The sequence below is a fragment of the Lipophrys pholis genome (assembly GCF_963383615.2).
Source record: "Lipophrys pholis genome assembly, chromosome: 16".
In the NCBI taxonomy this organism is placed as follows: Eukaryota; Metazoa; Chordata; class Actinopteri; order Blenniiformes; family Blenniidae; genus Lipophrys; species Lipophrys pholis.
In genome coordinates this window covers 26,107,579-26,165,002 of record NC_137634.1, presented here as the reverse complement: position 1 = coordinate 26,165,002, position 57,424 = coordinate 26,107,579, and the positions used below count along the sequence as shown (strand labels likewise).

The following is a 57,424-nucleotide window of genomic DNA, read 5'->3' as shown; positions in this document are numbered from 1 at the left end:
ACGCTTGATCAGCTGACCTGAGTGAACGTGCTGGGGAGTACGACACGAGCAGGTCGGACAGGTAACGAGGGGCCAGGTCATTAAGACATTTAAAAACAAATAACAGAATTTTAAAATCAATTCTAAATTGTACTGGGAGCCAGTGCAGAGAAGAGAGAATAGGTGAAACATGATCATGTTTTCGTGAGCCAGTCAAAAGGCGCGCTGCAGCGTTCTGAACCAGCTGCAGCGTTCTGAACCAGCTGCAGGCGGGTCAGTAAGGACTGACTGATGCCGGTGTACAGGGCGTTGCAATAGTCCAGCCGTGTCGTGACAAAAGCATGAATCAGGATTTCAAAATGATGTTTTGAAAGTGAGGATTTTATCTTTGCGAGTTGCCTCAGATGGAAAAAACTCGCCTTCACCACAGCACTGATCTGTTTGTCAAATTTAAAATGTTGATCCATCTTTACTCCCAGATTAGAAACAGTTGGTTTGACAAACTGTGTCAGCGATCCGAGGTTCACCGGGGCGGCAGTACCAGAAGTGCTCGGCCCCACTAGGAGGACTTCAGTCTTTCTGTCATTAAAATATAAAAAGTTAGCAGACATCCAGGATTTGATTGCTTCAATACACTCCAAAAGTTGAGTGGCACTGAAAGCATTCTCACGCTTCAGGGGCACATAGATTTGGCTGTCATCAGCATACAAGTGAAATGACACCCCAAATCTACGGAGAACAGATCCTAGCGGGAGCAGGTACAATGAAAACAGGAGAGGACCAAGGATGGACCCTTGCGGTACTCCATACGACAGGGGGGCTGTGGAGGAAACACAATCCCCAACTTTAACACAGAAACTCCTCCCTGTTAAATAGGATCTGAACCATTTTAAGGCACATCCCCGAATGCCAACCAGATTTTCAAGGCGATACAGGAGGATTTCATGATCGACTGTATCGAACGCAGCAGTTAGGTCCAACAGCACCAGAGCCACAGTATGGCCAGAATCATTCAACATTAAAATGTCATTAAAAACCCTTAATAAAGCTGACTCAGTACTGTGGAGGTTCTTAAAACCAGACTGAAAAACCTCTGGGATCTCATGTTCATCCAAGAATGACTTCATCTGATTGAAAACAATTTTCTCCAAGATTTTGGACAAAAATGGGAGCTTGGAAATGGGGCGGAGATTAGAAGGGTCGTTAGAATTTAGGCCCGGCTTTTTAGTTAATGGCTGAACAACAGCGTGTTTGAAACTTGCAGGCACCGCCCCATTCGCCAAGCAACCATTAACGCAATGCAAAGCAAAGGGTGCTATTGTGGGAAACACATCTTTGAACAGGCGTGGGGAAATAGGATCAAACGGTGAACCAGCGGGCTTCATTTGACTGACCACCTTTTCCAAGTTAGAGAGTGTGACAGGCTCAAACTGACAGAATAAAGCTGAGCAAGAGACATAGTTAGACAAGCCTACAGAGGGAGGGCTGATAAGAGCCCTAGTGCTCACAAGCTTATTTATAAAAAAGTTCAAGAAGTTTTCACACACTTCAGGTGTTGCCTCTAGGCCATTGGATTGAGGAACATTAAGAGCAGCATTCACCATATTAAAACGAACCCGGGGGTTGTTTCTGTTGGACGTAACCATATCAGCAAAGTACATAGCCTTGGCAGATTTGACACTTTTTTGATAGGTATGTAAGCTGTCTTTTAACAGTTGAATGGAAACCTGCAACTTATCCCTTTTCCATCTTCGCTCAGCTCTCCTACACTCACTTCGAGCAGCACGAGTCGACTCATTGAGCCACGGCTCAGATTTAGGTTTGGCACGCCTTGGTTTAAGCGGAGCCACAGTGTCAACAATTGATAGACAATTTGAGTCAAAATGTATGGAAAACTCATCAATATCACAATCGAGAAAAGAACGATCGTTTGCCAACAGTGACTGGTGAAAAGCCGTGGAGAACTGAGCAGCAGTGGAAGAGTTAATTACACGACAGCGCACAGGTTGACATCGCACAAAAGAGGCACATCAAAAATAATGGGCAGGTGGTCTGAAAACACTGCATCACACACCTCCAAATTACACACTGAAAGACCGTATGTTAAAACAAGGTCCAATGTGTGACCATGATCCTGTGTGGGTCCAGAAACAGACTGCACAAAGTTAAAACTTTCAATAAGATCCAAAAAGTCTTTCACCATAGGTTTCTCAGTGCAGCATACATGAATATTAAAGTCACCCACAATCAGTATGCGATCGAATTTGGGCATTATTTCAGCTAAGAAATTGGAAAGTCTCCTAACACCTTTCCTTAACTCCTTTAGGAAGCCTCCTAACACCTTTCCTTAACTCCTTTAGGAAGCCTCCTACCACCTTTCCTTAACTCTTTTAGGAAGCCTCCTAACACCTTTCCTTAACTCCTTTAGGAAGCCTCCAAACACCTTTCACTAACTCCTTTAGGAAGCCTCCTAACACCTTTCCTTAACTCCTTTAGGAAGCCTCCTAACACCTTTCCTTAACTCCTTTAGGAAGCCTCCTAACACCTTTCTTTAACTCCTTTAGGAAGCCTCCTAACACCTTTCCCTAACTCCTTTAGGAAGCCTCTTAACATCTTTCACTAACTCCTTTAGGAAGCCTCCTAACACCTTTCACTAACTCCTTTATGAAGCCTCCTAACACCTTTCCTTAACTCCTTTAGGAAGCCTCCTAACACCTTTCCTTAACTCCTTTAGGAAGCCTCCTAACACCTTTCACTAACTCCTTTAGGAAGCCTCCTAACACCTTTCCTTAACTCCTTTAGGAAGCCTCTTAACACCTTTCACTAACTCCTTTAGGAAGTCTCCTAACACCTTTCACTAACTCCTTTAGGAAGCCTCCTAACACCTTTCCTTAACTCTTTTAGGAAGCCTCCTAACACCTTTCACTAACTCCTTTAGGAAGCCTCCTAACACCTTTCCTTAACACCTTTAGGAAGCCTCCTAACACCTTTCACTAACTCCTTTAGGGAGTATCCTAACACCTTTCACTAACTCCTTTAGTTAGCCTCCTAACACCTTTCCTTAACTCCTTTAGGAAGCCTCCTAACACCTTTCACTAACTCCTTTAGGAAGCCTCCTAACACCTTTCCTTAACTCCTTTAGGAAGCCTCCTAACACCTTTCCTTAACTCCTTTAGGAAGCCTCCTAACACCTTTCCCTAACTCCTTTAGGAAGCCTCCTAACACCTTTCACTAACTCCTTTAGGAAGCCTCCTAACACCTTTCCTTAACTCTTTTAGGAAGCCTAACACATTTCACTAACTCCTTTAGGAAGCCTCCTAACACCTTTCACTAACTCCTTTAGGAAGCCTCCTAACACCTTTCCTTAACACCTTTAGGAAGCCTCCTAACACCTTTCACTAACTCCTTTAGGGAGTATCCTAACACCTTTCACTAACTCCTTTAGTTAGCCTCCTAACACCTTTCCTTAACTCCTTTAGGAAGCCTCCTAACACCTTTCACTAACTCCTTTAGGAAGCCTCCTAACACCTTTCCTTAACTCCTTTAGGAAGCCTCCTAACACCTTTCCTTAACTCCTTTAGGAAGCCTCCTAACACCTTTCCCTAACTCCTTTAGGAAGCCTCCTAACACCTTTCACTAACTCCTTTAGGAAGCCTCCTAACACCTTTCCTTAACTCTTTTAGGAAGCCTAACACATTTCACTAACTCCTTTAGGAAGCCTCCTAACACCTTTCACTAACTCCTTTAGGAAGCCTCCTAACGCCTTTCCTTAACCCCTTGACATCATCCAGGGGTTAAGGTAAAGTCGATAGTTAAGGAGTTAGGAGGGACAATTCGGACGTACCCCCTATCTGATCACAGCCATATGACAACTACCTCGGCCATAGCGCCACCTGCTGGAAACAGGAAGTGGGGAGACGTGCAGAAAACCTTGACATGCGACACATTCCGACGTGCGAGGGTGTGTGAGGAAACGTTCAACACTGCTTGCAGCTTTAATTAAGGACGCGTTTTATCATGTTTAATACATTTAAATACAAGAAATTATGTTCACATATTGTCAAATCTGAATGACCTTATACGATGTAAAACATTTAGCAGGACACCACAACATGGACTCACTCTAGCAGTGCTTTACACGTCATCATCACAGCACATTTAACAACCAGATAACATAGCAGTCTGATTAGCGTCCCGGTCCAGAGGCGTCACAAACTCTTCCTCACAGTCCTTAAATCCATAGCATTAACTCTGGATCAGTAGTTCAATAAAGAAAATGACTCTCTGATGTTGCACTTTCACGCAAACATCTACAGTTGCTATTAACAAAATCACAGGGACACCAGATTACACTTGATAACCCCCACATGCATTTGAAGAAACTCTGGAAAAATAATTAACATTTTTCAATCATCCTGGGCTGGGCTTGGACGTTGTGTCAGGCTGTGGACCAGATGTTTGACTGAGAATCTCCTCTTGTCAACCAATAGAACATTTAAATCAGGGGTTCTCAATCCTGGTCCTGGAGGGCCGGGGTCCTGCAGGTTTTAGGTTCCTCCCAGGTGCAATACGCCTGAATGCAATAAGGGGCTTTTCACAAGCTTGATGATGACAACATCATCAAGATTGAGGTGTGCTTTTAAAACAACTTAACAAACAATTTAAAACAACTTCTATTATCATTCTGTAAACTATTCTATTAAAATTCCATTCCAGCTAATAGTTGTAAACAACACCTGAGTCCAGTGATCGTTCAAACTTTCCGCCTCTGTGGCCTTTATGACTAGGCAGTGTGACGGTTGTTGTTTCTGACACCCACACTGCTCCGTGTGTCATTTCCGCTCCACTGCTGCTTCGTAGGAACTGGGAGTGGCTCCTATCACTGCTGCTGCTCAGTCATCAACAACACAGCTCCTCCACCACAGCTCCAGGTCTCTGACACACACACACACACACACACACACACACACACACACACACACACACACACACACACACACACACACACACACACACACACACACACACACACACACACACACACACACACACACACACACACACACACACACACACACACACACACACACAAAACAGTGGAAACAGTCTTAGCTCGATGTGACTGAGCTGTGAGTTGTGACATGAATATCTAACATACTCAGTAATTTATGATCTCAACAAAGTATATTTAAGGCATTTTTTCATACTAAATCACCCGAGATCACTACCACGTGTCTGCTGTTTGTGACAAACTAAACTACATGAAAAGATGTTGTTAATTCACGGAGTTGTGATTAATTAAATAGTGTAGACGCCCCTTTCTTCAATAGAAGTGAATGTACAGGAAGTGAGGACGGTCCTCACCCATGATGGCGGCCACGCAGACACGGTCGCCGGAGCAGCGTGACGTCGACTTCTATCACGTTTTAGTGGATAATGCCAACGTAAACACATGTTTGTAATTGAGGAGAAAGCAAACAAACAATTGTGCAATATTAAAAAAAAAAAAAAAAACGAAAACAAAAACGTGAAATAGTTTCTTAACATTTGATATTAGAGGAAGTGTGGAGTGTTTGGGGGCGACTGCTGTTCAAAAACGTGTTAAAACAATGTGTGACACACGTCCACACGCGCGCACAAGCACACACGTTACATCAAACCGGACATTGACAGATCGCGAGTTTATAGACATATATAAATAGAATCACCAATTTGTTTAAAAAGAATAGTTGACATAAGTAGAAACATAATCACAGTAGAAGAGACATACATGCTGTATAAAAGTATATCCATGCACGTATATAAGTTGACAAATAATAAAATACACTAGTTCATCAATAGAAAGGGTCCTCATCCAAGATGGCGGCCACGCCCCTAGTGCGTTAGTTTCCAGAATTCTTGATTCTACTTATATAGGTCCTTATTCTAGTTGTATATGTCTATGTGTTGATCGCTCGCGCAGTGTACTGCCCTGCCTGCCTCGGAGCCCCGCTTCCTGTCCCGAGAAGCCCCGCATCCCCGCATCCCGTCCCGAGAAGCCCCGCAGCCCCGCAGTCCCGCAGTCCGTCCCGCGGAGCCGCACAGCAGCATGGAGGAGTGAGCCGCCCCGGACCCGGGTCTGCTGGTCGGGGACAGACGCTCCGCCCGGTGCTTCGGTGAGTTGTGGCGGGGTGTCTGCTGCCTGCCAGGCGGCCAGCTGGATGCTGACAGAGCGGCGGCTCCACCGAGCTTCCACCCTCACTGGCAGGGCGACCAGTAGAACGTTCTAGAGGAGTAGTGGTAGTAGTACTGGTAGTAATACTGGTAGTAGTAGTGGTTGGAGTAGTAGTAGTATGAAGGCTGTAACTTTGTGCTCTGTTAGTTTGAACAACTCCTGACAGTCTTTGGTTTCTAGAGTTGGTGTGGAACTGAGGCCAGAACAGGACGTTATCATCAATATGTCTCACTACGAGAGAGAAAGAACATAAAGGTGGTAAAAGGCTGAAAATCTTTTGTGACATTTCAAGTTTTTTTTCTTTTTTTTAAATTTTACGTAGTAAGGTCATCCGTTCATCAAACCCGGAGACCACAGAGCTGAAGCTACTAACTGAAACACTGCAGTGAGTTTGGAGCCACAAAATCAGTTTGAATGCAAATGATGGACGGGAACAGAAAATAATCACATTGGTTTGTATTGACAGTAGTGTGTGTGTGTGTGTGTGTGTGTGTGTGTGTGTGTGTGTGTGTGTGTGTGTGTGTGTGTGTGTGTGTGTGTGTGTGTGTGTGTGTGTGTGTGTGTGTGTGTGTGTGTCTAGGAGATGGCGGCTGCACTCAGTGGGAGAAGCCCCGGTGGACGTGGGCCAAACAGGAGCAAAGGTCGGATCTTAGGCTTCATCGATGCCATCCAGGATGCTGTGGGACCCCCCAAACAAGCTGTGGCTGATCGGAGGACTGTGGAGAAGACCTGGAGGCTCATGGATAAAGTTGTAAGTACACACACACACACACACACACACACACACACACACACACACACACACACACACACACTCTTTCTGGTCTTTCTTTCAGCAGTGGGGGCAGGCATCATAACATAACAACACGTAAATATAAATATGATAAAAAATAAATAAATAACCACCAACCACTCACTCTCTCACTACATTCACCCTCTGACCACCACCAACCACTCACTCTCTCACCCTCTGATCACCACCAACCTCTCACTCTCTCACTCTCTGACCACCACCAACCTCTCACTCTCTGACCACCACCAACCACTCACTCTCTCACTAATTCACCCTCTAACCACCACCAACCACTCACTCTCTCACCCTCTGACCACCACCAACCTCTCACTCTCTGACCACCACGAACCACTCACTCTCTCACTAATTCACCCTCTAACCACCACCAACCACTCACTCTCTGACCACCACCAACCACTCACTCTCTCACTACATTCACCCTCTGACCACCACCAACCTCTCACTCTCTCCCCCTCTGACCACCACCAACCTCTCACTCTCTCACTCTCTGACCACCACCAACCACTCACTCTCTCACTACATTCACCCTCTGACCACCACCAACCTCTCACTCTCTCCCCCTCTGACCACCACCAACCTCTCACTCTCTCACTCTCTGACCACCACCAACCACTCATTCACCCACATTCATGTCTTGCCCAAGGACACTTAGGCATGTGAGCAGGTAGAGATGGGAATTGAACCTGCAACCTTCCGATTGGAGACGACTGCTCTACCAACCGAGCCTTTGTAACCTTTAAATTTACACTTGAAAGTTTTGTTTTGTTGTGGTCACATTGTACGTGATGAAGCTGTATGGTTTAGCAACGTCACACCATTACTAGTGAAAACGACAACAATCTCAACATAAAATCAGTTTTGTCTTTAACAGCGTTGGTGTGATTGTGTCAGTTAAAGAATAAAAAAAGAGAGAGTTGAAGGCGTGGCGGGGAGGATTCAGGATTGGGGGCCCGCCACTGTTAAAATGAATATAGAGGAAACCCTGCACTTCATATTACTCAATATAGAGGTCAAACATCACCGGAGCGCCACTGTCTGGAGTGTTTTCATGACATTTCTTTGTTAATATTAATAATATTACTGATCACAACTTGGAAGAAGTAGGAGCTATACCAACCAGCAGGAAACGGGACATAAATAACAAGTTCTACTATGTAATGACAATAAACCTGGAAAAAGCACTGCTGTCATGAATGTTAATTGGACTTCTTTGTCACAGGTCAGACTCTGCCAGAACCCCCGGCTGCAGCTGAAGAACAGCCCACCTTACATTCTGGATATCCTACCGGACACGTACCAGCACCTGAGACTCATTCTGGGGAAATACGAAGAGAACCAGAGACTCACGCAGCTCAGTGAGAACGAGTACTTTAAAGTCTACATCGACAGCCTCATGAGGAAGTCCAAACGGGCCATCCGGCTCTTTAAAGAAGGAAAAGACACCATGTATGAGGAGCAGTCCCAGGACAGGTAAGAATCACCTGTTTAATAAACCAGTTTCATGAGGAATGACGGAGCACAAACTCTCCTTAACCGTTGATGAGAGCTCCGGTTACAAGGAAATGCAGTTGTACAAATCTACTGAAACACAATTAGCAAATGGAAAGCTGACGGCAGCACGTGGGGGACTGGGATGATTTCCTGCTCTGGAGACGTGGCAGCAGCTCCGAGGACACATTGTGGTCAGGACTCGGTGTGAGCTGCTGTGCAGACCTGGCGGCTTCAGATGATGAGCTGCAGGAAGCCGCCGCTCTGCTGTCACAGCCTTTTCACATAATTACGGACGAGACAGGACGGACGCTGTGTATTCTCTTTATCCTGCTCCCAAAGAGAGAGCAGAAGGTGTTCTGGCTCTAAGATGCCCCGTCATGTTGGTGGACGGTGAATCCTGCTCATGCTTTGGCTGTGTCGGCCAGTGTTTGGCTTCACCATGGCGTTTTGGGGTCCTCAGCTGCTCTTGGGGGCATTCGGGGGCAGGCTCTATGAAAACATGTTGGGGACATGCTGTGGACCACAGTAGGCTATAGAAAGTGTGATCAGGCTGAAGATGCTGCTGATGGCAGACACGGTGGCGTTTCCAGGGTAACGGCAGTTCCGTCCGGTGTGCAGCAGCCGTCTTGGTGGCCTGTGGTGTCGGTGAAGTGTGACACATGACTGACTGATCATACGGAGAGTGGGAGGTGGAGAGGTAGAAGTCAGAGTCACGCTGGAAACAAATCAGTGGGTGGGACTTTGAAGAATCTAAAATCTTAAATATGTTTTGAGAAATTTCTCACTTTTTTCTTTTCAACATAATTCCCTATGTGTTCATTCGTAGTTCTGATGCTTCAGTGAGAATCTGTTACATAAATAATCAATAATATAAGGAAAAAAACATTGAATGAAAAGGTGAATCCAAACTTGTGACAGGGAGCGTACACTCCTGATCAGAATCTTTAGAGCAGCTTCTAAATTCCAACAACTTACTCCTAACAGGCTCGAAGTCGAGCTTCAAATTACAAAAAATAAGAAATGTGAGAAAAACATTTTGAGCAGGTAATATATTGAAAACAACCATTTAAGTGAAACAGGCTGTTCACCAGCTGATCAAAAGTTTAAGACCGCTTCTCAAAACACCCACTGAAAACAGAAAGAAGTCCTCTGTCAGGCTGCAGCATGTTGAAAACCACGTCAGTCATGATGAAGCGTCTCCACTTCGCCAGCTGCTGCTTGACGCCTCCACAACCTGAAGCACCATCATCATCATCATTCCATTGAAGGAAAAGCACCGGATCATGACGGCTCCCCTCTAATGTCCCCAGTAGAAAACGTCTCCTCGTCATGTCTGGAACGTTGTAAGACATCAGGACCGTCAAGGTTACATTGCTTCTTGTCAGAGAAGAAAACTGTCTTCCACCTTTGAATGGTGGAAGACCCATTCAAAGGGGTCTTCCACCCACGCGGTGGCAGTCTGAGCACCGTCACCCTGGCACCGATTGAGCCCACGGGAAGGTGGCGCCCGGCGAACCCACTACCCTGAGATTGTAAGTCTCGTGCTCTACCAACTGAGCTACCCAGGCCTGCCCTTGGGATCTTTTAAGGAATTCAAAATGACTGTCTCACAGTGTCCCGCCTCAGCAGCATGGCGCGTTGTGAGAGGCCTTGCTTCTGCAGCTCAACAATCTTAAAACATTCAAAGCAGTGAGCTTTCTGCCTCGGCCATCAGGAGGCCTCCACTGGGCCAAGACGTGAAAGGAAATGACCTGGAATCCATGTTTCTCTGCACATTGTAAAAGCTGTGGTCTTAAACTCTTGAGCAGCTGGTGAACCGCCTATTTCACTTAAATTGTTGCTGTTATTATTATATTACCTGCTCAAAATGTTTTGTCTCTCGCGCACCTTTCTTCTTTTAGTAATGTGAAGCTCTACTTAGAACTTTGTTAGGATCAACAATACAAAATGCGAACGCTTGGCATTTTAGTACCTGCTCTTTAGCTTTTGATCAGGGGCGTATGTGCACCTTAGCATTAATGCTAAAAGCTAACCTCCAGAGTTCTGCATGGAACAAAGAACTTCGTGCTTCAGTAACATTTAAAATCTGATATAATTGTTAAAGATTGAGATTAAAGGCTTCAGGATACAATGTTTAAGGTATTTTGCTATAAATTGTGCAGAAACTACACGGTGTTTGTGCATGTTTAGTCAACAAATGATCTCTAGTTTTGGATACTGTTCTCCATCCGGGTGATTCTCACAAAACTGTCCTGACTTTTGCAAAAACAATTTTAGGTCAATTCTGCTCTTTTCTTTTCTCATTAGTAGCAAGCAGGGTCTCAATTAACTGGATCAATTGAAGAGAGCGATCAATACATGTTTTTTAATACATTTTCAGGATGTTTTATTGAGTCATTGACCAAATAAGTTCATTACCGTCACACATTTTCAACTGATAACTGGATATGTATGAAAGGTAGACTTTTAGTTTTGTTCATGTATGTTCTACTAATAGTTCAGAATAGCCACATAGTGTAAACATTCAGAGAAATGTTGATTGGTATAATCATTTTAGTAATTAGGTTCATAATGGAAATTGGGTGGTATGCTCCTTGGGGGAGGTTCTCTCATTGGGTGTGTCGGTGTGTTGCAATGGGGAAATGTTTGACAGCTGACCTTTATTGTGAAGCAATAAAGAGAAGCCGAATCGACAACTGTCCATCTCCTCATTCACGGCTTCAACATTGGTGATCCTGACATTTGAACCTGACTGTCCAGAACGCACACGCTGGTGGGGCTGCGATGTTTGCCGCTACGGTTAAGTTACCTGAGTTTTGGCACCATGACCTTCAGCCATTGTTTCAGCATGTCGATGTCTAGTTCCAGCTCTGAGGCAACATGGCGGACGACACGAAATACGACCATGTCTTTGCGGAGTTGGATTCATCCACCACCTGCTGAGTAATAGGGCTGCCGCGAGACCCGCCACTGCAAAGCAAATTCACCGCTCTCAAAAATCAGCTGGAGGTGGCTCCTCTGGCATCGACGACATCTGCTGAGGGAGCACGTGCCTTCATATCCATCTGGGTGGCCCGTTTTTGCACGCTGTTGGACGTCACCAGACAGAGGCTCCCAGTTCACCTCTGAGCTGTGGACAGAGGTGGCTAAAGACCTGGGAGTGCAGCTACACCGGACGACGGCTCTCAGCCTTCAAGCCAATGGACTGTGAGCGTTTCCATCCCGCGATGAAAGCTGCTCTACGAGCCACCCTCAGGGACAGCAACTAGATCAACCGACTGCCGTGGGTCATGTTGGGCCTGCAATCAGCCCCGAAGGAAGATCTCCAGTCGTCGTCTGCAGAGCTGGTGTTGGGTCAGCCGCTGAGGGTCCCCAGAGAGTTCCTGCCAGAATCATCAGAACCCTGGTTGGTTACAGCCAGGCGGTCGGTCTTCAAGGAGGCGACCCGCATGTTCAACCCGGTTCCAGCTCATCACTGCCTGCCCCGGTCCTATGTCCCAAAGAACCTGATGGAGTACATGTTCGTTCAGCATGATACCCACCGTTCCCCACGTCAGCCGCAGTATGACGGCCCGTTTCACCTCCTGGAGGCGGGGCCAAAGAACTTTGTGATGGACATGGGGGGTAAACGGGTCCGGGTTTCAGTAGACCTTCTGAAACTTGCCCATGTAATGGCAGAGGAGCCAGAGGAGGTGGTGCAACCCCAGAGATGTGGGCACCCTCCCCAAGTCATCAGCTGACACAGGGTCCCCTGCACCTGCCTTAACCCCGGTGCCGGTACCTGCACCTCCTGTGGTGGTGCAGCGCAGTCGTTATGGTCAGGTGCTAAGACCTCCCAAACAGAACTTGACTAACCATTTTTAGTGAATTTGTAGTGCCATTCTGAATGTTCAGGAAGAGCCTGTGTGGTGCACCTTGAGGGAGGTTCTCTCATTCAGAGTGGAGTGGGTGTGTTGGTGATGTGGGAGGTATTAAAGCAGGAAGTGGCGTGATGCAAGACAGAAATGTATGAAGAAAAGCCAACGCAACAACTCTGGCCATCTCCTCTTTCATGGCTTCTACAATAGTGCACTAAATTACCACATTAATAATAATAAAGAAAATTAAGGCCAGAAAGATAAAAGACAAATTAATTAAGGTCGACCAGGGTCAAATAGTGCAAGTACAAAATATATACAAGACAATATGCTGGGTCTATTTTCCTGGGTTCAGCAGGCGGACAGCCGAGGAAGAAGCTCCTCCTCTTCCTCTCTGTTTGCCTCAGGCAGTGGTAACGCCGTCCTGCTGGCAGCAGAGAGAAGTGTCTGTGGCTGGGTGGGGGGGCTCACTCACAATCTGATGGTTCTCCTAGGTGAGGTGGTTCTGGCTCTGATGGTCTTCCAGTGGAGGGTGGTTCTGGTTCTGACGGTCATCCTGGGTGAGGTGGTTCTGGTTCTGATGGTCCTCCAGGGCAGTGTGGTTCTGGTTCTGATGGTCCTCCAGGGGATCGTGGTTCTGATTCTGATGGTCCTCCAGGGGAGGGTGGTTCTGGCTCTAATGGTCCTCCTGGGGAGGGTGGTTCTGGTTCTGATGGTCCTGCAAGTGATGATCCTGCAGCCAACACTCATGGTTTAGGTGTAGAAGGTTCTGAGCCCCTTGAAGTCCCTCAGATGTCTGAGGTGGTGGAGACGCTGTGCAGTTTCTTCACCAGGACCATGTCAGGTCCAGGACTACATCAAGTCCAGTACCATGTCAGGTCCTTTGTGATGTTGACACCCAGGTACTTGAACTTCTCCACTTGCTTCACCTCCATCCCTCTGATCTTAAGTCGGTGCTCGCCCTCTGCTGCTCCGCCCTCTGCTTCTCTGCCCTCCACTGCTCCATCCTCTGCTGCTCTGCCTTCTACTGCTCCGCCCTCTGCTGCTCCATCCTCTGCTGCTCTGCCTTCTACTGCTCCATCCTCTGCTGCTCTGCCTTCTACTGCTCCGCCCTCTGCTGCTCTGCCTTCTACTGCTCCGCCCTCTGGTTCTCTGCCCGCTACTGCTCTGCTCTCTGCTGCTCCGCCCTCTGCTACTCCATTCTCTGCTGCTCCATCCTCTGCTTGTCCACCATCTGCTGCTCCACCCTGTAATCCATAATCATCTCCTTGGCCTTGCTGATGTTCAGGTGGAGGCTGTATTCTCTGGTCCAGTCCTCCAGGTAGCTGACCTCCATCAGGTGGAGGAGCAGGTGGAGGCTGTAGTCTCTGCTCCTGTCCTCCAGGGGGCTGATCGCCATCAGGTCGAGGCTGTAGTCTCTGCTCCTGTCCTCCAGGGTGCTGATCTCCATCAGGTGGAGGCTGTAGTCTCTGCTCCTGTCCTCCAGGGGGCTGATCTCCATCAGGTGGAGGCTGTAGTCTCTGCTCCTGTCCTCCAGGGGGCTGATCTCCATCAGGTGGAGGCTGTAGTCTCTGGTCCTGTCCTCCATCAGGTCCTTCTCGTTGTTGGTGGAGATCAAACCCTCCACTGTGTCGTCAGCAGAATTGATGATGGTGTTCCAGTCTTGTGGTCTCAGCCTTACACAACTATGCTGCATGATTAAGTCAATTTTAAGATTTTTCAAACATCCAGAATTGTAGCCACGTTAACGTTTGTAAGAAAGCAAAATGTTTGTAGATCCGTCGAGAGTGCAGTGAGATTAAGGGTAGTTTTGTTTGTGCAGATCACTCACCTTCCACTGGTAAACTGTCCTTGAGTCTTTTAGTTCTCGCCCTGATGGTGCTGAGTGAGCAGTCTGGACGGTGGGTTTAAACTGTGGCGATGTGCTGAGCCCTCTTCTAGAAACTACTGATATTATTTAAAGACCCTCCATTGTTTCATCTCCTCCTCCTGGTCTGGTCGGTCCAGAAACCTTTAATATTCTAAGTTTCTAGCTCCTCCTTGATTTTCCTCCATTTGAATATTGGATCATAGGAGGTGCATTCAGAATCTGCTGTGTCTGTGTGAGCTGGACTGGCTCCGCCCACACATGCCCATCTTGGGAAGAGGAGGAAGTACTTCCTCTCGTGGTGCCATGTGCCAGAGCAGAGCTGCATAATTGTGGGAGGAGTCAAAGGGAGGGCCTACCTTGATTGGGATTGGCTGAACCCCCGATGACACTATATAGGGTTTGATTTCTGATTTCTGAAACAAGCCAGGGAGAGAGAAGACAGACTGTCTTCACTTCTGGGACGTCAGTCCAGGTCTGGGACGATTAGTACTGTTGGAAAACCTTTAGGAAGTGGACTCTGCATAATCTGAGCCTTTAAAGTATTTTTATTTTCCATGAATGTCTGTCACTCCCTTGCATGATTGAATTTGATTCTACCTGTGTGGAATGTAAAATATTCAATAATTTCCACATGTCCAGCATTTTCACCAACTAATTCTTGTTTGTTTCTGACTTCTTTTGTTCAGACGGAACTTGACCAAACTGTCTCTGATCTTCAGCCACATGTTGGCTGAAATCAAAGCCATTTTCCCTGGAGGGCACTTCCAGGGCGACTCCTTCAGGATCACTAAAGCCGACGCTGCTGACTTCTGGAGGAGATTCTTTGGAGAAATGTAAGTGCCACTTTGTTCCTTCAGCAGTTTTATGTGTCAAGATTTCAGGAGAAGGAGGAAGAATCGATACTAATTCTGACGTCGTAAATCTTTCACTTCCATTGCCGTAGCTTTCTGTCAGTAGAAGTCATCCCATCAGCTCTGAATCATCTGTTCCTCTATATAGTAAGCCTGAGTTTAAAAAAAGACACTTTTACAGCGATCTGGCTCTTTCCTCCAGCTGACTGGGACCTTGACTTCATCTGATCCGGTCCTTAGACATGCAGATAGAAGTCCAAAGGGGAGGGTGTGTATTCCATCGGCAACAGGACCAACCTGCTCGTGGAAATCAAATTGACAGAATCTGGCACTTCCTTCAAAGTGACCAACAGCAGCTGCAAACTCCCTGAGGAATTATTGCCTCTCTTCAATATTATATTACCACAGAATGTATTTTCCTCTACACACAAGTTTATAGTACTGGACGAGTTTTACACAACCCGTTATCAGATCATCCAGTGACACATCATGTTTGAACCTTGTCTGGGTAACTGCATTGATTTGAATGAGGGCTGCCACATGAGATAATTGACTTTAAATAATGGTAAACAAAAATAATTGCTCCGAGCAGCTACTGTGATATGTTAATATCTTTAAAAGCACACACCTATCTGAGACCTGTCTGTTTCTACTAAATCTATCTGGGCAGGTGAATCATTGTGTGTTTCTACTATGGTTGAAGAGGTTTTGGTGACAGAGTGTAGCTGGATTGGGTTTTATTAGAAGGTGACTGCAGCTGTATACATGTTGGTGGGAAGAGAGGAGGTCACCTTTGTTCCACGAACAACAAGGTGGTGATATAATTCCACAGGATTCCGTCAGGTGCAGGACATTGGTAGTTTTACATATTTCTCGGTGGATTGTTTGAGAAGTGAAAGGTGCATCTGATCTGAGTGTTTGGATCCAGTGGAGGCTGCTGGTAAAGTTCTCAGGTTGGTTCTTCATTGTTCTTCAGTTTCAGCCAGTTAATGTAATTTAAATACTGTGCCTTTATAAAGCATATTACAACAATCCTGTCTTTTCTAGATTGAGAGAGCCCCCGAGTGGTGAAAAGTACAGCACTTTGAATCAGATAGAAAATAGAGAGCACTTATCAAGACCCTTTTTATTGCCTGAACCAAAACCTTGATTCAAGAGAGATTTTACCCAAACACAGGATCCTGTGACAGGATTGTAACAGTGAGCAGCCCAAACAGCTGACACTAGGGAGGGTCCTGACAGAAGTGATGTGGAGATTCACACTAGATGATTCAGATACATGACCGATCCTCAAGAGGGGATTTTATGTACAACATCAATAGCAAACAAGTTATATACTACAGAGATCTTCAGAAGCTGATTTACAGCTCAATGCTATTTACCAGGTCTTATTTTATAGCTCAAAATTATTAGAGAGGAATTTTTCACAATTGTAACTTTGTTTTGGTTTATTTACATTCATTCATTCATTCATCAACTCATTCGTTCACTCATTCAGAAAACGGTTTCCATGCTGGCTTGTTGAACTCCAGCACTCAACAGGTCCTCAGTCTCGTCTCCATCGCCGTCCTCAGTCTCGTCTCCATCGCAGTCCTCAGTCTCGTCTCCATCGCAGTCCTCAGTCTCGTCTCCATCGCAGTCCTCAGCCTCATCTCCATCGCAGTCCTCAGTCTCGTCTCCATCGCAGTCCTCAGTCTCGTCTCCATCGCAGTCCTCAGCCTCGTCTCCATCGCAGTCCTCAGTCTCGTCTCCATCGCAGTCCTCAGTCTCGTCTCCATCGTAGTCCTCACCGCAACAAATGGTTCAATCATGCTCTTCAGTTCTAAAACATTCTGCAACATGGATTAAAGACATTGCAATGCATAGACATAAAAACCGATGTAAAGGTGGTTATACCAATTAGTGTGAGGTTGAGTAAAGCTCCTAAAACTCATTATATTTATGAAACAATTATTCTGATAGTGGATACACCTACCAAAAGTGGGGTTTTCCAAAACTTTCCTGATGATGTAGTCACTCTTCTTGTATTTGGGAAAATGCACACTGTACACCAGCGCTCCATCTTTGGAACACATTTGTGTTCTATGTGTGTTTTCATTGAAGTGCAGAGCAGCCATGATGGTTCTGCACATAAAGAAAAACAAAACAACCATTTGTTTATGGTCAGGTCTCACTGACTGCAGAACTCCACAATGTAAAATAACATGGAAATAAACCCAAAGCATATAAGAAACCAAACAGTGGTGGTTTCACCACCTTTCTTTGAAATTACTTGACAAAATATATGACCGAAAATCAGGGTCGGCTGTGTGGCTAGACGCCTGATGTCTGATGGACGGGAGACAGACGCCTGATGTCTGATGGACGGGAGAGAGACGCCTGATGTCTGATGGACGGGAGAGAGACGCCTGATGTCTGATGGACCGGAGACAGACGCCTGATGTCTGATGGACGAGAGACAGATGACTGATGTGTGCATACAGCCTTGGACTGCACACAATCCAGTCCAGCTCTTGCGAGGCTTTGGTACCTTATAAAACAAAATAGTATTGTGTATTAATTTCAGTATATTGTGTACACCTTTTGACAAAAGTTGCAGGATAATAAATTAAAAGTAGCTTCTTCCCGGGGGCGAGCCATGGTTTGCGATGTTCCCTGCCGACAAGAGGACCATGTGTGCATCCTGGAAGCAATCTTTCCAACCCATCATGTATATTGTGCATGTGTTGAAGAACTGACATCCACTTGGTGATGACAAGATCCCCGTTTCCATCAGGTGTGGACACAAACAGACCAGTAGAGATGCTTCACTACACTGGCAATCCTGGACCGTCTGCTGTCCTGCTGACTACTTGCAGCTTCTTCTTTATGCCCGAATATGATGAACAACAATCACTCATTAGTAAACAAAAGCTGTACATGAAAACATGTATATGGATCCATCCATCCATCCATCCATCCATCCATCCATCCATCCATCCATCCATCCATCCATCCATCCATCCATCCATCCATCCATCCATCCATCCATCCATCCATCCATCCCTCTCTCTTCTCCCTCTTATCCGTTTCCGGGTGGTGGGGGTGTCAGTCTGAGCACCGTCACCCAGATCACATTGCACCATTAAGAACCTTCCTGCAGGTGGAGAGCCCACAGGAAGGTGGCGCCCGGCGTGGGACATGAACCCTCTACCTTGAGACTGAGAGTCTCATGCTCTACCTACTGAGCTGGCCGGGGCTCATGTATATGAATGCAAATGGTGAAAATTACATGTCCAGCATGTTGCATGTGTACATAGAGAATGATCTTACTTTTGGCAACATGCCAGATGTCAAACCGGTGCGTCATGTATGGATGGTCCAGGCGCATCGTTGTTGCGCCCGCCCCGGAAGTCTGCCAAAATGTTTTTGACCCTGTTTTGTCTGTGAAAGATGAATGAAATGTCCTTCAGCACTTTAATCTGTGGTCAGCCTGTTAAACATCCTTTTCTGATGAGAGAACTGCTGCTTGAGTCGTTTCCATGTTCCACGAGACTTCATCAGCAGACACTGAAGCTCTGGTGTTTCTGGACTCTGTTGCAGGACTCTAGTGCCGTGGAAAGTCTTCCGACAGTGCCTTCACCAAGTGCATCCCATCAGCTCGGGCCTGGAGGCCATGGCCCTCAAGTCCACCATTGACCTCACCTGCAACGACTACATCTCTGTGTTTGAGTTCGACATCTTCACTCGCCTCTTTCAGGTAAAAACACCTGTGAATCCTTCCTTCCTTCTACTTTTCCTCATGCTTCTTTCTGGGACAGTGTCTCTTTATTACTGTACAAGGCCAGAGGAATGAAATTCAAACCCTGGAGTCACATCAGCACAAAATATATTTGGGCGGCGCTGGTCACCACCCAAATATATATTTTTGTGATATTACTGTGCAATCAGAAAATACAATCAAGTAAATACCTATAAACGATGATAAATGGAGCAAAAAATAGGGGTGTTGGCCCCCCCCACAGAGGGTCTGAGGGTCTCCCCTGTAACAGTTTAGAAAAAATAGACCTTAAACCGTGATTTCTACTGCATTGTGAAATACTAAGTACTACATTGTGAGCTGCTATATACTACATTGTTATAAACTGTAGGACCAGTTGATATTGAACGAATCAAACACCAAATATATTACTGAATAAACATACTTGTATAAAAGCACATAACTGAACCAATATAAAGATATATACATGAATATGATATATACAAAGAGGTATACAAAATAAATACAAAATAAAATGTTACTTCAGGGGCCACTTACAGTTCAGTTTCATCTTGACTGGTTGGATTGGTAAAATATTGTTATAATAACGTTTTAATTTACACTTCAAAGTATTTCTTTGTTGTGGTCACAGTGTACTGAATGAAATTTTGCAGGGTCACACAATTAGTACTAAAAATGACAACAATCTCAACATAAAGTAAATTTTAATGAAACATCCATCCATCTTCTCCCTCTTATCCGTTTCCGGGTGGTGGGGGTGTCAGTCTGAGCACCGTCACCCAGATCACATAGCACCATTAAGAACCTTCCTGCAGGTGGAGAGCCCACAGGAAGTTAATGAAACATTCTGCTGCAAAATACAGTAAAATGTCAAAAAAGCCTCCTATAAATCCTATATAACCTCCTTGCTTGGTGGTTTGTCCGGATTGGAGCCTGCTGTGGCCGGTTCTGGCCCACGGGCCTGATGTTTGACTCCCTGGTGTGTTAAAGTGAGAGTGAACGTTAAGAGGAGTCACAGCAGCGTCTTGGTGAGAGGAAGGCTGCCTGCTGTCCGCTCAGTACAGGGGTCTGCTCATATCAGGTCTCCTCCTCCCAGGTTCTACTGAACACATATTGTAGAGGCTTTGAGCAAAACAACCACTAGTTTTTTCGGCTGTCTTTTTTGAAAATTGACCGTCCGCATGACGGCTGGAGGCTCGCAGCCTAAAACAGTGCTGTGAAGACTCGGTGTGAAGAGATGAAACCCGGACCTTTCTCTGAGTCTTTCATGCCTATAACGTCACTGTAAAATGGGTTTAAAAATTCCACTTCCAGCCAACAACCAGGTTCTGCCCGATACAAGAAAATTAATACCACAGTAGCCGTTTACCTCCAAAGATCTGTAGCTGTCTTCCTGGTCATGATCATGAGTTCTATTTCATCGCTCCAGACTGCCAGAGGCGGTGCTTTAAGCACTGGATGATCATCCTTGTGCGTACGCAGGTCGAGAATATTCTAACAACAAAGGTACTTGTGACTCTCGGTGGCTCCCTTCAGTCTATCGAGTCACGTGACACCGGAAGCTCAGTCCCTGTTCACCTTCTGGCTCGCAGGTTTGTATGTGTGGTTTGTCGGCACGATATTGCTGATTTCCACTATGGTCGAGTTGTTTGCTGCCTGTTGCCTGTTGCCTGTTGCCTGTTGCCCTGCGACCTGCGGTCGGAGCTGCGAGTCATCTCGATCTCCAAGGGCTGCACAAGCGGCGTTTCTACGGACTTTTCATCAGAGTCTAGTGGTCGGCATTCTACACCTGGTGAGTCCATTCATTGTGTTTTTTGTTGATGTGTTACGCTCAGTAGATTTCACTTGTAGCCTCCGTGCTCATTGTACTTTATTTGAAGCCGTGATTCAGCTTGTTTGAGTGATTACACGCCGTGTTGGTGGTGTTTGTTACATATTTTTCATTTTACGCCGTCTTCAGTCGGAGTAGTTTCTCTACCGCTGCATGCTTGTTTTCATAAAAGCGACAGCGGTCTACTTGTATTGGATCGGCCGACCCGGTTCTTGACACAGCGTTCAGCTTTGTGACAAAAAAAAAGAAAGAGTGGCGCTCGACCTACATGATTGGGAGTCACGAGTGGCGTCTCTACTCGACCTGACGCCGTAGCGCGGTGCCGTGATAGGAAACAAACTCACTGAATTGGACTCACTAGTGGCGTTCTCAGCTTGTCCTGACTCCCTAGAGCAGTACTATAATACTACAAACAGTACTGTTGAATACATTTTGTCACCTTTGAAGAAATGTTGGAGTGCCTGGCCTGCAGAGATTGTTTGGCCCCACTCCAGGCGGACGATGGCCATGACCTGTGTCCTTCCTGCCTCGGTGTGGATCACCTTCAGGAGGCTCTCACAGAGAACACCTGTACCAACTGTGTGATTCTTTCTGCCCCGGTCCATGAGGGTCGCATGCCTTGCCATGGACGCCATGTCCTCTGGCCAGCTGCCTCCTGACCAGCCGGCGGACCGTAAGCGCTCTTCTTCAGGGACCCAGCCTCGTCAGAGGAAGAGGAGGAGAAAGGAGGATTCTGGCAGGTTGTCCAGTAAAGTGGACAACCTCACAACAGAACTGACTCAGATGAAGGCTCTGCTTCAGAACCTTCAGGCTGAGCCAGGCCGCAGTGTGGTCACTCCTCAGGAGCCGGAAGTGGCAACACATGACGAGGATGTGACGTCTGTGGCTGCTTCTCATATCCTATTTCGAAGGGATTATGATGAATTGAGCTCCCCAGTCTCCGAGGCAAACTCCCATACCTCTACGGGCTCTCAAGCCACGGGAGCGGAATCTGTGACTGGGGCGATAAGAACTGCCCTTAGCCGATTGGGAGTCGAGGTGCCAACGGTGCAACAGGCCCCCTCTAGTGCTTTCTTCAGACGCCAACCAACTGCAAGGCCTTTTGCTGTTCCCCCTTCGGAGGAATACGTGAAGGAGCGACACGCCTGTTGGACTGACACAAAGGCCTTTTCTAGGCCGACATCAGATGGACGGGCGTTGGCAGCGATGCAGGACGCAGACAAAGTGTGTAGAGCTATACCATCTAGAGAGCAAATCACTGACGGCTCCAGACATCCTTCACCTCGACTCGCACAATGTATTGATCCACAAGGAAATAATGTCACAGGAGCTCAATAATTTAAACAATCGTGCTCACCAGTGAAAATGAAAACAAGACTGTTTTAATTTAATTTTACATTTGAAAAATAAAGTAATGAAAATAAAAGATAAAAATTAATACTAAAACATGACTGTTGATATAGTTAGACCTTATCTATATACTAATGTATGATATAATAAAATTTTTGGTTTCACAGCTGCACTAGATGAAGCTCTTGAATATATCAAGGAGTTGGAAGCCAGGCTGGAAAAGGTGGATTTGTCTCCCACGCTTTTTAGTCACTATGGTGTTTCTGATGAGCAGATCCGGTTCTACACCAGATTCCCCTCTGAGAGGGTTCCGGATCTACTGGGAGTCCATTGCTCCATCTGCATCCCGCCTCATATATGGACCAGAGCTCAGACAATAGGAGATGAAGCCTGAACCCAGCGCTGCCCCAGAATGCCTCTGATTGATGAGTTTTAATGTTCTCCTTCAGGGTGGCTGTGGGCCTGAAGGAGCAGCTTATTGCTGACGTGGTTCAAGTGAGCGTTGCTACTGTCAGCCGAGTGACCATCACCTGGGCCAACTACCTTTTTATAGTCTTCTCATCCATCAACATGTGGATCAGTCATGAGAAGGTAGAAGCCAGTATGCCTGAGAGATTCCGGAAGTTCTCTCCAAACGTACGCATCATCTTGGACGGCCCAGAAGTTGGTCTGGAGGCTGCATCATCCCTGACATTGCATTCCGAAATGTTCTCCGCCTACAAGAACCACGTCACTCTGAAAGGGCTGATGGGAGTTGCTCCTTGTGGGTTGGTGACATTGATTTCATCTTTGTACACCGGCTGCATCTCTGACAAAGAATTCACTGGGGTCAGTGGAATCCCTCCTCTGCTGGAGCCAGGAGATGAAGTCCTGGCAGATCAGGCCTTCCTCATTCTGGAGCTCCTTGATGAAGTTCGAGCCAAACTCACCAATCCACCCCAAGAGCAGGGAAGTCTGGAGCCATGAGGTGCCGCATGATGCCACCGCAGGAGTTATCAGGTGGGCACTGGGAGGACGTCGGTGAGCCCCGTGGCACCGGACCACATTTGGATGGGACCAACTCCAAAGTTGAGAGGAAATCTTAAAGGAGAGCTCTAAGTGGTTGGGACTCCAGTGGGCGTAGTTTTTTCTCCTGATGCCAGGATGTCGGGATCAGGAAGTGGTCCTACAAGCACATCAGTGACATAATCACAGTAAGTTATGACAAAGAAAACATTACAAGCATAAAAACATTAATAACCAATAAATGGTACCTGTGTAAGCTCTGTACAGCTGGACTGCACACATCTGTTTCCACCACCACCTCCCTGGCAGGTTCAGGATGGAGCCCCTTACAAGAAATAAACAAATAAATAAATAAAGGGACAGCTGAGCGATTTGGTCGGACATGGAAGGATAGATTTGTGAGAATTAAGTTTTTTACTTAAGTTGCCAAAACTACTGAGGAGATTGTCACATACTAAATGATATTACAAAAGGAAAACAATAATTCCACTTCCTTTTTACCTTTGTTCTTGGTCTGTTCCATCTGTGTAGATCACTTGTGCAGGAGGAAGCGTTGGCAGCTGGAGCTGGGAGGAGTGAGCACTCTGATAAAGGAGTTCAACTACATGGTAGTTAAAGCCTTTACCAGCTGCACAACTACAGGAATAAACCAACAACTCAGCTTGTCAACACCCAGTGAGGTCTAAAACAGAGAAGAGTTTTTAGCGCATATATAGAAAGTAATACTTGTTAAAACTTAATTAGCTTTAATCAAGTAACAGAATCCAGAGCAGCAGAAGAGGAATAGTAAGCTCTCCGTCATACAGGAGTGTCCATCGTACATGAAAGTTCTTCAGCTCTCATCTATAACAGCTGAAGAACAGGAAGTCAAACTACTGAACATGAGCCCAGCGACTCTCTGACTGTTTCAACCTGCAGTCTGTGAGGTTCCTCATGGTTCCTCATGGTTCCTCATGGACCTGAAGCATGGAGCTCTGACCACTACCTGTCCCTCCACAGTATCTGATACGAGAAGCCTGCAGAAGCAAAGCAGGGTCAAGGGGAACATCTGGCATCATCATCATCATCATCACTTTCCCATATTATCATAGCAAATACATATCAGAATGTAAAATATCATTTAAAAGTCTAGATCATGCCTCTAATAAATACCTCTAATACTTTAGCAGACTAGATGAGGCTTCTTAATCACCATGTTTATGTTCATCTTATGTTGTAGCTAGCGCCGCGGTTAGCTAACTGAACTCCGTCTTTTCTTACCTTGATAGCTGTGGAGGTATTTTTCATGGAAGAACTTATAGCCCTGTTCAAGGTTATTTGTTCTTGTATTCGCCGCTGCGATGGCCTCTGCATCAGCCAATGAAAAAGCTGGCAAGTTCAGGAGCATCGGTGAAAAGATAAGGTCCATTTTCAATAAGACCGGCACAAACAGGAAGTGACCTGCTCCAGGAGACGCTACTTCTGGTTGTCGTGAAAAAGGTCTATTCTGTAGTCTTCATCAAGCTGACACGAAATGTTTATTTTTCCAAACATGGCAAGTCGTAGTGCATTTTGTATGTGGATTGCAGTTTGTTCATGCTTCCTTGTCTTATAGTGTTTTAAATCAGTACTACCTGTATTCGTCCATGCTGGGTGGGATCCTGAGGTTTGGAAAGGGAGGCAGGAAGGCAGAATAAAGCAGCAGCTTCACTACCTGCAGTTAGTCCAACTTTGTTCCTGGACCAGGTCCTGGAAAAAGACCAGCTGGACCGTCTCCCTCTGTCTTTTGACTGCTGCTGGATTAGGATGTCCAGCTGATCAGGTCTTTGACATCGATCTTCTCCTGATAGGTTCTCCTCTCAAAAGGTGTTGTCTTAAGTGACTTTACTGAATTAACTAATCTCTCTCTCCATTTTGCGTCTCTGTCCTATTTTCTCCAACTCCCGCGACTCGACCCGTCAATCAGCACTATGACAGACGGCTGTGACGTCATCCCAGCTGCATTCAGCTCGGGGCTCAGGAAAGGTTCTCCCCAACATCCCCCGATCTCCTGCATTGTAGACGAGCCACTGCACATGTCCAACTTTCAACCAGAGTCTGTGGACAAAGACCTGTGTCCCTGGTGGACACACGTCACCAGTCAAACACAGATGAACCAAACAACTTTACTCATCATTAACTATAGAATTATTATCTTGCTCGTCTGAATATATATACATACATACAGCTCAAAATGTTATTTTATTGTTATATTTTTTATTATTTTTTTGAATGTCTTATTGAAGGTAATGTGGGGGGGCGGCGCCCGAGCGCCCTCTATTGGCCAGTCACCATTGGGCACCCTTCTGGGTGGTGAGGCTGGTGTTTTCCTGAGTGATGATTCCTCTGGACTTTGTTGTGATACGTCATCCAGTGCTTAAAGCATCGCCTCTGGCGGTCTGGAGGGATGAAATAGAACGAAAGTTACGTATGTAACTGCGGTTCTATGAATCCCCGATGACCGTTCAGTCCCTCGGAATTCTTGTGTGCTCGCGAGAAGTGTAAGGGACGGAGCTTCCGGTGTCACGTGACTCTATAGAGTCCGTAGAAACGCCGCTTGTGCAGCCCTTGGAGCGCGAGATGACTTGCAGCTCCGGTTGCAGGACGACAGGCAACAAGCAACAAACCACTGGACAATAGTGGAAATCAGCAATATCGTGCCGACAAACCACACATACAAATCTGCGAGCGAGAATGTGAACAGGGACTGAGCTTCCGGTGTCACGTGACTCTTTAGACTGACGGGAGCCACGAGAGTCACAAGTACCTTTGTTGTTAGAATATTCTCGACTTGTGTACGCACAAGGATGATCATCCAGTGCTTAAAGCACCGCCTCTGGCAGTCTGGAGCGATGAAATAGAACCGCAGTAACATATGTAACTTTTGTTTTCACTCAGTGATCAGTGTCCGTGCTCTGAGCTCTGACTGCATTTCGTTTAAAACTGCTTGAGGAAACTGGTTCACATTCACAGGCTGAGCTTCATTTGCTGAGCTCCTCTCAGTCTTGTACACAGTGTCATCAGTGTCATGTACACACAAGTACATTGCACATTCAATTTGCTTTGCAGGTGATCAGTTGACAATAACAGCATGTTTTAGCGATCAAATTGATCGTCCTCACAACATCAACTCTGAAGACATACGTACCACAAAACACTCTTTGAATTTTGACTAATGATGTTTCCATGCACTCAACTTTCAAGTTCTGTATGTCAACATATTCATCCAGTCCGATGGAGCCCTGTCTTTAGCCCCGCCCACTGTGTGCATGTGTGTGGGGAGTTTCTGGAGCCTCACAGACCATTAGACCTGGAAACCACTAAGAAACTGTCACAGTGCCCAAACTGGCTTCCCAAAGTACGGATTGTCTGTTTTTTCCTCATAATTTAGACTAAGTCTACGCTCATGCTTTTCTTTCTTTTTTTAATACTCTCTTTTATTGACTTTTCAGTTTTAGAACAAACAACTGAGAAAAAATAAAAAAATAACAACAAAAGCCCCACCCCAAAAATCACAGAATGCTGTAGTACACATACCTATACAAGAAAGGATGAAGTGGATGTGTATGTGTAAAGATAAAGACGACCGGAGTATTTAACATAAATGAAAGGACAGCAGATAAAGGTGCGTTCTAGTTTCTGAAGGAAGGAGTACCATGGTTTGCATATCCTCCAGCTCAGGCTTTTCTTAATCTGTCTGTCTGAGGAACAGCGTGTGACTACATGTGGTTCCTCGTAACATTCTCTGAAGACTGAGTGGTGTTTTTCAGCCGTGGGGATCAATCCTGAGGAACTGGAACTTCCTGGCAGTGACCCACCCCGGATACATGGCCTTCCTCACCTATGATGAAGTGAAAGCTCGACTGCACAAGTACATCAACAAGCCTGGCAGGTAACGCAGACTTCCTGCACTCAAGGCCTTCGCTGGGGGGAGGGGGGGGTAAACGCAACGCGTGCTGCCATTTACATGTCGTGTGCGTTACATACCATGTGCGTTACGTACCGTGTGCGTTACGTACCTTGTACTTTACGTACCGTGTGCATTGCGTGCCGTACCTCTTCTGTCAGCAGTACTCCTCCTACTCTTCTCTCAGCAGTACTTCTCCTACTCTTCTGTCAGCAGTACACCCACTCTTCTGTCAGTAGTACTCCTCTTACTCTTCTGTCAGTAGTACTCCTCCCACTCTTCTGTCAGTAGTACACCTACTCTTCTGTCAGTAGTACTCCTCTCACTCTTCTGTCAGTGGGACACCTACTCTTCTGTCAATAGTACTCCTACTCTTCTGTCTGTAGTACTCCTCTCACTCTTCTGTCAGCAATACTCCTCCTACTCTTCTTTCAGCAGTACTCCTCCTAGTGTTCTTTCAGCAGTACTCCTCTTACTCTTCTGTCAGCAGTACTCCTCTCACTCTTCTGTCACCAGTACTCCACCTAGTCTTCTGTCAGCAATACTCCTCCTACTCTTCATTCAGCAGTACTCCTCCTAGTATTCTTTCAGCAGTACTCCTCCTACTCTACTGTCAGCAGTACTCTTCCTACTCCACTGCTGGGACAACGACAGAACTTAAGAACGTAGAGCAGTAGATCACTAGTATTGAGGAGGGTCTAACCAGGGACACAGAAACCACTACTGCCCCCTGCTGTGGGAGAAATGAATGGAGTTGAGCTCACTCCTGCAGGAGAGGCTTAAAGGAGCTCCGGTTCGATCCCGCTTCCTGCAGCTTCTTCTTCTTCAACCTGGAGAGGTGGGCAGCAGAGAGGAAGCTGATGACCAGTCTGAAGCTCCCAGGGGGGAGAGTCTCCACCCATCCAGCTGAGATGAGGTCCACAGCTTCCACAGCTCAGGCCAGGAGAACCAGCTGCTCTGGAAGAAGGACTGGCAATGGAGGAGTTCAACCAGGTGTCATCCGCCGAGCTCCAGGGAACCATGGGTTTACCACAGACTCTTCAAAAGGTTCTGGAATACTTTTGGCCATGACCTACATGGAGTCCTCCTGGAGTGCAACAGAACGGGTTCCCTTCTGGTGTGGTTCCAGAGAGCAGTACTGTCCTTGCTGCCAAACAAGAACGAGCTGGCCTGGTTCAAGAACTGGAGGCCAGCTGCTCTGCTTTGTACGGACTAGAAGTACTGTCCAGAGCTTTAATGCTCAGTGTTTGGTGAAGGTTGGGGTGGGGCTGAGCCACCCCCTCCCTGTAGGGCGGGGCATTAGACGGGGCTGAGCCGGCCCCTCCTGTCAGGGGGATGTTCAGGGTTAAAGGTCAGGAGGATGTTAAAAGTCAGGAGGATGTTGGTGTTAAAGGTCAGGAGGATGTTAAAAGTCAGGAGGATGTTGGGGTTAAAGGTCAGAAGGATGTTAAAAGTCAGGAGGATGTTGGTGTTAAAGGTCAGGAGGATGTTAAAAGTCAGGAGGATGTTGGGGTTAAAGGTCAGGATGATGTTGGGGTTAAAGGTCAGGAGGATGTTAAAGGTCGGGGATGTTGGGGTTAAAGGTCAGGAGGATGTTGGGGTTAAAGGTCAGGAGGAAGTTGGGGGTTAAAGGTCAGGGGGATGTTAAAGGTCAGAGGGATGGGGTTAAAGGTCAGGAGGAAGTTGGGGGTTAAAGGTCAGGGGGATGTTAAAGGTCAGGGGGATGTTAGGTCAGGAGGATGTTGGGGTTAAAGGTCAGGAGGATGTTAAAGGTCAGGGGGATGTTAAAGGTCAGGAGGATGTTGGGGTTAAAGGTCAGGAGGATGTTAAAGGTCAGGAGGAAGTTAAAGGTCAGGATGATGTTGGGGTTAAAGGTCAGGAGGATGTTAAAGGTCAGGAGGAAGTTGGGGGTTAAAGGTCAGGAGGATGTTAAAGGTCAGGAGGAAGTTGGGGGTTAAAGGTCAGGAGGATGTTAAAGGTCAGGATGATGTTGGGGTTAAAGGTCAGGAGGAAGTTGGGGGTTAAAGGTCAGGAGGATGTTAAAGGTCAGGATGATGTTGGGGTTAAAGGTCAGGAGGATGTTAAAGGTCAGGAGGAAGTTGGGGGTTAAAGGTCAGGAGGATGTTAAAGGTCAGGAGGAAGTTGGGGGTTAAAGGTCAGGAGGATGTTAAAGATCATGGGGATGTTGGGGTTAAAGGTCAGGAGGAAGTTGGGGGTTTACAGGACACTTGTATGAGAAGGTGACTTCTGCACGAGTGAACTGGGGGAAGAGTGAGGTTCTGTTGTTGAGGGTGGAGGGAGCAGACTGGGGGGGCTGGAATGGAGGAGGGAGGGGTTAAAAGTGTTTCTTCACTAAAGAACTGGGAGGGGGTTCAGGAGAACTCATAGTACCACGGCTGGTATTTCCAGGAAGCTTCGAAGAAGAACCTCTACCAGGCCTGTGTGAAAGTCTCCAACTTCAGCAACTGGCAGAGGTCAGAGTCCAGGTGGACCAGCGTTCCCTGTACCAGCGTCCTGTTCCCTGTACCAGCGTCCTGTTCCCTATACCAGCATCTAGTTCCCTGCACCAGCGTCTTGTTCCCTGTACCAGCGTCCTGTTCCCTGTATCAGCATCTTGTTCCCTGTACCAGCATCTTGTTCCTTGTACCAGCATCCTGTTCTCTGTACCAGCGTTCCCTGTACCAGCGTCCTGTTCCCTGTACCATCATCTTGTTCCCTGTACCAGCATCCTGTTCACTGTACCAGTGTCCTGTTCCCTGTACCAGCATCCTGTTCCCATTACCAGCGTCCTGTTCCCTGTACCAGCATCCCATTGAAAAGCGGACCGCAGACCTCCAGTGGAGGACGGTACATGGTGCTATAGCCATGAACAGATACAGAGAACATTGATCCAGGGGAGAGTGAAGATTGCCTGTTCTGTCCCCAGACTGAAACCCTGGTTCTCTATTTGTGGAGTGTTGCAGGTTAACGCCTCTTTTAGTTATCTTGAGGTTTTTTCAGGTATTTGATGTTAAATTTTTCTTTGAAATGTTCATTTTTGGGCCAATGGTGGCTTGTTCCTCCGGGCTGACCAGGAGGAGCTCCTCCACCCTTCAGTTTTCTCAGCGAGGTCAGAGTGTTGGAGAAAGGAGGTGGAGGAGCTTCTTTGTATAACGACACGTATCAATGCAAACAGCTGTCGTATAGAAAGTTTGACTCTTTTCAACATGTTGCTCTTCAGGTCAACTCTTCCTGTTGGGCAATATGAACAACCATCTCCACACCACCCAAATACAATGCAAACTTCTTTCATGACTTGAGCCACCTGCCGTCTGCTTGATGTATTGATTAGGACTCTGTTGTGGTAATGGTGATTTTAATCTTCACTGTGAGAATCCACAAGATAACATGCTGAGGAACTCCTGGACATCTAGAAAACGTTGGACTTTTCCAGCATGAGACAAAGTCCACACTCAACCAGGGACACATCTTCGACTTGGTTCTTTCCATTTGTGAGGTTGTGGTGAAAGATGTGTGTGTCTCTGACCAGGACCTTGTCTCATTTAAAGTCTCTGTCTCAGCTGACAGCAGGAGAAGGACAACAGAGCTGATCAGAAAAGGTCTCATTGATGAAAAGACACGGCATGTCTTCAGCGAGACATTCTCTAGCATGCAGCTCTGCTGCAGCTTCTATCAAGCACCTTGTAGAGAACCTCAGCTCTAAAGTTAGAACCATCATTGATACCATAGCGCCAGTCAAAGCTAAAGTAGTGTGTGATAGGAGGACAGCTCCGTGGAGGAAGAAGACACTGGTTATGGCCCAGGAAAGACAATCTAAGCTCCACCTTCATTAGGACATGTTTAAAGAAAGGCTTGGCATGTAGAAGCTAGAATTAGAAAGGGCCAGACAATGGTTCTTCTCTGAGGTTCTCAGCAAACGCAGTACTAATGCTGGTACTTTGTTTAGTGTGGTGGACAGACTGAGACAGACAGTCCCTTGCCATCAGGACGTCCTGAACTCTTCTCAGATGCATCTTGGAATGATGTCCCTCCTATTTCACCATCAAATGAGCCCAATCAGACTGAGAGTCAGTGGGTGGAGCTCAGGCATTACGACTGGAACCCCTGAGCCTCCACCCAAAGATGTTTTGTCTAATCTGGCAGATGTTCTCCTGTTAGACTGAGCAGCACTAACCCACATTGTTCTCCAGCTCAAACCCAGAACATGCAGCCTCCACCCTCTCCACCCTCTGCACACAAAATCTTTACACATGTTTTCAACTGTCTAGCTCCAGAGGTACGACACAGAGGACACAGAGTACACAGCTCTCTTCAGACGCTGTTTTTCCTAAAACTCTTCTAAAAGCTCTTTTAAAAAAGAGTAATCTGGATACTTGAGGAATTAGTAACTCCAGGCCCATATCAAAGCTTTCTGAAGTCAGATTATTGAAAAGGTGGTTTTTACACAACTTCCTGCTTTTCCTCCTCAAAACAAGGAGCTGAATGTTTTCCAGTCTGGATTGGGGTCAGAGCACTGAAACACTCTGATTAAAGTGCTGGAGGACGTCTCCATGAGCAGGGACACGTCCACTGTCTCACTTTGACTCTGACTGGGTCTTAGTGCTGCTTTGGACACAGTTGACCACAACATCCTGCTGGACCCACTGGAACAATGGTTGGAACTTCTGGCTCTGCACTCAGTGGCTTTAAATCCTCCTGGCAAGATGGCCGCTATTCTGTGTCAGGAGCTGATTGTGAATGTGAGCAAATCACTAGTGGGGTTCCTCAGGGCTCCATCCTTGGGCCCTTTTATTGAACATCTCCGTGCTCCCTCTGGCTCAGATCATGGAACATTACAACATCTCTTCTCAGAATTACCAGACGACACTCGGCTCTATATATCAGTGTCAGTGAATGACCACGCCCCCTGATACCGGCTGAGGAAATGTAGAAATGAAATGGAGTGATGAGTCAGCACTTTTTACAACTCAACCCAGAGAAAACTGAGCTCATTGTTTTTGGCCCCAAAGAAGAAAGGTTAAAGGTCAGTGCTCATCTTGACTCCAGGTCACTCAGGACATCAAATCAGGCAGAAATCTGGGTGGAGTTCTGGACTCCACCCTGAAATTGAACAGCCACATTAAGACAAGAACCAAACCAGCTTCCTACCATCTGAACAATATTGAAGAATCAAAAGATTTCTGAGCAACAAGGTTCTGAGAAACTTCTTCTGCTTTCATTTTCACTGGAACGGAGTGTTTACACATTACACCACCACACTGAGGGTGGAGCACATTACACCACCACACTGAGGGGGGAGCACATTACACCACACACTGAGGGTGGAGCACATTACACCACCACACTGAGACTGGAGCACACTACACCACCACACTGAGAATGGAGCACACTACACCACCACACTGAGACTGGAGCACATTACACCACCACACTGAGGGTGGAGCACATTACACCACCACACTGAGAATGGAGCACATTACACCACCACACTGAGACTGGAGCACATTACACCACCACACTGAGGGTGGAGCTCATCCCCCCTGCTCCACCCTCTCCACTGGCTGCCTGTGTATCAAAGGACTTCAGAATGGTCCTTCTGCTCTAGAAAGCTTTGACAGGTCTCGGCCTAAATCATCTCAGATTGACTTGTAGAAGATCAAAGCTCCAGACCTCTGAGGTCATCAGGAAGAGGTTGACTCACTGTTCCTACAGTCAGAAGAAACAAGGTGAAGCAGCTTTTAGTTCCTACCTCCTCACCTGTGTAACAAACTTCCTGAACACCTGAAGACTGCTGACACACTCACTTCTTTTAAATCAGGACTTAAAACATTCCTAAAGTAAACTTATATATTACTTAGTAATCTTAATAAATCTCTTACCGTATTTATTATACTTTTCTTCATTATTTATTTTATTGCATTTCTTTCATTTCTTCTATTGATGTATTTCTTTAATTTCTTAAATTTCTTTGTAAAGCTCTGTGAATTGCCTTGTGTTTTGAATGGTGCCCTATAAATACATTGGCCTTGCCTTGCCTTGCCTTGCCTTGCCTGACTAAAGTGATCTGATTGACGTGCAGATTTATCTGCACCAAGAATATCCTCCCATTCAGCCAGTCGATCCCATAATGCTTTGTGATGTGATCACATGGTGCCACGTTCTGATCGCAGCAGAGCTTCGACAGTCACATTTTTCTCTAAATATCAGGAAGCGTCGCGACAGAAGGACATGAACCAGCCCTCTGGACTGCTTGTTTCAACATGATTTATTCATTGGTTTTCATCCTTTCTTCAGCATGTGTGTGTGCATTATGCATGTTTGTCCTCTTTTCCTCTCACAGTTACATCTTCAGGCTGAGTTGCACCCGTTTGGGCCAGTGGGCCATCGGTTATGTGACCAATGACTGCAGCATCCTGCAGACCATCCCTCACAACAAGCCGCTATTCCAGGCCCTCATCGATGGATCCAGGGAGGGTTTGTACGTAAACCATCACTCACTTCCTCCTGTTCTCTGTGTGTAAACACTTCTGATCTACAGGCTGTAGATGTATAACAGTAGACCAGAGCACAGTCTCTGTTTTGAAAGCCCTTTTCCCAAATTAAGTAATGTGATTCTGATTCTGAGATGTTGAGGAGGGGCTGCAGCTGGCTACTCTAATACAAGGGGTGGGGGGTCCTGTTTGAAGCTTCTTTCAGGAAGTTCAGCTCACGCCTTCCTCCAGCTGTCATTATTTGATGGGGGCATCTAAAGTTTTATTACAGAAGGGGAGACAGTTGACCCAGGATTTCAGACTTGCGGTGTGTTTGAAGTTTGTCGATGTGGAAGAAGGCTTTCTGTTCCTTTTGACAGCTACTTGTTCCCGGATGGTCGCAGTTACAACCCCGACCTCACTGGGTTGTGTGAGCCAACACCACATGACCACATCAAAGTGACACAGGTAGGTAACTTAAAGAAGGTAAAAGAAGGATTTGAAATTCTATTTTAGATTGAACAGAAAGTCAATGAACAGAAGCTAATTGTGATGTGATCTCTCCTGCTGGTTCCTCTCAATACTCTCCCTGGAGCATTTTACATCAGACTTTATAAGCAGTTATTGTTTCACACTGATAATAGGTGGTTACAATAGTTTACACTTTGCAAGTAGCAAATGATGGATTAGGTCATCAAATAAAGTCCTTGTCAAGAGCCAGCTGGTTCAGAACCGAGCTGGCTCTTCATTGCTCAAATCCCATTTGACCCTGTTTGATGACTTGTGGTAACAGTCCCTCTATACTCTGGGTTAGTATCTGTAAATAGTGTATAGTCCTGACTTAAAACACTATAATTACCACATTCAGATTTATCCTTCCCCCACTTTGGAAAAAGTGAAATTATTGCTTCCCTCGGGGGGGGGACCAACATAGGGACCAATGAGACCCCATCACCAGTACCAGTGTACCAGTACCAGTCTGAAGGAAACCTGTCTGGACCAATGAGACCCCTATCACCAGTACCAGTACAAGTACTAGTACCAGTCTGAAGGAAACCGGTCTGGACCAATGAGACCCCCATCACCAGTACCAGTACAAGTACCAGTCTGAAGGAAACCTGTCTGGACCAATGAGACCCCCATCACCAGTACCAGTTTGAAGGAAACTTGTCGAGACCAATTAGACCTCCATCACCAGTACCAGTACCAGTCTGAAGGAAACCTGTCTGGACCAATGAGGCCCCCATCACCAGTACCAGTACAAGTACCAGTACCTGTTCGTTGAGCCTACCAGATGAACCAGTTCTTTTCAGAGCTGACGGTCCTGTGCCAGCTGCTCTGCATTCTCCACAGCAACTCCATGTCGTTGGATGTCGCCCGTAATGACGTCGAGCCATCGGGTGCGGGGTTTGCTTCGTGGTCGTCTCCAACCTGCGGCCCTTGGGTCAAACTGGAGAATGGCTTTCGTCGGATGGTCCGGAGGAAGGCGGAGGACATGGCCGAACCAGCGGGTGCGATGTTGTGTAGCCAGGCGTGATGCTCTTGGCTGGCACGTGTGGGCTCGAAGTATTTTGATGGAAACTCGCTGAGTCCACCTGATGTTTTCGATGGTTCTGAGAGCCCTGCTATCAAAGCCACAGATTCTTGCAGCCAGAGTCTTGTTTAAGGGCCAAGTCTCCGAGCCATAAAGCAGGATGGAGAGTACTGCAGAGTTGTAAATCAGGAGCTTCGTCTTGCGTGAGATGGTCTGGTGCTGCCAAAGTGGTTTCCAGAGAGACTGCAGAGCTGATGCAGCCAGGGCTCTTCTGCGGATAATCTCTGGTTTTAGTCCACGTTGTCTGTCACTATGGACCCCAGATACACAAAGTTCTTGACGGGCTCCACGATGTTGTTACCGAGCCGTAGAGTAGGTGGACCCGGTCCATCACCGACATACATGAACTTGGTTTTCGTCCAGCTCACTAGGAGGCCGAGCTTCTCTGCTTCTTCACTGTATATATCCAGAGCGTCTCTCAGCTCTGTGCTGAGCAGAATGGTGTCGTCAGCGTTCTCCAGCTTAGTCAGGTGGTAACTGCCGAAGGACACTCCAGGGACCCGCTCACAGACCCCGAACATCAGATGGTCAATGATGCAATTGAAGAGGTCGGGAGCAGCCACGCAGCCTTGGCGAACGCCACTGGAGACGGGAAACCAGTCAGAGTCTCTGCCGTTAATGCGGACACAGCTCTGTGGATTGCTGTAAAGCAGCTTGAACAGGGCAACGATCTTAGATGGTGCTCCAAGGGTTTGTAGAATACTCCACAGTGAAGCATGGCAGACGGTGTCAAAGGCAGCCTTCAGATCTATGAACCCGATGTAGAGATGTCGGGTCTTTACGGAATTCATAGGTCTTCTCTATCAGCAGACGAACGGTGGAGATGTGGTCTGTTGTGGAGCGGTTGGGCATGAAGCCAGCCTGCTGGGGACGCCGGCTGCTTCTGATGGCTGGGAGAGCATGAGTGAGCAAGATCCTAGTAAAGAGCTTGCCGGGGATGGAAAGAAGGGTAATGCCTCTGTGGTTGCTGCAGACTAGCCTGTCACGTTTCCAGGGTAGGATAACTCCTCTGGTCCAGTCACTGGGAAGCCTCTCTGTCTCCCACACCTGATGGAAAATGTGGGTGGGCCACTCCACAATGCTATCACCGCCTGATTTTAGCATCTCAGCAGTTATTGCACAGTTGCCGGGGGCTTTCCTGTTGTTAAGTTTCTTCAGGGCGGCTCTGACTTCCTCAGGTGTGACAGGGTCTGTGCTGCAGGCGTCACAAGGGGCTGCAGCATTAGCGGCCGTTAGGATGGTGGGATCAGCCGAGGTGGCGTCGTGCTGCAGCTACGAGGCAGTTTGCTTCAGTTGTTATGAATCTTTCACCAGGGCTGTCTTGATGAATACACGGCTCATGTTGTTGTTGGCCAACGGACTCTAGGTGTTTAGCTTCAGCTTGCCAGAACTTCTCCCTATCCTCGGCTATAGCCTCATTTTGCTGGTGGTTCAGTCGCCGATACTCTGATAGGTCGCCTTGGAGCCGGGTCTCATGCCGCCGCTTGATGATGTCAAGAGTTCTCTCCGATAGCCAGGGCTTTTTCGGGGAAGGTCGAGAGCATCCGAGGACATTGTGAGTGGGACTTCCTGGTTGATAAAATGTTAATTAGAATTTTAATACTGGTATCCATGATTCAGCACACGTCACCTGAAAGCTTTTCCTAAAAGTTGACAATTGACAGACACAAATCAAATGACAAGCAGTGTGACATACACACACTGGAAACCACTGCAGAGAAACCGTTTTAAACTCCAGAGTTTCACTGGATGTTAACAAGGACACATGTCGCATGATGAGGAAGATAAACTCTGATCACTTGTCTGACTTCACCACCTGTTGTCTCATCAGACACACCCACTGACTCCATGATCAGGAACTTTATGTGCCGCCATCATTTTGTATTTACAGTAACGGACTCGGATTGGGACACAGCCAGTCTTCTCAAAACGCTTTTGGTCAGTTTTATTTCAGTGCCATTAATCTGCCATCTCAATTACCCAAAGTGGAATTCAGTATGTGGCATATCTCTGCCAGGAAGTGGCTGAAAACCTGAAGAACTCAGCTTTCTACTCTGCATGTTTGTTCCCTGTGTGTTGTTTGACTTGAGCACGTCTCTCTGGCTGAGCAGGAGCAGTATGAGCTGTACTGTGAGATGGGCTCCACCTTTCAACTCTGCAAAATCTGCGCTGAAAACGACAAAGATGTGAAGATTGAGCCCTGCGGTCACCTCATGTGTACTTCCTGTCTGACAGCCTGGCAGGTAATTTTTGGCTTTTTAATATTTGAATGTCTGTGGACACATGAGAGCTGAATACTAGATCAGAAGCCTCACTTTGTCTTGTGTCCTTTATTCTGTCCCAGGAGTCTGCAACCATTATGTCCTTTATTCAAGAGACATTTCTAACCACTTTCCAACAAATGGACTTATTCTGGAATCACAACAAATATTTAACCTTCTAACTGAAGAGAATGCATCCCTTAAAATATTTTTTGCTTTACAAAATCAAAACCACATGAGCAAAATTACTGAGAACAATAGAGAACATCTGAATGCTATTCGGGGTGTTTTTATCCAACCGAGACTCTGAGATGATCATCACTCAGTAATCCAGCCTATGTGAAGTAATCCACAGCCATACCTCGTCCACTTTGTTCAGCGACTGGCTGTGAAGAGACCTGGGACATTTAAATGGAAGGGGTAAGCTTTTAGCCTAGCCCCCTTCCCCCGCTTTTGTTTTCTACCTCGCTGTCGTCTGGTGCTTCAGTGGTGGGAGGATGAAGTTTGATCCCTCAGGGATTCACTGACTCTCCGGGGGTATAAAGTGGCAGTTTTACTTTGAGTTGCAGCTGATATTGCCAGTGAATGCTACTAGCTCAGCTGTTCTGTGCCATCAGGACAGCATTCGGACAAAGACAGAAGAAAAGAATAAAACGCTGCCAGACCTCCAGGAGCTGAGAGCTGAGAGCTGCAGCGTCCTTCTGTGCCGCCATCTTACCAGACCGCATTGAAAGAATTGAACCGCGCTGCTTTCAGTCATTACTTTGTAGTGTTGTTCACATTCATGTGTCTCTGATAAAACACATTTGATCAGTTTCAACTGTGCTGTACATTTGAATGGCACTCTATTTAACTTTTATTTATATGTAGTTAAGATCATCAACAAAGGATGTCTACATACAATTAAAACAAATCAAAATCTGGTCATTAACAGAACAGAACTGAAGAGCTCCGGCAGCAGGAAGTCAGTGAGTCAGGAAGCAGATTCAATATAGGATGCAGAGCTCTGTACAGCTTCAAGATTAGAGTTAAGATGTGTGTGTGGTGTGTCAGCGTCACACTCACTGTGGGTGGTTGAAGGGACATCCTCAAGTGTGCGCATGTGTATGTGCTCCAGTGTAACTGTCCTTGCATCCACTCAGGAGTCGGACGGTCAGGGCTGCCCCTTCTGTCGCTGTGAGATTAAAGGCACTGAGCCCATCATCGTAGATCCTTTCCACCCTCGAAATGAAGGCACCAGGTGCTTCTTCCTGGACAAACACAGCTGCCACCTGCTGGACCTGGACGAGGACGAGGACCGCGAGGACTGCCTGGTGATGAGTGGCTTAGTCGGCATCCGAAAGGTAACACTTGTAACATAAAGCTGATATTTAAGATGTGCGAGTTAAAAAGCCTCAGTTGATCTGATTAGTTTTCATATCAGGACAGTGGAGCAGTGGTTAGAGGGTGTGGGCCTTTCTGTGTGTGTGTGTGTGTGTGTGTGTGTGTGTGTGTGTGTGTGTGTGTGTGTGTGTGTGTGTGTGTGTGTGTGTGTGTGTGTGTGTGTGTGTGTGTGTGTGTGTGTGTGTGTGTGTGTGTGTGTGTGTGTGTGTGTGTGTGTGTGTGTGTGTGTGTGTGTGTGTGTGTGTGTGTGTGTGTGTGTGTGTGTGTGTGTGTCTGTCTCCCCCCCCCTCTCGGGACACCTGCCCTCTCCCCCAGTCCAGGTGTACCTGTCCTCACCTTTCCAGGTGTACCTGGGCTCACCTGTCCAGGGGAAAGCTGACCCCACTGGGTGAGCCTGAATTGGCTCCATTAACCCTGAACAGGATAAGTGATAGTGAAGATGGATGGATATCTGGACGCTCTAAACACTTTATTGTGATGACTTTAATAATGAAGTCCTCACTTTCTAACACCAAATGCATCAAAGTTATGTTTGAATAAATCAGCAAGTTTAAAGAAAAAATCTGAAGTATTTCAACTTTACTTTTCTATTATCAGTTGTCCCACCCAGTGGCGTTTGCAGATGTAAATACTTGGTGGGGCAAGATTTTATTTCAGTTCTAGTGGCTCCACTGAATTACAAAGCAAAGTAGTGGCACAACTTTTTAGCCACAACATTATGACAACCATATAGGCGCTGATCCCGTGAAAATGTTAATCTATAAAAAATCCCTTCGCAAAACCCGAAATGCCTCCTATTCCTCCTTAATAGAAGAAAAAAAGAACAATCCTAGATTTCTCTTCAGTACTATAGCCAGGCTGACCAAAAGTCACAGCTCTGTACAACCTCATATCCCTTTAACTTTGAGCAGTAATGACTTCATAAACTTCTTTAATGACAAAATTCTAACTATTAGGGATAAAATTAAAGTCTCACTGCTCAAAGCAGTCGCAGATCGATCAACCACATCTTCAGAAATGTCAGTGGAGCTAGATTTCCAGTTATCCAGCTTCCACCCTGTAGAAGTCCTTGAGTTCTCCTCAATCGTGGCTTCATCTAAACCAACAACTTGCCTGCTAGATCCAATCCCCACTAAACTGTTTAAAGATGTTTTGCCTGTGATTAGTACATCAATACTAGATCAGATAAACACATCTTTAATTACAGGTTATGTACCACAAGCCTTTAAGGTTGCTGTTGTTAAACCTCTTCTTAAAAAACATAACCTTGACCCAGGTGACTTAGCAAGTTACAGGCCAATATCCAACCTTCCTTTATTTCTAAAATCCTACAGGAAGTAGTTTCAGTCACTAAGTATCAATATCCAACCTTGCCTTTATTTCTAAAGTCCTAGAAAAATACACACTGCATGGTGAGAGAGGGGAGAGCTACACTAATGAGGAGAAAACAACCTGAACCAGCCAGAGCAGACCAACAACCAGGAAATAAAATCCTCACACACTAATTATGTGCAATTTGGGAAGAAGTTTTATTGACAGACAAGAAAATATTGTAGATGATCTTAAAGTATTAATAACATACTTTGCCTGCAGTCCTTTCTGATGACACCAGGTGGCGCTCAGCCCCACCTGCCCCTAATGACAAGTCGCCCCTGCTCCCTCCCGATTATGAAAATGTACTTCAGCTGATGAAATCTTAATGAGCTAATGATGGCGTCTTCCTTTAAAGCGAAAGCTGTACCTGCTAATTTCCTGTTTCTGCTTGCAGCGCTGTGCCGAGCACCAGAACTCGCCGCTGGGTTCTCCCAGCTCCTCACCTGTGAGCCAGCACAGGAAGGCCTATGGAGGAGACTCCAACCCCGGCCCAGCCCAGCTCCTCGGCCTCCCCCCTGTCCCCCCCAGACGAGACCTCATCCACAAAGGCGCCAGCCCCACCGGCTCTCCCAGGGTCAGTCCCTCCACTGTCACTGCTTCCCGTAGTGCTGGGCTTTTCACAAACACCTCCAGAGGTCAGAAGTCAGGCTGGTTGGAGTTGATAGAAAGACAACAGGAACTCAGAGAACCTGGTTCCAACCTTCAGGAGGCAGAAGAGCCCCTAGAGTTGGTGAATACCAGACTGGGTCCCCCTGCAGGACCCTGAGTCTCACACAGGACCACCAGGACTGGACCCAGCCTGAGGGGTCCACCAGGACCAGACCAGAGGAGGCCTGAGGAGTCCATCCTTCTTGGTGTCAGCTGGTGTGATGGTCTGGAGGATGGTCTTCTCCTGAGGCCCAGCTGAGCAGGCTGGAACATGACCACAGTGCAGCATGTTGTCATGGAGACTCCCAGGACCCAGGAGGTCCAGCCTGGTACTGACAGGCAGGACCTGCAGTGATTTAAAATCAGAGTTGTAACTTTCTGCATTCGTGACACTTTCTTTGTTCCTCACTTCAAATGATCTTGTGGGTATTTAAAGCTGCTTCCTTTCTGTCTCCAGTCTTCTCCAGGCTCGTCCAGGAAGCAGGACAAACCCCTCCCAGCCCCGCCCCCTCCACAGAGGGACCCCCTTCCCCCTCTCCCTCCTGAGCGCCCCCCTCCAGTCCCCCCTGAAACAACATACTCTTGGCGGCTCTCTCCCCCTGCAACGCCCCCCGATGCTCGGCGGCCTGAACACGTCCCGTCCCCAGAGAACCCTCACCTCAGCAGGCCATCTGGCGGTCTGCTGGGGGGGGCGGAGTGGGTGGGGGACACCGACTGCTCCAAGGTATCGGCACATCACGTTGTGTTTCGTTTCACACACACACACGCACGCACGCACGCACGCACGCACGCGTGCTCCTGTTTGATCAGGAGCTTGGTCACCTTTACGTCTTTTCCACCAAACAGAACCAGGTTCTAGTTCAGGTTTTACTTCAGGTTCTAGTTCAGCTTCTAGTTCAGTTCTTTATCAGCAGCTTCAAAGAACCGGCTCTTTTTCCAGCGTTAACGGAGCCAGAGAGAGCCACGTCATTACGTTACTGGTTCCACCAACGTAGCGCCAGCAGGATCCAGGAACCAGGAGACGGACTGTAACAGTGGTTTGGTCCGGGTCGCTCCATCTAGTCTGACCTGAACCTCATGAAAACATTGAGGCTCCTCGTCGCTCTGTTGCTGGTTTTTCACGTCTGTCTTGTTTTAGTCCGGAGCCCCGGAGTGGACATAGAAAATAATAATAATAATAGTAATAGTAATAGTAATAATTAGGGATGTCGCGATCCGATCGGTAGATATCCGATCGGGGCTGATATTAGTGATTTGTGAGTGATTGGGGATCGGCAAATCCAGCCGATCTAAAAAAAAAAAAAAAAAGGTCCGCAACGTCCCCTAATAACCACAATAATCAGGGACTAGAAGCTCCGGTCGAGCTGCAGAAGGCCATAGACCTATAAAACTAGAGTTATATATAGTGGTTTATGTGCAGAAGTCTACTTCTAAATTTCTGTGTGGTCTGTCTTCTTCTGCGTTTTTATTGTGTTTGGTGAGTCACAGCGCCCCTAAAGGCCTGGCATGTGTACTACATGCCCTGAAGCCTTGTGTTGAGCCGTGTTCATAGTGAGGTGTGGACGGTTTTTTGGGAGAAGGCCAGGGAGGACAAAGATCGTTTTTTCGTCGTGTGGATGTTCCTCAGTTTACAACAACAACTAAAGAGAAAGAGAAGAATTTTGATTCAATAAGTGAGTTTTACAATAATTTCTATCTAAACAAAGCTTCTGCCAATAGTGCTTTTAGCTTCAGACGTCTTAGTTGCTCCAAAAATAGACTATTGAGTATCTTTGCAATATCAATGTGAGTATCGGATCGGGAAAGTATCAGTATTGGCCGATACTCAATTCTGAAAAATCAGACCGGTATCGGGGGCAAAAAAGTGTGATCAGGACATCCCTAGTAATAATAATAATAGTAATAATAATAACGTGAATGAGCTTGGGGCAATCTAGGAGGACGACCGGTCGGCCCCGAGGAAATTCTGGCAAACCGTCCGGCGCCTCAGGAGGGGGAAGCAGTTTTTCATCAACACTGTTTACAGTGGAGGGGGGGGGGCTGTTGACCTCAACTGGAGATGTCATCGGGCGGTGCAAGGAATACTTCGAGGACCGCCTCAATCCCACCATCAGGTCTTCCGCTGAAGAAGCAGAGGCTGGGTTCTCAGGTAGACTCGTCCACTACCCAAGCTGAAGTCACCGAGGTAGTTGCTAAGCTCCTCGGTGACAAGGCACCGGGAGTGGATGAGATTCGCCCTGAGTTCCTTAAGTCTCTGGATGTGCAGGGACTGTCCTGGCTGACACGTCTCTGCAACATTGCGTGGCGGTCAGAGACAGTGCCTCTGGACTCCACTTCCACATCCACTCCACATCCAGAGGAGCCAGCTGAGGTGGCTCGGGCATCTGTTTGGGATGCCCCCCCGGACGCCTCCCTAGGGAGGTGTTCCGGGCATGTCCCTCCGGTAGGAGGCCTCAGGGCAGACCTAGGACACGCTGGAGAGACTATGTCTCTCGGCTGGCCTTGGAACGCCTTCGGGTCCCACCGGAAGAGCTGGAGGAAGTGTCTGGGGCGAGGGAAGTCTGGACATCCTTGCTTAGACTGCTGAGACTGCTGCCTCCGCGACCCGGCCCTGGGTAAGAGGTGGACAATGGATGGATGGATGGATGGATAGAGCTTAGAACCATGGCTCCACCATCACCTTTAAATTATCTCCTTCCCCCGTATTATCAACTTCAGGGAACAGCTTATCTTGTTCCCTCGTATCATTAACTTGAACGAATGACTTCTGATCTCCTTCCCACATGTTGTTATTATTTCTTCTCTATAACCACTCCGGGGCCCCGTGTTCGCTGTAGATTTCAAAATGGCGGTTCAGCGTCTCTTCTGCCTCGTAAGTAGAGATAGCTCCGCCCCCAGCTGATGAGGCGTCAGGCCCCGCTCTGGCCTCGCTCTGGCCTCGCTCTGGCCAGCTTACCACCCGTTTAGCCCCTGATAGGCTAGGGCTTTGGAGGTGGAAAGACAAAGAACTGGTGCTCAATCTGGCCCTGGCCCCGAACTTGCACCTTGTTCTTTCTGGTGGAAAAGCCTAGCTGGTGGCTCCTGGAGTTTCCACTCTGTATTTATACCCCATCAGTTAGAAACATAGAACTTGGAACCACCTGAGGAGTTTTCCCTCGTCCTCCTTCATCAAACTGCTTCTTTCTGGGTTTTTTACATTCAATGTTTCGAATCTCTACTATCACACTGCAGCTGAGACTCATGTCTCTTTTTGTCAATTCTTTTTCTCATCCATTTCCTGGTGTGTGTGTGTGTGTGTGTGTGTGTGTGTGTGTGTGTGTGTGTGTGTGTGTGTGTGTGTGTGTGTGTGTGTGTGTGTGTGTGTGTGTGTGTGTGTGTGTGTGTGTGTGTGTGTGTGTGTGTGTGTGTGTGTGTGTGTGTGTGTGTGTGTGTGTGTGTGTGTGTGTGTGTGTGTGTGTGTGTGTGTGCGTATAGCCTCTCTGTAATGGTGTGTCTGATGACTATGACATCCTTCCTTCTCGACAATCCTCCCAGCAGTCACCTGCCACAAGCCACAAGTGAGTATTACACACGCACGCACGCACGCACGCACGCACGCACGCACGCACGCACACGTGTGTCAAGAGACCGTAAAACTAAAGCTGTGAAACTGTAACAGCTGCTGTGCATTTACTACAGGTGTGTGTACACATCAGATAGTGTGTGTAAGTGTGTGTGGACATAAAGACAACCACAACTTTCCCGGTGAATGAAAATATTCAGAATTGTCCAAAAGGTAACATTTCCCAACAATGTAGAGAAAGGAGGAAGTTGGTTTTCACTAACAATGAATCTCAAACCGAGCACCACAACTGATGACTCATCATTACTGGCAGGACAAAGCTCCAAAGCTGCTTCTGTGGCTGGACAAAGCGAACATCATTAAAGGTCCTTAAGATCCATCAAGGCAAAAAGAAATGCCTTAGCAAGCTCAGCAAGAGACCTCGTATTGACCAGTACCTCCTAAGAAGTAGGCCAACTCAGTCAAGTGAAGCCTGGAGGCAGGAGATCCCCCACTACGGGTATCAGTACTTCTGTTGAAGCTCTGCCTCACATAGATTTTCCATAGGATTCTCCAACCCAGAGCCCAGACAGTCACAATCAACACCAACGTCCATCCTGGAGCCCAGTCAGTCACAATCAACACCTGTCTCCTACCCAGATCTGCCACCAGCAACAGAGAGGAAGATGGAGGGAAGGAAACCTCAGATCCTGTGGCCCAAATCCAACCAGAAGAGGGAATGGAAGACCATTGACTCAGATCTTGTCCTCTTGCTAGAACAACAGAAGGGTCCTGTTGAAAGAAAACTGGATAACTCACACTTCCGGCTGAGTGAACGCTGGCGGACCTGTCTGCCTCTGCTCGCCGGTAACTTCTAACTTTGAACTCTTAGACACGTTTTATGTCTCCACCAGACTCTCAATTGCAATCAGTCTGGATAATTTTATGATCTGCCTGCACTGCCATCCGAGTGAGTTTCTTTTGACGAGCACCGGCTCGCTGGGCGTTTTACCTGGACGCCGACACCAACCGAGGCCTCGTCCACAATGTGGGCCAGCAGGACTTACATCTGGTCGGTATGCGTCTGGCTCTTCCTGCTGCCTGGGACCGGTGTCCTACAGTACACGGCTGCCAGGCTGCTCCAACTGAGCTGAGCTTGGACCTCCGCCTCCACCCAGACATCATCTTCCAGCCGGACCTAAGGCATCGACTCCAGCCCTAAAGCACCAGAGCCAGACCTAAAGCATCGACTCCAGCCCGGACCTGGTCTGATGTTGTGCGTAACAAAGGCGAGAGGAGCTCCTCCACCCTTCAGTTTTCTTGACCATCTCACAGAACAGTGGACCAGCTCTTCACCCTCTCTCAGAACAACAGACCAGCTCTTCATCCTCTCACAGAACAATGGACCAGCCCTTCACCCTCTCACAGAACAGTCCAGCTCTTCACGCTCTCACAGACCAGCTCTTCACCCTCTCTCAGAACAACAGACCAGCTCTTCATCCTCTCACAGAACAATGGACCAGCACTTCACCCTCTCACAGATTACAGAGGGGTCATGGGAGTTTGCCAATCCAGTCTCCATGTTTTGTGGACTTGGAAAAAGGTCTACGACCCCAAGATTTCTTGTGGGAGGAGCTCAGGGATTGTGCTAGGAGCTTAGGGAGTGTGGCGCACCGCTGCTGCAGGTAATCCAATCTTTGTCCTACCGGTGTGAGAGCTGTGACTCAGCGGGCGTCACTCTTGGTGACAGAGTGATGGAGTGACAGAGTGAGGATCTCAGTCATCAGTGGAGCCGCTGCTCCTCCACATTGAGACGAGGTTCATCTGATTAGTACGCCCCCTGGTGGCCTCCCTTTAGGGGTCTACCAGGCACATCCAGCTGGGAGGAGGACCGAGGTGGGCCCAGGACTCTGGACAGATCATATCTCTGGTTTGGTCTGAGAGGAGGACCGAGAGGGGCCCAGGACTCTGGACATATCATATCTCTGGTTTGTTCTGAGAGGAGGACCGAGGTGGGCCTAGGACTCTGGACAGATCATATCTCTGGTTTGGTCTGGGAGGAGGACCGAGGTGGGCCCAGGACTCTGGTCTGGTCTGGGACAGACTCAAGGTCCCTCCAGAGGAGCTGGACTTCTCTGCTCTCTGTACTGTCACCATGACCCCAAACCCATACAGATTAGAGGGAAAGGAAATGGCTGCAGAACCGTGTCAGTGCTTCAATTCCTTCCTTTGTGAAGGATATCTGCAGCTTCAGACCCTCTGATTGTGGTATTTATTTCACTCTGAATCCATCTTTTGGACATTTAAAACATTTATAGAGAAACTCAGCCACCTTGTGTTTGTCACTGCAGCTCTAAATACAGACCCACATCCTCCTCCACAGACTGTCCAGCCTTCCTGTAGCAGAGCGACTGGAGGACTGTCAGCCTCTGGAGGAGGACTATCACGGCCCTTCATCCAGCCAGGCCTCCAGCTCTGTGCCCAGCAGGTATTGACGCCCGTCTCTTTCTCTCACAAATTGTCTTTCCACGGCGCTGATATAAGATTTGCACTCTAATGCAGACACATGGCAGAGGTGGTGGAGAAGAAGCCCACCGAGCCAGGTGAGCCTGCTAATCCATACCTGAACTATTTGGACACTTCCTGTTTGAATGAAAGTGTCCTGTTACAGCAGCTCTTCCTCTGCTTGTCTTCCCCTCAAGAGCCGTCCAGACCAGTCTCCAGAGTCGTCTGCTCCAACAACACGCCTTCAGATTACGGCATCCTCCTGCCACTCCAAGGTACCCACCCTCTGTCTAACCTGCCAGGTTGCACCTCAATACAACTCAACTTTATTTATATAGCGCTAAATACCCCAGTCATTTCAGGGCTTTACGGGAAAAAAATAAAATAAATTCACCATGAGCAAGCATAAGAATGTGGAAAGGAAAAACTCCTGGTTTTATTGGAAGAAACCTGCAGAACCAGACTCGGAGGAGGAGACTTCCTGCTATTCCAGTTGGGGTGAGAGGACAGAAGGAGAGAAAAGGAGGACAGGCAGAAAAGACTGAGGCCCCGGCCACACGAGCCAAGCCAATCTATTTTCTCACTGGTGTTCTCATCCACACGTCACTCTGAACACAGTTTAACAAGATTAACATGTAGTACATATGCCAGTCCTTTAGGGGTGCTGTGACTCCCCAAATACACCAAAAACACAGAAGAAGACATAGAGCACATAGAAATGTAGAAGTAGACTCCTGCTCATTGACTTTATATCTCTTGAGTTCTATAGGTCTATGCTCCTGCTCCTCTTGCTGCTCGTGTCAGTGGCTTCTGCAGCGCCACCTGGAGCATGTAGTCCGCCATTATTGTGGTTATTAGATGAAATCACAGACATCGAATATGATCCTACACACACCCCCACCCCCACCTAACAGAACAAACAGAGGGAGACCACTGAGTCGTTCCGTATGGCTTTGCTACTTAAAAAAAAAAAGCAGAGGTCCTGTTTAACATAGTTGTATTTATACCTTCATCCTTTTCTCATGCAATCACCGTTGAAATGTATCTGCCCCATTTCTGTTCATATTTGTGATCCTGTAAGACATATTTTCATAAGCATCAACCTTTGCCAGTTCAGCAGTCCGTTCATCAAATGGGGGAGTTCCTGGGGATTTTCAGTGTCTGAGCAGAATCTGTCTTCCAATCATGATCACAATCTGTGTCCAGTCCTTCAGTGTTAGGCCAGTTCAACAATACCTTCCAGTGTCCAAGAACGTACAATGAGGACAGAAATCAAAGTGTACCCCAATACATGTACAATATAATTATGTATCCTCATCCAGAACAATTGCATTTGTGGACAAGACCACAGCACATGAATTAAAGTACCGTCACAGTGTTTACATTTCCAACATAATGTTGAATCTAACAACCCCATTCTATATAATCTACTTGGTGTCCAATAAAAGTGGTGTAATATTTTGAACTGCATCAGTCTCGCTCTCAGGTCTCTGGATAGAGTACCACCATTAGCACATATGTTTGCCCAATCCTGGTCATCAAAAGAAATCCCTAAATCTTATTCCCATACCCATTTCAGAGAGGCCATGCTTTTATTCTCACTGAGGCTGAGCAGCAGCTTGTAATATTTAGAAGACCCCCCCCCCCCCAAATATCTTACAAATTGCTTATACTGGATCTGCAGTCTGTAGAGGCTGACAATGTGAACTAAAAACTCCCTTCAAAGCACAACGAATCTGAAAATATCTGCACATGTGGTTTCTGCCCAGCCCATATTGTTGTTATAGATCCTTCAATGATTTAATTATATTCCCACTGTACAGGTCCTCTATAGTGCCAATCCCTTTATCCAACCATTCTGTCCACAAGATGGGAACTTTATTAAGACAAACTTTCGGATTCAGCCAAATACTCCATGTACAATTTAAATAAGGGTCAACATCTACTATCTTCAAAATTTTTCTCCACATCCCCTGAAGATGTGATATGATTGCGTGAAATTAGTCCCCCTTCCTAACTTTGCTTGATAAAGTTTATTCGGCCCCCTCTTTCTACACGCTGGTGAAGTTTCCCAAGAAGCATCCGTGGGCGCTTACCATTCCAAAGGAAATCTTTGCAAATAATCTCAAATTTCTTGAAATAACTCGAAGGAATCTGTTAGGGGAGAGAATGCAGCAGATAGTTGAGTTTCGGAATTGAATTCATTTTAAATGCATTGACCTTGCCCCAGAGAGATGAGGATCATGACGACCAACGTTTTACATCCACAGAGATTTTATCCATCAGTGGGTTAAAGTTCACTTTAATGAGATCATCCAGATGAGGAGGAAACAGAAAGCAGAGATATTGTAAACCCTGCTAAGGCCAGAGAAAATTGCCCTCCTGAAACAATGCTGTGGAACAAAACTCTGTCACTGGCAGGGCCTCTGATTTTTGTTAACTGTATATCATGAACATTTGGAAAATGAATTATTCATATTAAGCACTCAAGGAATCGATACCCGAGGATCAGATACAAACGGCAAAATGTCATCTGCGAATAACATCAATTTATGAATAGATCCCTCGATGTCAATTCCGGAAAAGTTCTCATCCTGTGGGATCGCTGCTGCTAATGGTTCTAATGCTAAGCAGAACAAACACGGGCTGAGTGGTGAGCCTTGGCGGGTTCCCCTGCTTAATCTAAAGGAAAGAGAAATGTACCCCTTTGTTTGAACCCCGGCCTCTGGTTGATAGTATAATAATTGTATCCACCTGATAAATATCCTACCAAATCCCAAAATGTCCAATAATTTAAACAGATACCCCCACTGGACCCCATCAAAAGCTTTTTCTGCATTGAGCGAAATAGCCTGAAACTGCCCACATAACATCAATAAACCTTCTTATATTGTCTGTTGAGTTTCGTTTATTAATGAACCCCACCTGGTCTCTATGTGTTAAAGAGGTGATAACTTTGTCCAGTCGGTTGGAAATTTTTTTTAACAATATCTTGGCGTCCAGAGATAAAAGATAAATAATTCTTGCTCTCATATGGGTCTTTGACTTTTTTCACAATTAGTGTAATCAGAGCTTGAGATGCCGTTTGAGGTAGTTCCCCTCTGTCAAATGATTCCATGTTCATATCATATAGTAGATGAGCCAACTCAGTCACAAAGCATTTAGAAAATTGTGCCGTATACCCATCAGGGCCTAGAGCTTTACGGCAATATAAGAGTTGATATGACTCCTCAACACGTCCCTGAATTCACTTTCTTGCCGTAAAGAAGAATTGAACCTCCATCTTGGCATTCGATTCTTCTCAATAACAGGAAGCAACTCCAGCACTACTGGGGCATGATCTGATATTAGAATACCTACAACTGAGCATGTAATGACCCACTTCAAAAGGGGCTTGGAAATCTATACGAGAGAAGGTTCTATGAGGAGCAGAAAAGAATGTGTAATCTCTGTTGGTTGGGTTGAAGGTTCTCCACACGCCAATTAATTCCAAACTCTCACACATACTCTTTACTGTCTGTGCAGCTTTCTACACCTCGCTAAGCTACTTCGGTCCAGAATTGACTCCATCACCAAGTTAAAATCTTCTCCAATTACAATTTGACAATTTCCCATTTGTTAAATTTTAGCCTCCAGCTCTCCAGGGAATTCTGGCTCATCCCCATTTGTAACTGCCAAAGCTTTCTTCATGTCAATGAAAACAAAACAGAGCTCTTTCACTTGCTGGCAGAAGAGCTCACAGGCACTGAATTTCAAGGCAAAGAGGTGTACAGCACTCATGGGAACCGGGTACTATCAACACCTCGGAGAGATGACAAAAGTCAGATGAGGAAGCGTATACACGATTAGTACTGCATCTGTGGGATGCTGCACATGAAGGACATGAGAAAATGATGGTGAGGACATCCAAAACTGTCGAAACTGCACAGCATTCAAGTTAGTGAGGTGTGGATATCATTTGGAGTAGGGAAACACCACAGATACATTGCATCACATGATATTGCTGCTACCCTTGGCCCATCCAAAGCACCAGCATTGGCAATGTTTCATGCATTCACAGGGAGTGATAACACATCCTTCATTGCTGGCAAAGGCAAAAGGACAGCGTGGGGCACTGGGCCTGTATTCCCAGATGTCACTGATGCATTCCTGTTACTTGCTGATGCTCCATCAGCAAGTAACAGAACACATGGACTGTCCAAGGTGAATGAGGCAAGGCAGCATCTCTTTGCAAGACGATCCAGAGCTTGTTTTAAGGGCGACTTACCAAGGAGGGCTTTGGGGCCAAGTACTGCAAAATTAGCCCATGCTACCAAGTCCTACAGATTGGGGATGGGACAAGAGTGATGGATCATGGCGACCAAAGTGGACCACCACTGGCCAAGCTCAAGATGTATGCTATGAACCGATTTATTGCAACTGCAGAAAGGCATGCAGGGGTTTGTGCAGGCGCCACAAGGCCGGCCTCCAGTGCACTGCTCTTTGCCGTTGTGAAGGCAGCTGTTATCAAGAGTGAGTAAACATCTGTATATTAAATGATACGTCTTCTTAGATTAGAGTCTTTTGTTTCTTTTGTTGCATCCGCTGGCTTCGTTGACCTCAGAACTATACATTTGGACACCAAAATCATGATTCTACAATGTATAGTTCCAAAGTTTTATGTATTTCAGTAAATTGGTGGCCATTTTGGAGAAAACAAATGTCCATAATGACCACCAGGGGAGGCTGCCGACATGGATCCACACCCCAAAATAATCCGCAGGGTTCATGCCATCTATGTGCCAAGTTTCATGGTTTTAACCCAGTGCACGGTTTTTGCTTCACTGCCCTACTAGTCCACGCTGGTCTCTGTCTGGAAGAGGCTTCTGTTGTCAGGAAGGGATTTCTCTTTCCTTTAGCAGAGGTCTGAGGCGCTGCAGCTCCAAGAAGCTTTCAATACATCATATGAAAGTAACATTTGTGAAAGACCATCTTTGTTGCACTTGTAACTGAGGTTGATGAGGATTTATATCTCTGTGTTCAAGGTGACAGATTGAAAATATAACAATGATGCAATCACTTGTAAAATAAAATGTGTCACATCGTCCTTACTCCACCCAGGGATTCATTTCAGCTGATAAATGCTGAGTTTCCTGCCTCTACTTACTACTTTGTTTTAAAAACTTGCACATTCACTTACTTTAACACAAAGATGTTTTCTTCATTTTGAAAATTGACTGTAAAGGTTGGAACCGTCTTCCTGCTCTCTGGCATCGAAATATAGACCTGAGAAGAAATAAGTAAATGTATAAAAACGCCTGTGCTCACCTGGTTGTTCCACTCTCTCTCTCTCTCCCTCCCTCTCTCCCTCCCCGCCCCCGTCAGTGTCCATGGACCTGGACATACCAGCCAGACCACCCAAACCGTTGCCCAGGAAGCCGCTGGGCGTCTCGCTGGCGTCGCCCCACAGTCTGGACTCTGACAACAAAGATGCAAAGATCGCCAAGCTGATGGGAGAAGGTTACTCTTTCGAGGATGTGAAGCGTGCGCTGATGATCGCCCAGTACAAGATGGACGTCGCTCGAAACATCCTGCAGGAGTTTGCCTCTGCGGCCCCAAGACTGAACTTCTGAAGTCATCAGACAGGGGGCGCTCAGCCCAGACTGGGCGTCTCATAAGGGCTTGTTCACTTCTTCAGCCATGGACAGAGATGGACACTCTGTGTGTGTGTGTGTGTGTGTGTGTGTGTGTGTGTGTGTGTGTGTGTGTGTGTGTGTGTGTGTGTGTGTGTGTGTGTGTGTGTGTGTGTGTGTGTGTGTGTGTGTGTGTGTTGTTCTGGCCTCTGGAGGATAAATGATCCAGGATCAGCTCAGTGGGTTTGCAGCCTGGAGGAACTAGAGACCCCTGCACCCTTGGACCCCCATGAATGTGTCTAGTGGGCGGGGCCAATAAAACCCCAGAGTGATTAATTACAGCTCAACTCCATGTTTTACTTTCCGTTGCTGCATCAAGGTGAAAACAGTTCACATTCAAGTTTTTACCTGAAAGAAAATAAAAAGATAAATAATAATAACAAAAGTCCTTTTCTCCATGACGCTCCTGCCGGAGGACCACGTCCTGCTTGTTTTCATCCTTTCACCCTGGGTGTGTCTGACGCTCGGAATACTTTGTCAATCAATCAATCAACTTTATTGTCATTGCAACAAGGACAACAAAATTTGAACAACAGAAGATGTGAAATAATTCTTATCCTCTCAAGACAGTTATACTCTGCATAACCCTGCCAGGATCCATTAACCAGGAATAGGGTTTTTGTGACCGGAGCTCTAGACAGTTTCAGGCAGATCTTTGGGATTTGCGAGCATTGGTGGATCATAATGACGGTTATAACTATCTACTGACCGTTATAGATGTGTTTTCAAAAATGGCCTATGTGCGTGCTTTGAAGAAGAAGACCGGTAGTGAGGTAGTCCAGGCTTTCGAGTCCATTTTTCGTGACAGTCAGAAACCTAAAAAAAAATTTTTAACAAGAATTTTGAGGTTCTGATGAACAAACACGGAATCAAACATTTCTCCACGGCCAGCGACCTAAAGGCCACTGTGGTTGAAGCATTGAACCGTACGTTGAAGACTAGAATGTGGAGATATTTTGCGGCTCACAACACTCGGCGTTACCTCGGGGTCTTGCAGGACTTGGTGAAAAGCTACAATCACAATTATCACAGCAGTATAAAAATGGCTCCCGCGGATATGACTTCTGAGAATACCCTCCAGGTGTTTCGCAACCTGTACAGCACACCTACTGGTCGTGGCGGTCCCAAAAAAGTTAAGTTTAGATTTAAGGAGGGCGACCTTGTCAGAATATCCAAACTGAGAGGAGCATTAGATAAAGAATATGAACAGAGCTTTACGGATGAAGTGTTTACAGTGTCGGACTGCATCCCCCCGACCCCGCCCGTATACAAACTCAAAGATTATGACGCGGAACTTATCGCCGGCTCGTTCTATGAGGCGGAGCTGCAGAAAGTGAAAATGGCTAAAGAGACAGGACGTATCAAGTGGAGGTAATTTTAAATAGACGTACCGTGCGGAGAGAGAAACAGGTTTTGGTACGTTGGAAAAATCTGGCCTGAAAAGTTCAACAGTTGGGTGAAAGCCTCAGACCTGAAAAAAGTATAAAGACTCCGGTGCATCCCCTCCCCCACACTACATCATGGAGCAGATGGGCGACGACGGATTCTACATCACGCTGCCCTCCAACGCTAGTAAAAGTGTGTTTAATAACAACACCAGCTCAAGCTACACCGTGGATCTGGCAAAAGCCATTGAACTGAATGGGGAGTGGCTGGTAGGCCTCGGTCAAATCGTCTCTGAAGGTCCAACCAGCAGCATTTCAGACGTGGAGCACTTTGTTCACTTTCCTGTGATTCTGTGTGTTTGACTTCTGCACTGTGGTCCCCGATGATGAAATGGTTCAAAGCTGCTGACTGCAGCACTTGCTGGTAGGCGCTCCACTGTCAATGTTAACATGCAGATGAATGAAAAAAGATCCTTGTAGATCCTTCTATTATGTGTATTTATTTAATAGGAAGGGCTAACAGACAGTGTTACTATACCATCCAGCAGACACTTTATCCAAAGTGATACTGCACTCTTTCCTGTTTCCTTTTGCAGCGCTTGCCTTAACCTTTCCTCACCCCGAAAACACCACTGATAAATCTTTTTTTCATTCTGCGTGCCTCAGCCATCCTGCTGCTGGTTGTCCGATGGTCCGCTTGTCGCAATATATACATACAGACACATAAGGGGGTGAGGCTATGGTGCCCACACTCCCTCAGGAAGGTTTGATTAAAATATGTTTACTAATGTGAGCTGAGCTGGCATATGGGAGGTGTTGCAGATGACTGGAGTCCCAAAAGCATTGGCTCATGTTGATGGGGCCTGAAACTACCTCTAACTGATACTGTCCTGCAATTTAGTTCGTGTTTGTTTTAACCCTGGTGGACATTTACAATCGTAAATTCCTAACTCGGAGTATCTGTGTCTGTGGAGCTCCTCTCCACAGTGGCTGGAGGAAGGAGAGGTCGGTGAGAAGCCGGGCACGGAGGAACCACAGCCGGACACCAATATGCTGCAGGAGGACTTGCGTCTCTTAACAAGCATTAAGGAGCAGAGCTCCAACGCTCCGCTTCTCCCTGGGTTCCCTCAACACTGCCAGGTGAGGCTGACATTTTAAAAGCAGCGCCTCTCAAAATCAGTTGCTCAGCGCAGTGGTCATGATTACAGGGGGCGTGGACAGGCTGGCTGTCACAACACCTGAGGTAGACGCAGACTCAGTTGAGAAGCTGGAGGGGACAATTACTGTGGATGAGCTTAAGAGGGCAACGTTTTCTATGCAATCTGCAACTGGTCTACCGACAGAGTTCTAGAAGAATTTTATGCTAAGTTAGCACCACTTGTGATTGAGATGTCTAATGAATCTTTTACCTCAGAGACCTAATCAAGCATCAATCTCATTAATTCTAAAAAAGAACAACGATCCCTTAGCTTGTTCAAGTTACGGCGAGCAGCAACCCCCCCCCCCCCCCGCGCACTGTGTTGAGGCAAGGACACGGAGGACCCAACAAGGTGCGCCACACGGGGGGTTGGGAGGGGGACAGGGCGACTGTTCCCTCCAGACGCAGCACAAGCCCTGGGCGGAACGGTGTTAAGAATAATGAAAAAGTGGATCAGTGTGATAACTGCAAATAATATATGCAGCACTAACAAGGGTATTGTATCCCCCCCCCCCCAATCTTCTCTTCTCTCTCTCTTTGAGCGTTCCCCCCCGGTCATGTACAGCAGCCATGTAAACTTCTAATAAAGCAGCAGCAGGAGGAGACTCCAGGTCTCTTCCTGTTCAAGAGTAAAAACTGTTCCGACACCAGAAGGTTCTAGATCACATCATATTGTTTGTCCAAGCTGCCGAACAGGACAAGGGGAAAGGAAAAAAAAGAAGAGTGAAAAAAAAAAAAATCTTAAAAAATTTAATTGACTGCACCGACTGCAAAATAACATTTAACAAACAAAGCTCACTACTTGATAGTGAGCTTTGTTTGTTCCAGCTCGCCACATCTTTGTTAAACTGCATTGACCATAAACTACATTTCCCACAATGCATGTCGATTCTATTAATTTTATAATAGTAAAGATGTAATTTTGCAGTTTTGCTACAATCTGCCACATTTACAATTTGTATATGATTGTTCATTAGTGTGTGTTGTCCCGATCAAATTAATAAATAAATCAATATGATATTACCCGTGAAGATTGCAGTAAATAAACATCAATGCAATTTTCAACAAGTAGAATAGAGAAATACAAACAATCCAAAATGTCCAGGAAGAGAAAACTTGATGCAGATGAAAGGATGTTTGATGAACGATGGGAGGAGAAGAACATGTTTGTGCTTCAAGGAGAAAAACCTGTTTGTGCCCAAAGACAGAGTCAGAGTTAACATAATCACCTGGTAAAGAGAGAAATACATGAACGTGAAAGCTCACTACAGTAAAAATGTGATTTCCACACACAAACTACATCGAACCAGTTTTATAGCATAGATGCATTATGTGACTTATCAAAATTCAACTCAGTCACTAAAAAAATGATTCTATCAAAATTTATGGTATTAGTGTCATTCCAGCGTACAGCTTTTCAGATTTTCTGTTGATGGAAATGTTACATTGTGAAAACGTGTATTAATTAATATATATATATATATACACACACATAAATAAATAGGTAGATTTGATCTGACAGTAGTGAGTATCCCCTGCGCCACAATTGTAAAAACCCTGGACTTTCAGGAAGAACCACCTGTCTGCCTGTCGTCCTCTGTGAGCAAGATCAAGTGTTCTGTGGTTTTAAAGGAAGGAACACAGACCTGCTCCTCGCTGATATTAACATAGATTGAAGCGGGGGGGGGGAGGTCATACTCATCTTAGCAATTAGATTTTAGCTTAAGCCTGTGATAACAAAACATTCCAGGAAATGATGCACTACATACTTTATTTCTTATTTTTCATTTCACATTTGAACCAAGAAGGCACCATTTTTTTTTACCAAAAATAAATGTGTAAAAGCTCAAACAATCTGCTCCTCGATGTTATAAACCGTAGCGGACAGGACTGCGTAGCATGCTGTAAGCTCATTGGTCAGTCAATGAAACCCTCGCTGATTGGTTGAAGCGCCAGGCGACGGCGAGGAAACTTCATCATTTTTTATTTAACTTTCTTGTATCGCGTCGCAGCTCGCGGGTGCACGTCTACGTGAACGAGCGCAAAATTTTACATGCACTAATGTTGCTGTCGTGTTGTTGGAAGAGGGGAAACGCAAAGTTTGCTGTCATTGTGCAAGAGGCATAGAAAGTGAACGGAGCGCGAACAGCGTCGCCTCCCGTGTGTAGCGCCCTTAAAGGTCCAGCTAGAGCCATTAGCATGTGCATGTCAGGGCGCAGCGAAGGCCCTGTTTCCACGACAACGTTTCACGTGACAACACCTAATCCGCTAAAAAAAAGGTGCGTTTCCACTGCAGCAGCGGACACAGAAACAACGATGTAGTTAGTCTGTCGGGCCACTGGAGGGCGCTGTTGCTTGATTTTGTAATGAAACTACACAGACGTGTGCAGAGAACAAAACACTATAAACGTGAAGAAAATGGAGAGAACCTGACATCCGTATGGAC

General features: G+C 46.6%; 1 protein-coding gene across 2 annotated transcripts; it reads left to right on the top strand.

The window, feature by feature from the left end:
• Positions 1-4,891: 4,891 nt before the first annotated feature.
• cblb (Cbl proto-oncogene B, E3 ubiquitin protein ligase) lies at positions 4,892-52,746 on the top strand. 2 transcript variants are annotated; one of them, XM_080483463.1, is made up of 18 exons: positions 4,892-4,910; positions 5,942-6,134; positions 6,774-6,944; positions 8,227-8,477; positions 14,912-15,058; positions 18,659-18,815; positions 26,811-26,932; positions 33,288-33,425; positions 33,798-33,885; positions 37,123-37,254; positions 38,415-38,615; positions 40,424-40,603; positions 41,135-41,401; positions 44,152-44,234; positions 46,602-46,706; positions 46,781-46,821; positions 46,921-46,998; positions 52,088-52,746. In XM_080483463.1, the coding sequence occupies exons 3-18, from the start codon at positions 6,777-6,779 to the stop codon at positions 52,333-52,335; spliced, it is 2,406 nt and encodes an 801-aa protein (XP_080339589.1). In that variant the 5' UTR covers positions 4,892-4,910; positions 5,942-6,134; positions 6,774-6,776; the 3' UTR covers positions 52,336-52,746. The 2 variants fall into 2 exon arrangements, with proteins under 2 accessions (XP_080339589.1, XP_080339588.1); XM_080483462.1 differs by lacking the exon at positions 4,892-4,910 and adding an exon at positions 6,516-6,578 and having other exon boundaries at positions 6,011-6,134.
• The last annotated feature ends 4,678 nt before the right edge of the window (positions 52,747-57,424 follow it).

What these genes read in the sequence shown, in the direction of transcription:
- cblb (XM_080483463.1), top strand. Translation starts at nt 6,777, where the DNA reads ATGGCGGCTGCACTCAGTGGGAGAAGCCCCGGTGGACGTGGGCCAAAC. An exon ending in AGGAGATTCTTTGGAGAAAT is followed by an intron (nt 15,059 to 18,658) that starts GTAAGTGCCACT and finishes ACTCTGTTGCAG; the next exon opens with GACTCTAGTGCCGTGGAAAG. An exon ending in GCTTAGTCGGCATCCGAAAG is followed by an intron (nt 38,616 to 40,423) that starts GTAACACTTGTA and finishes TTCTGCTTGCAG; the next exon opens with CGCTGTGCCGAGCACCAGAA.